Source organism: Phaethon aethereus, assembly GCF_964289735.1.
Source record: "Phaethon aethereus genome assembly, chromosome: 17".
Classification (NCBI taxonomy): domain Eukaryota; kingdom Metazoa; phylum Chordata; class Aves; order Phaethontiformes; family Phaethontidae; genus Phaethon; species Phaethon aethereus.
In genome coordinates, this window is record NC_138593.1 from 1,571,689 (window position 1) to 1,632,636 (window position 60,948).

Below are 60,948 nucleotides of genomic sequence, written 5' to 3' on the forward strand. Positions count from 1 at the left end.
GGCAAAGCCCTCCCGGGCAGGGGAGCGCGCAGCTGCCGAGCGTGCTGCAACGCTGCGCCCCACCACGATTCGGATCACTCGCACGTCTCAGCTGCCGGCCTCAGCCACCATCTTTCTCCAGGTCACTTCTGCATCTCCTTCACAGCCACACCCGAAGCAGAGGCCGGCAAGAGAAGGCTAGAAGTTCGCAGGCAAAAGCATGCCAGGCTGCAGGAGCCCATGGTGCGTTTTTTGGGTAGAGCCGAGGCCTCTCGCTACTGCCACGGCCGCGAGATGAAAACCGAAGCAGGGACAGCACGCCCGGCTGTCCAGCGCAGGACACCGGCCACTCAGCAGGACGCTAACAGGAGGCCCCCACACCAACCCAAGTTGGTTGGTCTATTTAAATCATAATTAAAATCAATGACTTAAAGCGGCAAATCACAATTTTTGTTCCATTCTTTTCCCCCATGCTTCTCCAGCAGTCGTACCGTGACTGTGAGCCGCCTTCCGCGGGAAGCGGCTAATGAGGATCAACCCCAGACACGTCATTTTGAAGCGAAGTTTCTTTGCACTGAATTTGGCATTTCTTTGTGCTAACCAGGAGACACTACAGACACATTTAAGCGGTTATAGAGTCAACACGCTTCCAGATACTCACATTGATTACACTGTATTAGAAAACGGTAAATTATTTAACAGGCTTTCTGACTTGTGATTAGCGTAAAGCCGTTCTTGGATGCAAATTGGAATTGTAATTAGACATGTAGAAATCCAGCATCTGAAACCTGTTTTTATGGAAGCAGTGTAAGGTACTTTTTTCCTTTTGTATCCAGCATAATTATCAAAGACCATTTTGCACATAAAAAACATCAATTTATTAAAACCAGAGACAGTTTTACACCTGATCAGTGAACTAAAGCTGGTCATCACGACGCCTGGATTTTTGAGCTAGTACATCTCAACTTCTCATACATGATTTTTTTTTTATTCCTGCACTGGAACAGGAAGGCAAGCTCCCCCCACCTCTGCCGACTTATTGCGCAGCTTTGAATGAAGCACTTCTTGAACAGAGCTACACTTAAACAAAAAAAATCCCAGACAAACAAAACAATGATAAAAATCTCTTCGGCAGGTATAGAAGAGACCACAGCCACAAAGAGCCAGCGCATTACTTCAAGATACTCTGGCTTCAGACACTTACCTGCTAATTCCCTTTAGTTCTGTGGTACAACTCATTAAAATTTCAAAAGTAAAAACTGCATTTACATTTGCGTGATAAGTTTAAATGCATTTAGGTTTTATAGTTTGCCAATTGCAAGTTACGGCCAGCTTTTGAGGAGGTGGTTTGGGGTTTTTTCCTACTTAAAAACAGTTACGTCAAACTAAAACAAATCTGTGTTTGCTCTGTCACCAGCTCCCCTCTGCCCCCAAGCCTCCCCCAACACCAAGCAGGGTCAAGGACATGCCCGTTTAAGGCTGAAATGTGAGAGATCCCAGCAGAGCTCTTGCAAGTAGAAATTTCAAGACTTTCCTTGCCTTTAGCCACCCTCCTTGCAGATGACAGTTGCTGTTTGAACCTGATCTCACACATGTGAACAGAAACCAGAGCCTGGTTACAGGACCCTGTTTATCAACCCAGGCAGAGATTATGGGAAAGAGTGAAAACAGTGATAATCTCATTAGAAATGTGCTGTTTCTTTCATTTTAATTATCCAACTCTTAATTAGTAGCAGGCAAGAGCCTTATTTAAAGGTTTCCTCTCCACCGTGAATTGCAGTCCAGGAGAAAGGGAGACCTGAGTGTCAAGCCCTGAGCTGCCAAGATGCTTTTCACCCAAAAGCGTCAAAGCGCTCTGCACATCCACCTTGCCAGCCTCGCTGCCCGCCCTCGCAGGACGCCAAGGGAGAAGGGAAGCGACACCACATGCATCTGAAGCAGCAGAACCAAGCAAAGTGTCATTATCCATGCTGGAATCCAGCCAAGACCCTCTCCCCCTGCCCCTTGGGATTAGCACAGCAGTTGAATAAGTAAATTCAAAACAGGATTTGGAAAGCCTGGGTCAAACTCGCACCTAGCCCAAGTGCAAGCAGTTGCTCCCATGTCCTCATTGTAGCCCCTACTCCCAGTGACACCAGGCCCAAAACTGGTTCTGCACCCACATCTAGAGGCCCACAGCCATGCAAGAGAGCGGGAGAGATATTTCCCGGCATCAGAGCATGCACAGCTATCATTCCAAGGACATGGTGCCAAGAGCTCAGTCTCGCCAGAGGCAGAAGCTTAACTCTCGGAGAGCGCGTGCAGCACTTTGGCGTTTAAAGACGAGGGGGAGTGCAGGGTCACTCCAGGGGCCCCAATATTGGTCTCCCAGCATTCAAATCCACAGGCGCATAAGTCTCGCTTGGCTGCTTCCACGGCCAGCGGGGAGGTGTCTGCCAAGAGGAAGGCAAGAACAGCCAGTTAGTCAGCTAGGCCACTGCAGGGAGACCGAAACGGGCCATCGCACATTTAAACACATGCCCCCTGGAACAGGGCCAATGCCCTGAAGAGCTGACACACATAAATGAACGTGCTGAATCGCCCCCGTATCAAACACTGCAAACCACACTGCCAGGCGGCTCTGCTAGACACCATCCCACGCTCGTGACATGGCTTCACATCCCACCACAGCCATACGAGGGCTGGCATCACATCCCTCTGCTTCCAAACCGGACCCCACTGGCAGGGCCACGTGGAATGGGGGAAGGATGCCCAGGGCGAGCAGTGGGTTACTGACCTGGTCTCAGCAGGGTGATGCCACAGCCGCCCCCGCCAGCCCCGGTCAGCTTGCTGTGCAGGCCGTGGGACGCTGTCACCCGGCATAGCCTGTCCAGGGAGGGATGGCCGACTCCGATCACGTTTAAGTGGTGTTGGTTTATATCAAAGAGTTCCTAAAAGCAACCGCACACACATGAGATGACCACACATGGTGACAGAGGCTCTTCGCAGCTGCAGCTCCCTCCCCAGCAAGGTGCTGCCCTGCCTTCCCAGCCACCCCCCTGCGCAGCCATCTCATTTCTCCAGGGAATTCAGCCACCAGCATGTCTCAGGGCCCAGCAGCACTGGGCAGCAAAGTCAAGGCCAGAGTCTGAGCCCTGGGCTGCTCATCTGTCCCTGACCTCCTCATGATCTGTGCTGCTGCTGCCCACCACAGTGACAGAGGTACAACAGCTTCTGGACCTCCTTGCTCAGGGAAGACAGAGAAAATCCTGGTCACCCCAAGCTGCCAGCAGATATTTATTTCAGGCGCTAAATCAGAGCTCCCTGATGCCTCCTGACCACTTCACCTCTCCCCTGTCACACAAGTGTTGAGCAGGAGACTGTGCAAGCCCTACTAGCCGTGGGAAGGGCACTAAGCCAGCAGCTCTCATTCCTGGCTGTCACCCTGCCCTGCAATCCATCCAGCATAACTAAATCCAGGGGACTTCTGACACAGCCAAGTCTGAAACAGCATCGCTGGAGAGGCGACATGGAGCTACCTTGCCTCATCTGCATTGTGCCGCACTTCTCACTCCTCACGGGCAGGGCCTGGGCTGCGAGCCAAGGGGCCTCTCACCAGCACCACGCTGGGAATCTGGCACCCAGCTCAAGTGGGGTCAAGAGAGTCCTCCCTTCGGGGGAGAGCAGCGCAAGCCATTCTCCAAGCAAGGCCACCCTCCAAGCAGAGCTGCCCAGCTCTGGTGAGTGGCAAGTGCATCTGTGCCACACTGTCCCAGCCAGCCACAAACCCTGCTGCTCCTGGAGAAAGCTGCCACAGCAAAGTCCAAAGGGCCCAAGGGATGGACAAGACCACACAGAGGTGGGAGTTACAGCTTCTTTCCTCCCAGTACAAGAGGTGAGGAACTAAGGAACAGAGGGAAGGACTTGGCCCGCACTCAGAGCGAGCCTGGAGCAGGTCCAGGAACTGACACCAGGCCCCCAAGCCCCGCAGCGCCCGCCTCGCTCATCAGCGCCGCCAGCGGAGGCAGCTCACTCAGCAGCGCTGGTCTGACACCACAACTCGATCACTTCCCTGGTGTGTGGCGGCTGTTCCCCTCGCTGTCCCAGAGGGTGTCACAAGCAGGGAGCCAGCTGAGATGGGACCAGTCCCAGAGAGTGTCCCGAACAGGAGCCCTGCGTTCCCTCCTCCAGCCAGTGCCACCAAGCACTTTGCCGCCAGTGGCTCGCGGTGAGCCGGGAGGGCTGCCGCGCACAGGGAGCGGTGGGAGCCACGCTGCAGCGTGGCAGGTGTCAGTCACAACACCCTCCCTCAGCTCTGCACAGGTCTCCTGCCAACACCACACAGGAGGGGACAATGCAGAAATAATCCCTCTCCCCACCTCCAGAGCATTTCATTTCTGTACTGTCCTTAAACAAACGCGAGGGGATGAAGTGGCCAGTTGCATGCAGAGCAGCTACATCAAGTTCTGTGCTGGGTTGGACAGACGTCCATCCAGAGGCCTCTTTATATGCCTGAGTGAGGGCACAGCACTGTCTATGATGATCCAAGACACCTGTCATCTCCTGATCCAAAATCTGCCACGAATCTGATGACAGCTTATGACACAGTAGACTAGTTCGATGGTTCAAATACAATGCTGTCCAGAATTGCATATTTCAGAAACAGCCAAATATCTATATATGCTGCATATAATCAACTGTGCCTCCGTGGGCAATTCAAGAACAAGCCAAAACAACAGGTTCAAGACAGAAACCCCCTCACTGCAGTGCTGCTTCCCAGGCACTATACACAAGGCTGCTTTGGATTCTTTCATGTGAGGATCTCAAAGCACACTTCAAATTGGCCCTCCTCTTCCCCATCTCCCAGTACTTCCGACAGCCTGAGCAATAATGCGTTAAGGTGGAGAGGAGCTGTCTGAAGTTGTGCTGCAAACAGACTCCAGACCTCCCCCAGCTGATGCCAGCTCGGCCCTCATTAGGGTCAGCCCACCCTGAGGGGTACAGAAACCCACCATCCTCTTGGTGCAAAGGTTGCAGAAGGACTTTGTTATGAATCCCACAGGAGACCCTCCCATCTTTGCTGCAGCCCCAGCAGTAGCCCACCCACAGGCAGTGAGGTGCAACACAGCCTGAAGCAAAGAGGAGAAGGCTGTACCAACCATCTGCTAGCAGAGCAGCCCTTCACTGCTGTCACAGGTCGAGCTGTGACAACAGCTCTGTCCCACCCAAGAGCCCTCTCCTACACCTCTGGAGCACACTCATGCCTGCGGAGGGGAGAACCTACCAGCAACAGCAAGGACAAGCAGAGGTCCTCACAGGAGAGCCAACAAGGAACTGCACTGCTGGTACCAGATGGTTCTTGACCATCCAGGTCACTGGGCACCCAGGGCAAGGCCAGGTTTGCCTCGGCTGGGACGCTGCCACACCTTCTTGCTCCACAGTTGTATGGATCATGACTACAGTGCTCTCAGCACTGCAAAAAAATTCTGCCACTTGGACGCGTGTCTCCCCCCACCACAGCAGCCCTTCCTACTTTGAACAAAGCCAAGACAAACACAGATCTTTGTATGCACCTCATGCATCAACGTCAGGTCAGCTCTGGGCACAACTCTGTTATTCTCTGGAGCCAGGATGAGTGCAAAGCAATGGGAGCTGGCTCGTAACCAGTTCATCACAAACCAGTGGCTGCTGGGCTCTCTGCTCTTCACTCCAGCCTTGGCAATGACAAAGCAGTTGCTTCACTGCCAGTGACTGCCAGAACGAGTGTGGCTGGCCCACAGCACAGGGAGGCAGCATCTCAGCCTGAACTCCCTCACATTTCTTAGCAAAGGGAAACAAAATCTCCAGAGCTACAGGTTCACAAAGCACCAGGCCCACTCCCTCCCTGTGCACTGCTGTGGAGAGACACCAGCAGCATTTTCTGTCCCTTGGCTCCAGAAAGGGCATTAAAAGCAGCGTGCACACAGACCATGGTTTCACTCGGAACTGAACATTTCCTGCTATCAGATTTTTTCTTAGACCTAATGTTCTTTAAATGACATTTTGATGTTCAACAGTAACAGTGTCTAAAAATACTGGCGAACAAGCCCCTTACCTCCAGCACAGGGTAATACTCCGGTGATGGATTTGCAGGCATTGCTTCCAGAACACTTTGGCACTCCTGAGAAATTGCGTCGATGGAGTCCAGCACCGGGTTCATTATAGCAGGGAACTGAGAAGGGGGGGAAGGCAAGATGTGAGAAGACTGCTCGCTAGTCTTCCAATACCACTGTGATAAAACTGGCCCCAGTCTCTTGGAGCTGGACGATTCCTCACTCCACTCGCGCTTACTCATTCACAGAACCCCCTGCCGCAGAGCAGGGCAATGGTAAGTTGCTCTCACCTGCAGAAACTGGAGGAAGAGAAAGAGGCCAGAGGAAGGAAGTGGTGATTTTTGCGGCAAGCCCTGTTAGGGCTGGAGAGAGGGAGGTGGCAAGCTGAACCCCCATTCCCAGGGCAGCTGGATATGCAGTGACCACAGGAGGGATCTCCCAAGAGATCCCCAGAGACCTGCAGCCCCGCGTGAGGAGATGTGAGCTCATGAGGGTTATTCCCCACCCTTCCCCAGCACACGTCTCCATCCCTGTGACCACGCAGGTGCTGCACCTTCAGGATTTTCTCTTTCACACCAGACACCAGGACCTTGGTGCTTCGAGGGACTTTTGTGTTGGTCAGCAAGATCCTCAGTGTTGGCACCCTGGAAGCAACAAGAGACACCTCCTCACCTCTTTCCTTCATGGCCCCCCAGCAGCTCCCAAGGCCCAGACACCTGCAGTTCCTTCTGCCTCACAAAGCCTATTTCAGCAAGACACCCAAGATAAGGAGTTCCATTAGTTTTAAAAAAGTTAAGCAAGTGCTTAAGTGCTGGCTGGGTTCGTGCTTGTTCCTCTTAGATACAAGGAACAACTGTACTAGTGCTATAAATAGCACTGTAACATATTTACTGAAATCCATGTTTTTCAAGTAAAATTTTTCCTTTGAAATGCTATCTGCGAGACTAGCCAGCAGTAGCCATTAACTGCTAATAGAGCAATTTCATGCACTGTGAAAGATTTTAATGGAGTCAGATTATACTTCGTTGGCAGGAGACAGAGGGAACATGCAGGACCTGGATTTGTCCCTGCAGCTTGGTTTTCACACAGTCCTCCCACCAGGTAAGCAAAAAGTTCCCCCTCCTCGCAATGTCATTTGCTGCCAGGAGCAGATCCGCTCCTGCTGCCCAAAATGCCATGAAATTAATATTGATCCTTTCTGCTGTGTTCATTTAATGTCAGATAATGACCAAACATTTCATTGTTCCCGTCTACCCCAAACCAAGACAACACTCAAGCTACCCACACCCACGGCAAAATCTGGCTACAAAGCCCTTCCGCCCCTCTGTTAGCGATCTCCCATCAATCTTATACCCTACAAGATCCACCCAATGCTTCTTTGACATATTCCACCCACTGTATGTAAGTGTTATTTTTAAACTCGAATATTACCTCTTTAATGATGTGATTTTTCCTGATTGGTATCTCAGGGCTCCACCTAAAGTAAAATACATGCATTGTCTCAATACACAACAAGCTGAGAGATAACACAGTGTCGTAAGAGACAGAAGGTCTTTCATCTTTAGAACCTCACCCAGAGCATATGACAGTAATTGCAAGAAACGCCAGCTAAATGAACCATGTTCCCAGACAGCATGAATCTGCCTAACCCTGCTGACTTAATGAGAGGGTCTGGCCGGACGTAGTTAACCCAATGCCTTTCCCTTTGCTCTCCTCTACTCTGGGATCACATTAAATATTTTTTTAAAAGGCAAAGAGTTTGGCCAGCATTAAACACTTACTGAAGAAAATAATCAAGCAGTGATTCCCTGGGGCAGAGCCACGCACGCAGGTTTCAAACTAGATTGAACGTGTGCACTCATATCAGCAGCCGTCCTTCAGCGTAGAATTTCATTGTCCAAAAGGAATGTCTCACTTGGCTCCTACTTTTACAGAGGCATTACGATTAGGTCTCATTAGAAAGATTATTAAAAGTCTCCAAGGACACTTCCAAAACCCTTGGAAGTCTCTGCTAATTGAAACTAAATGACAGCTGTCCAACTGCATTTTCTACTGCATTATCCCTGGGACAGGATTAGGTTTCTTTGTTCACGCCAGAATGTTTAAGTTTCAGGGATTTGCAACAGGGTCTCTGCCCCACAGCACTTGCCTGAGGGATGCAGATCTCTGGTGTTACCGCAGCAAGTCTCCCAACAGCACAGCTGGCTCCGGTCCCAGCTTGCAGATGGGGCAAACCAAGACACAAAAGGGTTCCCTCTACTCAGGTCAAAACAGGGACCTGAATTTGGGAGTTTCTGTTCCCTTTTGCTGCACCTCGGTGCAGTGAGGCAACCTGCTCCATCCAGCGTCCCTGCAGCAACCCCAACCAAGCCTTATCGTTTGCGGAAATGCAACTTGTGGCATCTGCACAGAGAACGGTGATGTGGCTGCTGCCCTGCCACCCTGTCAGCCTCTCCTCAGCACCCACATTCAGTGCTGGGGAGCGGCAAACACACACGTACCCCAGGTACCAACAGCATTATCCACACCCGAGGGACTGCCATGGATGATCCGCTCCCCCTGGAAGGCCCAGCTGTTAATCAAAGTCAGTTCTTCTTCTGTCCACCTGAAAGGCAAGAAAAAGACTCCAATACACAAGGGAAACCAGCACGTGCAGAGCAACAAGAGAGAAGCACCAGAGGCCACAGGAGATACAAAAGCAGTGGGAACCATAGAAGGCACCCAGTTGCTGTGGGAAGCCCCAGCACCGCAAATTCCCTCTGTGCACTGCACGCTCTCAGCGGAGAGCGGGCATCGCTGTTTACAGCGCCTAACTGGCACTTTTCTGCATGGCAGCACCCAGAACACACCCAGCCCCGCGAGGGGAACTGGCGCTGCTCCACGGACAGAGACAGCACGAAGGGCACAACCGCTACCCAGCGCTCTCGCTGCGGGCCAGCGGCAAGGGAGAGCGCAGATTCAGGGAGAAGATCCTAGCCCCGGCCTAGTGAAGAACAAATTGAACTGAATGCAAGGCCAGACCTATCCCCACCTCCCCGACACTGCGTGTTACCACACAGCTTGGCCTGAGATCCTGCTGAGCAACAGGCAGAACGCTGTATTTATAGACCTAGAAGGCACGATGCGAGACGAGAATAATAAAAGTTGCATTTCACACGTGCAACTTCGCCTCTAATTTCCATCTGCTCAGCTGCAAGAACCTCACAAATTGGGTCAAAAGGTATAGTTAGAACTGATTTACTATCTCCAGCAAAGACTTTGATTTTTAGGGATTAACTCCTAAGACTTCAAGCTGCATCGGGTGCTGGCACTTAGAGCACAGAAGGGAACCAAATGCAGATCCAGAAGGTGTTATGCTAACCACAAAACCAGGTCTTTCTGTTGTCTTGAAAGAAGTTACATGAATTGGTAAGTGCTTTGAGAGTTTAAATGCTGGCACAAAGAGTTTGGTGCTGGGTCAGACTCAGCAAGGATCAAGGCCCCTGCCTGAACTTACTAATTAACGGGCTGTAGCAATACAAAAAGCCAACGCAGAGCTGCCAGTTACAAAGCAATTGCTGGCTGCAACTTCACTGCAATTCCACCATAGTGCTTTCTCCTCCAGTGCCTCCCCAAACCCCACTGCTCTGCGCCTACTTCCACAAGGCATGTACCCACACAACCACCTTCAAAACTCACCAGTCTCTCTCAAACCCATCCACTCCATGCTGAAGGACTCTCTCAAATCCTGGCACCCCAACGGAAGCTCAAGGCCCACAGGGAGCCAGCTAGCCCTCCTCCACCCTGCTGTAACACACTTAAAACTCACACAGGCACACAAATACACATCTCTGATCCTCCCCTGCAACACGGCGCCGCCTGCTCTGCAGTCCAGACACACAGTGCGTGGTCCAAGCCATGGCTCGAACAGCCTAATGCACAGCCCTATCAGATATCCCAGCAGCAGCGATGCTCTACAGAGATCAGAGCTGGCGCTCGGTGCAGGGAGAACATACATTCGACAGGTTTTTAGAAATCAGGGCCCGGAAAGGTATTACACAATGGAGCAAAGGCACAAAAAATGATTTTGGAAAAGCATCACAGAGTCTTATATGAAATAATAAGAATGGTCACTAACCACTGCTAAGGCAAGGCAGATATTCCGAGAGCCACCTGCTACCTGGAAGCTGCTTCCTTTAACTCCGTGCTTCCCTGGGCCTCAGCTGAATGTCTTCACCCATCTCCACACACCTTTCATTTCACTTGCCAATATTTAATCTGTGAAGCATTCAGGAAAACAGCTCACGCCACCGCTACTCAAAATAGAAGCACAGTTTGCTGTAAACCACTTGTTTTTAATCCTCTTTGAGAGGCTGCGATTCTTCTTTACACAGGAGTCATTATATCACACTGTTCTTTTCTTGCAACGTTAAGCAAAAACCTTCTGAAGTCTGACACCCCCCATCTCTCACTTACCCCTCTGCATGCCAGCTGGAAGGAAAAAAAATTACGCTGTATTCAAGCTGAAGCTAAGAAGCACGAGCAGGGAACGAAGACATCCTCACCACTCACTGCCTGGTTTGGAACCGGCCTTTCATTTCTCATGCTGTGTGACTATTTGGGAGGTTTGCCTAAGCACAGCATACAAATTGCTCTGCTCTAAGAACGCGTTTCTGCGTCAGGCTGCAAACTCCGTTTTTGAAGCAGAACAGACACCCCGCTCTTGCTGTCTCACTTTCAGTCCCACACAAAGTCCGTAGAAGCCAACCATAAAACGTTGTACCTGGCACCAAGCGTACAACAGAGGGTTCTGCCACTCCACCTGTGATAGGCATCTTTAAACAGAGCCTCCTCAGACACACAGCAGAGCAGACCAGCTTTTCAAGACTGAACTCCAAGGGAAAGCAACCCAAGGGCAGAAGGAAAGAAACTCCCCTTCACCAGGCACTTCACAGGGGAAACTCAGGCAGGAGATGAGGAAGAAATGTACCACATGCAGAAAAAAAATCATATGAAAATGCAGAAAAAACAGAAAGGATCCTCGATTCCTTGAGGAGTCAAAGCAAAACCTGGAAGATGCTCAGGGACAGAGAGGAAATAGAGATTAAAAATTATTCACCACATTAAAGTGTGTGTTTTATTTGCTTGGCAAAGTAAATTAAAAAAAATTATCTTTATATCTTATGTATATCTTTTTCTTATTCTAGGTATATCTTATGCGTATCTTACACTAGGCAAGGGAAATGGTGCAAGTTTTATGAAGTCTCTGCATCCAGCTGCTATATCAGGAGAAGCAAACGGTAAAGATGTGATTCACGGGTCAGAGCCCTGGGACAGGGCATGCCTCTGCTGCTGGGAACACAGGGCAGCGATAAGAGAGGAAGGGAAAGGAGCTGGGCTCAAGGTGCCACTCCTGTGGCCACAGCCACAGCCCAGCAGCTGGCCGGGGAGACCAAGAGAGGTACCAGTGCCCGAATTTGTGCAGGTAAAAGGAGAGACAGGAGCACAGAGAGCAGAGCTGCCCCAGGCTGTGAATCCAAAGCAGGGAGCCTTCCCTGATGCGTTACCTGGCTGTGGACTCTCCCTCCTTCAGAGGGCACGAGATGGCTCTGCACGCTGTCAGCAGGGCTGCCGCCAAGCAAACGGCATAGGCAGCACTTGAACCCAGCCCAGCTCCCGTGGGCAGTTCAGACCACACCAGTATGTCCACACTCGGAACATCTCTGAAACACAAACACACAGGAACTAACACAATGACCTTGAATTCCATCTTGAGAAAACATTTCAAAGGCAAAAGATGCCAATTATGACTGATCACAAGAAAAGCTGGTTGAAAACTGGCAATATCAGCACATGCATACGCATCCGACACACACACACGGGCTTCATGAGTGCTCAGTTAGCACAGCTGAGTAGCCTTGCTAAGCCATTGTACTAGAACAAAGCCTTGCTGAATTGGATCTATGATTAGCACAGCTTGTCAAGCTGCTAGCAGGGGCACTTAGTAACTAAATACTTGAGTAGCACCATAAAGATACCCTTCAAAGATTGTTGTAAACAGGATTTTAAACATATTTCTAAATAAAGCATAAATATCCCAAATCCATAACTGCATGGTTACATCCCACTGGAGCGACAAGCTGAAGAAGATGAAATATGCACATATCCGTGCCACGTGCCCCCTTTCTCCACTGAATGTGTCCGGCTTGTGTTACAGATCCTAACGTCAAACCCAGGAGCTTTTCACTGGCTGGTGAGTGACACGAACTACGAACTGAGGGTTCCGGAGCAGGGTGATGACAGCCCCAGTGCTACCACCAAGCAACTCTGAGACTGCAAAGCAAAACATGATGCAGCTACACATCGTAACTCCTTAACCTTTGATTTCTTTGCTATGAATATTGAAGTCAGGTTCTGACTTGGTTTAAAACAGCAAGCAGTGCTGTATCAGACGTTGCCCCAAGCACCTGTCCAGTAACGTACACTGATGATATCAATGGTGTTGGTCAAGTTTAGAAACTGGAAGAGCCCCGAGTTGCTGTTACCCCAAGTTCTCATATTTTTAGGGAGATTCAGCCCACAAGAGAGATCAGACTTAGTTCAGACAATGAATTCACAGCTCATTTCTGTAGCATTTTTTCTAACCTCAGCTAGGATGAAATGAGCTGCCTGCTGGAGGGAGTCTGCTTCTGTTGACTGTGCAGGAAGGGTGGGATGAACTGCTCTGACTTAAACTCAACAAGAGCAGATGACTCCCAGCCCACCTGCTTGGGCCACCCCACCCACTCCAAAGATTGACTCCTGAGGTGCTCAGAACCTAAATGAAGTGAGATTCCTTGTAATTTCTTATTTCACCTCAGAGATCTGGTTTCTTCCTGTGACCTTGTAGAAGCAATTAATAGTGAACAGCACTCAAGACAGCATGTTTATTTTCGGGCAGGAAGATAGCCTTACCCATACTTAGCCGAAATAGCCAGGCACATATAAAGAAAGGCAAGAGCAGCAAGGCTTTCGGGAGCGGAGGCTCCGGCAGCGATTCCAGCAAACTCTTTCAGTGTATCCAGCTGTTCTAGGCTGGGAGACTTAGATTCATCAAAGTCAGCTATGGAAGCAAGCAGGGGAGAATTTAAACACTTAGAAACCAGGGAATTGTTAATCTTGAAAGCAGTATTTACAAGAACAACATCTCCTGTTACAGTAGGCAGAAACAGACTGAGCCCATTTCAGATTTCACCTACAAACTTTCTGCCTGAGGATTCACGATAAAATAAAAGCAAAATCTCCACCAGCCACTCATAAAACCCAGTGTTTCCACACTCCGCACCTGTGTTATATTACAGGAACTGTCTCCTTGCCTACACTTCCCAGTGCACCCATCCACCACTATGTAGAACTTTGCAAGTCACAAACTCTTTATTAAAGAGCATGGATATTCTGATGTGCTTCACATGAGTCTGGACTCCAAGTGGCCAGGAGCAGGCATACACGTAAGAGAACTTTTGGTCAGTGCTGAGAAAGGTTACCAGTGCTCTGACTCAGCAGAGTTTGTTCTGCCTTCTGCTAAGCAAATGGTGCTCATGAGCATCACAGGAGTTAACGCCAGGCCCACTGGAGGGAAATGGCACAACCACCAGCCAGGGGCTCCACCCAGTACAAGATGCTGCAGAAATTCCTGTGAGGGCTGGCATGGGGCAGAGAGGCAGAAAAACAGGCCCCATGCCCCTGCCTTCCCAAGGAGACCTCAACTCAGACCAGTTTCAGAGAGACTCCTTTTCAGCCCTCCATCAGTAATACACCTGGATGTGGACCCTGGCTGGCTCCTGTACGTATTACAACACTGCCTGCGCTACAGCAGCACTAGAACAAGCCCCTGGGAACCTGAAACAGGAGGACACAGCCACAGAAAGGGCCACTCACGGATACCAGAGCATCAGGCAGGTCACAAGAGGCGCACAGAGGGAGTGCAGGTGCCTGAGCCGGGAGTGTGCAGGGACATGTCAGTTAAACACATGCTGAGCATGGTCAGAGACAACGGGGCCCAGCAACACTCTGCAGCAGGAACAAATAACCCTGTGGGGTCCCCGCGGTGTCACCCCGCGGGGGCCCCAGCGCAGTCACGGGGCAGGAGGCTCCGGGCAGGACCGAGAGCCCCACGCGACGCACGGGCAGCGGTTTCCTCCTCCCAGCGCTTGCCTGCAAACCGCCCCCGCAGGGCCTGGAGGCCGGGGGTGTCCCAGCTCCTCACGACGCCGACGCCGGGCAGGCGGACGCACACCTTGCCCTCACCGCAGGGCCGCAGGCGGAGAAAGGTCCTCAGGTCCAGCGCCACGGCCAAGGCCACCTGTGGGCGAGGAGAAGCGGCGTGAAGTGAGATGAGGGAAGCCGGGCCGAAGCCCCGGGAGCCCCCGGTGGCGGCAGGCTCCTTACCTTGCCGTACACCACGGCGTGCTCTCCGTGAAGGATCACCTTCCCCGGGGCGGACAGCACCAGGCTCCGCTCCCACATCTCCCGCGGCAGAACACGAACTCTCAGGAGTACCGCGCCGCCACCTCAGCCGCCCAACTCCGAGCGCACGGACTAGCAGCGCCACTCACCAATAGAAGCCGCGCCCTGCCCTTCCCTCCTTACGCTTAAACCAATAGCCGACATTCCTGCAGGGGCGGGACTTCGGGAGGGCCAATCGGAAGGCGGCGGCGCGGAGTGGTGCGGCACTGGGGTGACAGCGCGCGTGGGCGAAGGGAGGAGGGACGGCGGCCGCGGAGGGTCAAGGGGCGGCGGCCGACGGCTACGGCGGCCGGGAGGGATGCTGCGGCGAGCGGCGGTGGTGGGCCGGGGCCTGCGGGGGCCGCTGGGGCGGCGGCAGCAGCAGAGCGGGGCGGGCAGGTGAGCGCGGGGAGGGGCCGGGGGCCGGGTGGGGTAGGGCCCGGCTCCCCCTGTCACGGCTTGTGCCTCCGCAGCCCCGACGGCGGCTCCCCCGACCGCGGCCCCCGCAGCGACCGGGCCCCGAAGATCTACACGAGAACGGGAGACGCAGGTAGTGCCCGGGGGCGGCGGGGGACACATCCCGAGGGAGCGCGGGGCAGAGCCCGGCCCGAGCCCGCGGCTCCGCTGAGCCGGGCCCAGCCTCTGAGCGCTTCCCCCGGGCCTTCTCCAAAGGCTTCTCCAGCACCTTCACCGGGGAGCGGAGGCCGAAGGGTGACCGGATCTTCGAAGCCCTGGGAGCCACGGACGAACTGAGTTCGGCCATCGGGTAACCCCCTGCCCCAGGACCCTCTCTTGCTGCCGGGCGGAGGGGCTGCAGAGGCCCAGCCGTGTCCTGCCAGGGTGGCCATGCTCTCCAAGAACTCTGGCCCTGGGCAGGCTGAACCCAGGCCCGCCGCACCCACGGAGGCCTAGAGACCGTCCCATCCCCCTTCTGTGGGCATCTTCTGGGCATCCTCTTCTGTTATGGACTGCACTTCCAGCCCACCGCCCAGCAGCAGGGAAGGCAATATGCTGTAGACCAAATTTCTCTGGAGAGTTGCACTGACAAATGGACAGGAATGTCCAAATTTTGTGTTTTTTCATATGGAAAAACATATATGCATAATCATGATAATTTTTTAATTCCCAGCTAAGTCTGTTTTTCTTTAACCTAGGCTTGCTGGTGAATTTAGCAGTGAAAAGGGCCACACATTTGTTGAACAACTTCACAAAGTGAGTATTAATGATGAGCCTCACCCAGTGCAGTCACTTCATCTCTGCTATTGAAACCTGTTCTTACACTCTTTAGTTTTAGACACAGTGCTCCCACTGACACACAGGAGTTTTATTTAATTTAGTATTAAAATAAAAAATAACCTAAGACTTACCCTTGATTACTCTCTAAGAAATAAATTTCTTTAACCAGGAGGGAATTTGGTAAATCAAGTGATTGGTTATGGGCAGACAAACATATCTCTAGATTTATTCAGAACTGTTACTGTACAGAGTTATGGACAGAAGTCTTGGTTGTCACATAGCCTCGTATTTGAAATCGGGGAAAAGTAACCACATGGGCATGATGGTGGGAGACAGCTCCCACCGTGGCCATCTGTGGGTTTTAACAATTGGTGTCGTTGTGCACAAGAACTCAAAAGGAGCTAATCAGAGACTTTAAAAAGCTTTACCAAACTGCCTCTCACGTATCCCAGGCTGTGGAGAGATGGCCCTCTTGGAAGCAGACGTGACATCAAGCCAGTGCTGTCTGCAGCTGTTTGTCACTGCCTTTCTTCCAGAGGTTACCGGTTCGGTGTCCTACCAGCAACGGGATTATGTGAGCACTCCCCAGTCTGCTTTCTGCAAAGTCAGCCAGGGTGGTTTAATGTGCCAGTGAAAACAGGTACATGCGCTAATCTGGCTTCTCATAAAGCAATTAGGGAGCACTTATCTGATCCCCCCTGCCAGCAGGCTGGGGGATGATGAACAACAAGGGTAGGATCTTCTTTAATCAGCACAACCAGCTGTCGCCTCCCAGAGCTTGCTGCAGTTGTACCGGAGCATCAAAGGCTGGTTAATGAAAGCACTTCTTATTTTCGTCCTGATTGCCACAACTAGGTCCAGTGTATGCTGCAGGATGTGGGCTCCAACATCGCGACGCCTCTCTCCTCAGCCAGGGAGGCTCACTTAAGTAAGCCCCACAGTACCTTTCCTGGGATAACAGTTCTTGAATCACAGCTATCTTTGTAGATGGGCGCTGGGGAGGCTGTTCCGCCATGCGGTAGGTAGAGCTGCCCAAGGGCTGCTCCGCAGTGCGTGAAGTCATGCAGGGTCACAAGAGCTGCTGCGTTTGTGTGACTCGAGCGATGTAACCTGGCCTGAGGTGCTGCCCCAACACTGACACCCAGCCATGGCTGGGGAATGCTCTGGCAGGAGGATTTTTTTGGATGCTTTCTTAGGAATTACTGATCTACAAAATATGAAAGTAGAACTCTATCTGTAGATTGAATCACTTCTGCATTTCTGTTAGTTGATTCTTCTTTTCCCTCTGTAGAACGAACATCTTTTAGTGAGAAGCCAGTTCTGGAGCTGGAGCAGTGGATCGACAGTTACTCAGAGCAGCTTCCTCCACTCAGAGCTTTCATCTTGCCCGTAGGTACTGCTTATGCTTCTCGCTGACTGGAGAGGCCCTTGCTTTGTTAGTGTAAATCTGCTCCACCACTTGCTGTGGGAAAACGGGTTGTGAGGCCATTAATGTGCATGGACAAATACCAAAAGAAAAGCAGAGAGAAGGACCCGGTTGAGTTAAATTTCTACATCCTACTGCATTCAGAGATCTCTTCCCAGTTGCCATAACATAGGGTTCGGTTGCATGCGTGTGAGACGTGATAAGCTTTGCTGCAGTTATACAATAAGGTGGATGGCCCTATCTGTTGTTAGCAGATGTTGATCCGCTGTTTCATTGTTGTTCCAGTCGGGAGGTAAAAGCAGTGCTGCTCTCCATTTTTCCCGAGCTGTCTGCCGCAGAGCTGAAAGGTGGTGAGTGTTGGCTGTAGTGTAACAGAATAAAATTGCTAAGAGGTAATCAGAATGCTACACTGATAGCAAATCGTTGCAGTCAGAGCAATCAACCATAGCTGTATTGCGCCCGGCTAGAGCTTGAGTCAAGCTTTGTATGTTTGTATTAGTCAAATTCCAGGAGTGCAGTCAGCAAAAAGCAAGTCTCTTCTCTCCCGTGAACTGAGTCATCTGAGCCAAGAACTTCAGAAGGAACAGACAGGTTTACGTTGAGATGCATCTGTGTGCAACTTGCATCTGGTTTGCTAAATATATTTTGTAGGCTAGCACACGTGGAAGCTGGGGCACCAGCAGGTGTGAGATCTGGGGAAGCTTTAAGATGTTACTGCCTGCACTTACCTTGTCCCACTTCTCTATTGAAGATGAAAGCTCCCTTGGTAAGGTCCATAGAACAGTCTTGTCTGCTCGTTATGTAAATCACTTCCACGCAGTCTCTTGTGTTAGCCTGAAGCTGCTCATCAGCAGTTCTAAGTTGCTGGGGGTTCTTCACTGAGGGCGCTGATGTGCAGGAAGACGGTTTTGTGGATCTGCTCTGCTGCGAGGATTGCTACTCTGACAAGATACACCGCAGTAGCGTGATCTTCAAAAAACTAACATCATAGTCAGTGGTTTCTTGTCAAAAGAAAGCTAGAAAGAGGGCTGTACACCAGTCGGGAGACAAGGAACAGCTTTGTTCCCTCAACAAAAGAAGGGTCCCTGTTTACCTGCAGAAAAGGATAATGATCCTGCAAACTGCTCTTGTTGTTCAGTGATACCCACTCAGCCTTTAGAGGAGTGGAGCTGCAGAACTGTTCCTCTAGAACAGTTACAAAAATTAGTTGCATCCTTCAGCCACCACAGATTCCTTCTGGGGAAGTAAAGAGTGTTCACCCGTGCTGTGGGGAGTGAGAATGGGGACTCCAGGTGAGGTTGGGGCGTGAAGGTTGGTGCTGCAGCAAATCGCAGTCCTTTGTGCAGTCAAGAGCTAGAAAATTAAATACACTAAAATTTTCCTTTTCTTTTTCTAGCGTGATTCCTTTAGTACAAGCAGGGGAAGCAGATCCAAACGTGGCCAAATATTTAAACAGGTAAAAAAAAATCCCAAACCCTTACTCTGTACTACTGAAGTGTGCCTGGAACACTTGGGCTTTATCCCAAGACTAAGGGAATAAAAGTCTTGGGATAAAACTGCAGGGTTTTACCTCTCAAGAAGCTTCCCTTCTAGAATAAGATCTTTGAAGTTTCAACAAGCAGCTTGTTAAAAAGTATTCTTGTAAGGCCTGTATGTTTACAGGCACTGCTGCGGTGCTGAGGGAGCAGTCAACTTTCTTATTGAAAGCTATTTTGGAAAGCGCTTCTCATGCGGTCTCTCGTTGGCTTCCTTTACCTGCTGTTCTTGTGCTGTCATCAAATGTGCTTTGCTGTGCAGTTGTGCGTTGCTGAATACAAACACACCTGATGTGAGAAACGGTTTCACTGCTTCTCCCTTGGTTTCCAGGCTGAGCGACTATCTCTTTGTTTTGGCACGTTACGCTGCAATGAAGGAAGGGAAGGAAGAGAAAATATATATAAAGCCTGAACCATAACTGGGAGCTGGAATGTTTGTTTCCTTGATCATGGGAAGCTAAATCCAGCAGACTGCTTTCCCCCGTCAAGGAAGGGAAAGAGAACAAGTCTGGATTGGAAATGTGACCTGCCAAGAACTTCCAGCTTAAATAACTAGGACCTTGTTCATAAATACTGTGAGAAACACAGCTGTTCTGTTCACTGGGCCTTGTCCAAATATCCCTTGTATAACACTGCAGCGATGGCATCAGAGTTACTGCTTGCCCTGGGTTGGAGTTGAGGCAGGAGACTTCAAAGAACTACAGCTGATTTCTAGAGATGTCTTCATTTCCCTGGGCAGTGGCAGGTGCTGTGGAAAGGCTTTGACAGGACTCTGAGGAATGAAAAAGAGAAAACAATCAGCTTCTCTTTGTAAGTCATAATGCTCATACAGAACAGCAACTGTGTAGAGATTCAAGAACTCTGTCCACAAGCTTTGAAATAATAAATGTGATTTACTTGTACCAAAGGGCCCTTAACTGTCATACTTTAATGCTGAGCCCAGCGTGCTTTTCTTTTTTAAGTTGCTTTCAATCCATCAAGGCTGGCTGAAACTGAGCTGTGTAGATTTACAGGAATGCACTAAGAATTCTTTGGCGCTGGCTGCCTCTCTTTATGCATGTGAAGAATGTCTCCGTGCCGACAATCCAGTGCATCCTCTGCCAGGAATGGGTCTCAGGCAGCATAGAGGAATTAAAGGAGGAAGGGCCAAATCCTACAGGTCACGTGCAGGCAGGATGATTCTGTGATTTCAAGCTCTGTTTAGGTAGCTGTGCTTAACTCCACCCCGAGCTGCCCCTCTGAGTGCACAGACCCCTCTGCGTTTGCAGGTACCAGCCGAAGGAGTAGAGCCCTTGTTTAGTTTTAGTATCTACCTACTGGGGGCCATTCAAGTTGCGAAGTTTGCAGATAAAGGAGTTGTGATGAGGAGCAGGGGCCCGCTGCCTCCTCAGCTGGCAGCTGAGTTGGAAGAGAGAGGCCAACACATAAAGGAGCTCATCTCTCGCCTGTTAACGTCCGCGTTGACCTCAGGGGCGTCACTGTCACGGATCCCTCAGCGGAGTAGACTGGAACATGTCCTAGAGCTTGGAGAATCTGGCTGCAAACATCATGACAGCAGATCACGGTACTTCAACAGAGAAGACATTCTCTTCCAGCTTCCTGATGGACAGAAAACTGCCAAAAGCCATACTCCATGTGAACAAGTGCGTTACAGCCAGCTGAACGACTTAACTCCTTGCTACCCGAGCTGCACAGAATACAAACAACTACAGTTTTACAGTTAATTCTCGGCTACTTACAGCTTGGAAATGTAATTGGGAAGAATACACATCAGGGGGTTTAAGTCTTCCCCTCCCTGTATGGAGGGGCGTCCCCGAATCCTGGGGGCTGTGAGGTGATGATGTACATCGGGAGTGCTCATCCTGCACACAGGGTGCCACTTTCAGTGGTGGGAGCTTGTCTGTCACTCATGCAGCTTCCTCTGTTCAATTATTTAAGTAGAAACAACCTTAAACTTGCTTCCTGAAAGAGTCTCTGGCTTTTGTGTTAACTTTTTAATCAGTGTGGGGTCAGAGTGAAGAATGCCCAGCGCTAATAGATACCGCTCTCTCATTACTCACCCTTTTTTTTTTTTTTTAAACAGATACTTCATGGCTATTGTTAATGCACATTTTTCACAGAGTAATTTTCCAAGCCTTAGCCTGTAACACATCCCAGTGACAAATGCTCTTGATTTGGACTGTACCGTCAGCTGCAATGTCACATCAGACACTTTCTCAATGCCTGCTCCAGACAGGCCATCCAGTTTTATGATAGCTCTGTCTCAGTGATCACTATTGAACCTTAAGAATCTAGAGGCTTTTCAAGTTTAATTGAATAAAATTCTTTGGAATATAAATTCTTCATGAATGCTATATAAATCAGTTCCAGGATGGATTTATAGTATTTTCTTTTTTCCAGCTGGGGGGAAGAGATCTCACTCCTGTTTTGGGACCAAAGCTAGTATTGTTTTGATTATGAGGAGAAATAATTTGGCTACTACACTTTAATGTGATGTAGAGGTTAAATTTATTAGAGTGCGCTCAGCTTCCAGCTCACCTCTCTCCCCGAATATGTCTGTGCAATTGTTTCTGTGGTGGAAGCAGAGGCAGGCTGGTGGCTGGGGTGACCCTCTTGTTTAGTTAAGCAGGCACAGTGGGCCAGGGCTTGAATTTAGGAGGGAGCATAGACCAGGGTTAGCACAGTCCCAGCCCTGTGGGCTGCTGCAGCTCAGCAGAGCTCCGCAGGGGCCACGCTTGGCCCCTTGAGAGTTCACAGTGAGCGCACAGTGTTTGCCCTCTGCTTCATCACCTCGTTGTACAGCGCTCAGCTGTATAAGAGGGACTGTTCTGTCCTGAATGCTGTCCCCAAGGTACACAGGGGAGCTGCTGGCTGTTAAACTGCAGCAAGGCTTGGGTCCCCTGACCTCAGTGCACCCTCCGGGCTGGGAGCAGAGCCCAGCGGTGGGGTGACACTGGGGCTGAAGCAGTGAAGAAGTCCTAGTGTACAGCAATGCCCGAGAGCCCGGTGAGACAGCGGGCAGGAGAGCGGCTAGGAGTGAAGTGTCACTAGAATGAAATACCGGCTTTAAAACAAATAAAGCTGCATTGCTCTGGGTTAGCATTTGTTTTTCCAAGTCCTTTGTCCCCACTGAGCAAGTCCAGCCTTACAGCATAGGGATTCCAGTGCCTGCACCTCATTAATATAATGGGAGGAAGGCAGATGCTTTGTCCGTACTGACCGTACGCAGAGCCCAGATACATTCCTGCCTAGCAGGGTTCCTTATTTGTGATTACGTTGGAGCTGCCAGCATAGACATATGTTGCTAAGGGTCGTTTATTCTTGTTTGTAAAATGTATGGCTGCTCCTAGCTTACACACTGTCAAAACTGGAAGCACTGGCCCCAAAATCCCTTGCTGCATGATTGGATCAGACGCCTGTACATCTGTTAACGCTGTAGGAGCTGTAAAATGAAATAAGTTTCACTATAACTCAAGCACCTCTATTACCGCCACAATGTGTAAGCAGCAGAGCTGGCTGCTGCTCGTGCAGAAATGACACAAACATACATTTTGCCAAGTCATACGTAAATTTATACAAGGCGGCGTTTTCTCTGCTAATGCACAGAAGGAGGGACTAGTACGTGTGGGTCCCACCTGGAGAGGATGCGCTGCCCCCCCAGCACGGGGCTGGATGTGGTGCTGCACCTGAAGGGCGAGTTTTGGGGTGCATGGCCTCAGCAATGGGGAGCCAGCAGCAGTCCTGCACTCCTCCTCTCAGGCTGGAGGACCAGAAGGGACCAAATCTGCCATCAGGTCAAGTTCTCTGCAGTCACAGGCCCCCGAAATACCCATTTTGCCTGGAAGTGGTCAAATAAAAACCCTCCCCACCCAACCAGCTCGTGCTACAGCAAGGCAAGACCTGGCTAGGAAAGGGCGGGTGTGCAGTTGTGGCACCCCAGGGTAAGAGCCACTGTCAGACATGAGCAGATTTAGCCTGTTTGCGTTGAGGAAAGGGCTGTCTCAGTCCCTCAGCTCTACCTCTGCTGCAACCAGGCCGAAAGCGCCCACCACTGCACCCCGACCCCTCTCGAGCTGCTCTGCAGGGCACACACGGAGAGGCAGAGTGAGATAGCTGGTGCTCCAACCATCCCAGGGTGAAGGTGAAGCTGCACAGGGTCAGTATCAGAGAACTTTACCTTCGAAACAGCCACAAAAGCACATTTCTGAACAGCCAGTCTAAGCACCGCTCACCCAGGGGCAGCGGTGCTGAGGCAGGGCCATGTAGGTCTGACCACTCCGTCAGCCGCTCAGGTCACTAACACGCTGCAAGACCTGCTGCGGGTCTCAGTTAACGTGAGCAAACACAGAAATAAGCTGCAGAAATACCTTATCTCTTTCTGCTCAGGGATGCGGAGACCAGAGCTTGGCCTAGCCTCCTCCCTCTCCCACCAAACCCTGCAGCGCGGGCCAAGAGGTTGCGCAAAACGGTGGTATCGAAGGGAGGGGTTACTAGTCTGTGTTGTGAGTCTGTAGGAGCAGAAGAGGAGCAGCAAGAAGAGCTGTCGGCTCCCAAAACATGCCTGTGCCTGCACTGTGGCAGCGGCACCGTGTCCCCAGCCAGGGCCTGCCCGCACGCCAGCCGCCACGGTTGGGACGCCCCAGCACCACTCCCTGCCAGCGCCGCCGCTGCGGGAGCAGCAGCCACCGGTGATCCCTCCCAGCTCTGCACCCAGCAGCGCCCAGCACGTTCATGGTCCAAGGGCCTCGGCCATGGTCAGGCTTCACCTTCGGTCAGCCCCGAGGCGCGGCGGCGTGCGCAGAACCAGCCTCGGCAGGACCGCGCAACGCTGGGCCTCCACGCGGCGATGGCGAAGCAGGCATTTTGCAGGCCTGCCTGTTTGCTGCCAGCTTTCTGCCTTGGCAGCATCTGCTGTGGGGTTTCTTTTTGCTGTTTCTGACAGTGCCATATGCCTCCGTGTCAAAACAATGGTGCTTGCACACTGACTAGGAGTCCGCTCCCTCGCTCCCACTGAGCTCCCTCTCCCCAGCGAAGCCTGAGCACCCACGGAGCTGGCCCCGAGCACCGCGGTCCCGGAGTGAGCGTGCACGATCGGGACGGTGAGGCTGGGCAGGGAGGACTGCTGCGTGGCTCCGAAGTCGGGGGAGCTGGTCAGCGAAGGGCTACGCTGCCACGCACCAAACCTGAGCTCTGGGGGAAGCTGGAGCAGCAGCAGGCACAGCTCCTCATTCCTACAAGGATGCTTCCAGAGCCAGGTGAGGGGAGAAACACAATGCCTATATTATTATAACAACATTATTAACAACAAACCCCATGTCGGTCCAGTGGCTGGTCCTTAGGGCAGCTTCTAAAATACAAAGTGTAGCCTTGCTCCACAAACTCACATCTCCAAGTCTCTTCTCCTTCCCCAAACCAAGAAGTGTCAGATTCCTTGGTGCAAAGATCCAGAGTTGGCCCCGCTGGCTGTCCAAACTGCATCCTGCCTCCTGCAGCAGAGCCTCTGAACACAGACAGACAGCTTTGCCACCAGTCTCCGGCTCCCGCCCACAGCAGAGCTCCTGGAAAAGAGCACTCACTCGATGGGGCACCTGCACTGAGCGCAGGGTGACACGTGCTGCCCCGCTCTCCCACGCTGTGGGATCTTGCTTGGCGTTCCAGTCTGGCTTCCTTTCCACCGCTGCGCCAAGCCACCATGCCCAGCTGAGTCTCGATAAAGGTACCAAGGTACCCAGCACCCTGCAAAATCAAATACGATTTCTCCAAGCATGTTCCAAGGCACAAGAACAAACCCTGCTTCGAACAACCCTGCCAGGTCCCTTCGGGCTCAGGCACTCACATCACCATCAGTAGCGCCCCAAAGAGCCCATCTCTGGGGCACCCGAGCACACCCACCAGGAACCAGCCTCACAAAAACGGATTTCCAAGTGACCAGCAGCCTCTCTCCCCTGCCTCCTGGCAGAGGTACCAGCACCCCAAAGCTCTGCTCTCCCCTCTCCCGTGTGCTCTGAGCAAGAGCATTACACCCGTGGAAAGGAAGAGGAGACATCCAATCACCTTACTCACACCAGGTTTATTTTTCCTCTTCCCTGCATTTCTGATACAAGGGATGTTACTGAGGTCTCCACAGCAGCAAGTCTTCTATAGAAAACAAGTCATTAATCTCCCGTGGCAAAACCATCCCTGCCCTACAAAGAACACCCACACAGAATACAGCGGTACAGGCAGGGACCGATACATTCATAGCTTTCTGCCCAGGTAAAAACGTATTAAAGCCTCCCAGACACACAGAAATCAGCTACTCAAGAGAAATATTATTGTTTCACACACAGCCACCAGGGCCTTTACTAGACAATCACGTTTTATACACTAGCTACAAAATTGGATGTAGTGTCTCATAGTGCAATATTTGCAGGTTTGGAGGGACCTAGCTAAGTCTGCATTAAGATCTTTTCTAGGAATTGTACTCCTGAGGAATGAAGGAAAAAAAGGGGAGCAAGGATTTTATTTCACTGTGTTCAACAACCCACTTCATTGAACAATCATTGTGCTCTGTTTAGAGACGCTGCATTTCCCTAGAAGAAAGAAAAAAGATCTTGTGTGATATTTTAAACTGATTGGTACAAGTCAGTGCCTAAACCTCTTAACTACACAGTCAACAACTGGTTAATGCTGAAATGCTCTATCTAAAAAAAAAAAAAAAAAAAAAAAAAAAGAAATTTGCTATCATCTTTAATTTCTCTGGAATCGGAGTCCGGTATCTTGAGTCCTCTCAATACAGGCATTCCCGTCCTCACTAACACTTCCAATCACTCCTGTTTAATATTATGGAGTTGACATAGAAAAAAGATCCTGACGTTGCTTTCCAGATGCATTTCCAGGCACTGGTTCTAAAAAAAGGGTTACTTCTCTGAAAACCAGCTGAAGCAAGACAGCAGAGAAAGATGAAGCAAAGGCCATCTCTATACTCTTGGTTGAATGGTGCCAAGTATTTTCTGGTCTGTTTGAAATGTGCAACATACCATGGTTAAGAGGGTCTTCCGAAGAGCCGAGAGAGCCTTCCCCGTGCGGAGACCTGCGCTACGCCGAGGATGCGAATCCCCGCAAGAGGGACCAAGGCAAGCCAGAGGTCCATGAGGTAGGGTATGGGAGCCTGGCACCAGAGCGGCTGCCGCAAGCGGGCTTGTGCAGCTCCAAGCCCACCTGCCCAAACAGTGCAGAGGGGCCAGAGCACGGCGTGAGGGCCACCAGTGCCACAGGAAGGTCAGAAGGGGAAAGGAAGACCAGGGGAGATACTAGCAGCCTCTGTTGCGAGCTTGTTTTATTAGTGAGCAGCAACAGGGGAAGGGGAGAAGGTTTTTAATCCTGTCCCAAACAGGAGAATGTACATGGTTTTCCTTTGTGCCAGAAATCCAGCAAGGACAGAGGAGCCCAGGAGACAGCAGTCTCCCCTCTCCCCTGGCCCAGGCTGAGGCAGGACTTGCCGCAGTGTGAGGGACCAAGGCTGGGAAGCTGCAGGGACACTTTACAAATCAGGCTCTGGACTTCATCAGAAATGGCAGGAAGGGTCCCACACCTTCCCAGCACACACATGTGCACACCCCCCACTCGCACCCTCCCTTTCAGAACAACCTGAAAAAGCTGCCTGCTACAGGCAAACATCAACTGTTAAAAAGAAGGCCAAAAAGAGACAAAGTGACCAAAATAAATAGTTTGGCAACAAAGCAAACCTGGCTGTTACACAGAGACCAAATCCTGGTTCGAAACAGCACAACTGCCTAACAAAAGGGCCTGCAAACCAAGTGAAACGTCTGTCCAAGTAAGAGGAATTTTGCCAGCGGAGGTTTCCAGAGGGCTCTCGGTGGCTCAACACTTTCCCCTTCCAGAGAGCACAGGGGGCACCTGCCCCGCTTGAGCACTGTGCTGGGGAGCGAGGGCTGCCCGAGCTGTGTGCCAGCTCCTGTCCTCTGGCAATTAAATAAAACTAAACCTTTTCTGCTCCTGAGCAAATTCAGACAACACCCCCTTTCGTCCAAAGCACAGGCTCTGGCAAGAGCTTGGCAGAGGCACAGCTGGCTCAGCACACTGACCCCCACGCTTGCTGCTTGAGCTCTTAACCTACAGCGCTCTGAAGCCTTCCTGAGAATGGCAGGGTCCATTTGCTTGCGTTTAACCTGCTGCTCCTCGAGTCTGGGCAAGTGGTTTATTCTCCGAGAGAAACACAAGGGCCTTGCAGACAGCAAGGGCATCAGGAAGCCCTCGTGCAGTTCCTTGTCCTGAGTAAACAGTGCCCGTTTGTGGCACATCCAACGCTGCAGCCTCGTGCTCATCTCCTTGTGGGCTCTCTCAGGTTTCTGCTTTTGTGCAGCTTCCCACAGACTGACTTCTACCCAGTAAGAAACTGGACCATCTCTTGGGAAAGGAAAAAGAAACTCCCACAGCAGCAGCTGCCCAGCCTGCTGGGGGGCGGGTATTAGAGTCACTAAGCTGACTGGCACTTTTAATGTTCCTTTTACGCTCCCCTGGGGTTTGCTTTTAAAGACGATTTATGTGGGTGTCAAGTGAAGTGTATTGGGTCAGGCCCATCACCTCCTTCATCCTGGAGAAGTGCCCGAGAAGAGCCAGCCCTGTCTAGCCCAGAAGCTCTTCCCTGTAAACCTCTATTATCAGCTGCATCTCTCCAGCCCTCGAGTGAGCAGTCAGCTCCCGTGGAGCTGATCCACCCTCTGTGCATGAAGGCCTCCACCTCCAGCAGCAGTCAGCAGCTCTGAGAGCCCCCGTGGCAGAGTCCGGGGCCACGGCAACTAGGACAGCTCGAAGCCAGTGTTCATGCTGATCGCGTAGCGCAGCTTCTCCCGCAGGATGCTCTTCTTGCTGTAGTTGGGAAGCTTGAGGAGGTTGAAACACGTAGAGGAGGTTGGGAGACGCCCGCCTGGCTCTTTCTTGCGGATTGTGAAGAAACCCCGTAGCACACTGCCCAGCGTGTCACCAGTGTCCTGGAACAGGGCAGAAATACATCACCCTTGCACTTCTCTGCTGTGCTACTCCCAAGCAGGGTGTCTATACACCGGGCAGAGGTGCTAACACAGAACCCCATCTGCTGGGAACGCGGAGAGACAAACCTCAAAGCCCTGTCCCCCAAAACAGCTAGAAAGGAGCTTCTCTTGTAACTACAACTGCCATTACACATGCAGGGTCCGTCACAGGGTGCACAGGGGAACAGGATCAGAGGCACAGGGTGGTCCCGAGGAGAAAACACAGCCCTAGAGACAGGCAATAAGAGCCCAAGTGCTGCTGTGTGTGGGAGGAGGTAGGTGTAGCCATCCATATGCATCCTGTTAGCATAAGGTTGTTTTCGTCTTGCCCTATAGAGCATATATCTTTATGCTTTATTGTTTCCTGGTCAGACACAGATGAGGAAGCTGGGCACGAAGGAGGCCTGACAGAAGCCTGGCAGGGAATGCAAGAGACATGAGCAAAAAGGTTGCCTACCTGATCGTCAGAGACTTCCACACAGCGGATGGAAAAAGGAGGCTTGAGGTAGGCAAAGCCCAAAAGCGGAGGCCTGGAGCAGCTGGTAACAAACTGGAAAAGTGACGGACAGTGAAAGACAGCAGCAGCGAGAGCAGCCTGCCTACAACGCACACGCGGCTAACGCAGTCACAGCAGACAGCTGCTTGGACTGGCATTTGAGCACCCCCCAGTACAATACTGCTGAGCTTCAGCACACAGCTCTGCTAGCCCTTGAAAACTGCCATCTATGCAAGACTATTCGTGGTGACACAAGAGCATTTACAGGAACTCTGCTCCCAGGGTTGCCCCCCTGCTGGGGAGCGGGATGTTGATTTTAAGGCGGCAAGCATTCCAATACTCCTTCCAGTAGCGCAGAAAGCACCCAGATAGCTCGAGAACACCACTGCCTAAATCGCAGGTTGGTTTGAAATGACAGCATTTACCTTGAGAAACATGGCTCTCTCCTCAGGGCTGAAGTCATTGGCTAGAATGTCCCACAGCCAGATAATGACCCGGTGACTCCCATGGAAGCCCCCATAGTACACTGTGTGTTTTCTGGGGAGAGAAAGGTTGCGACAGGCTTGTGTCCCACTGCAGCAGGAGGGTCACAGCTGCCAGCTGACAAGTGCTGGAAGGATCAATACCTGCCAAGAGTCAGGGTTCACTGCTACAGCAGACACTACCAGTACTCAGGCCCCACCAATGCCTGCTGGGCACTTGATCAGAGAAAAAGGAAGGGCAGAAAGAAATTCTCCTCTCAGAGGAAGAGACCCTCTCCGTTCATTAGTACTTTGTCCAAATTAGCTTCAAGGAACATGCTCTTCAGCTCCATTCGTTTCTGTCAGCTCCTCAAATTTCAATTAAGAGGAGCAGAAAGTTGTGAAAGAGTCAGCCTCCTGCAAACCTCCAAATAGCTATATAATAAAATGGCTTGGTTTGCTGAGTGAGAAGACCAGCAGACCAAGTTGCTCACTTACTTTAAGTCCTCAAGGTCAATCTCAGCATTGTCACCGGAGATCAGCCGCTGCAACTCTGGTGCAGAAAACATACGAATCCATTCAGGCTTAATGATCGACCTGAATCCACTGATGAGTGCTGCTGTCTGACTCTTGATTTGCGTGTGCATCCGGAAGTGAGCCATGAGATGGATGTAGCTGATCCTGTGTGTGTGACGGGGAAGGTGGCAGTGAGGGAGCTGGAGCAGCAAGGAACAACCACCTTCCCGGTGCAGGAACAAGGTTGCTGACCTGTCTCTCCAGCCCAAAAGGGACTAGCACTGCCTGGAGATGCATTATACACTTTCCCCTCCAGGGCTCTGCTCTTTATTTCAGCAGAAAGAGCTGTTTTTGTGCCCAGACTTTGCCCCCCACAGCCCATCTCTGGGACTGTCTGCTCATTTCTTCGAGCTTCTTCCCAGCCCAGGGACTAGCTGGCTCTAGTAATCACTTGATCAACCTTGGTCGGACAGCAGCTCACAGAGGGGAGCATGCGTTCAACTCCTCTTTAAAGGATCAGATACCCAGTCACAGGCACTTCTCTAGCTTTCAAAAACAACTATCTGGGCTCTGATGCCAGCTGCACCGAAAACCATGGCCAGAGAATCAACACACCAAAAAACACTTAGGAGATTTCCACCTTCATCCCAGGAGCATGGAAGAGGTGCACAGTTTATTAGAGGGAGGCACCATCAGGCTTCCTCTTCTCATCAACAGTCAAAACAAGCGAGCTTGCTGATTCTTCTTCACCAGCTCCTAGGCAGACACCACCACAATCACATTGACTGGGTTTCCAGCTAGGCAACCTCGCTCCACCATTAACAGACAGAACTGTTTCTGGGTTGCTTCCACTTACAACACTTCTCCTGCTCCCTCCCAACTACCCATTTGTGTGCACACCTGCACAAAAGCTTCAGAGCTTCTGCTGTAAGTAGAGCAACATACAGGACTTTCAACTTTCTCCCTGAGCTGATTTTTGACAAGCAGAGAAAGAACCTTTCAAATGCAAACTCCCTGGTCAGAGCTCAAGAAGGGAAAAGACTGGGAACATCAGATTGCAGAGCACGACTAACAAAGGCAAATCCTCAGGTAGGATCCAGCTTTCACTTGCCATTAAAGAGAACAACCCGCAGATTACCAGTTCAAACACACATCTGCTTAATAGATATTTTATCCAGCTTTTATGATCACTGAAGGGTATAGGGAAGAAAAAAAAAGAAAGAAGGGAACAAAAAGGTGGGTTTGGTTTTCAGGCTCTGGAGTTGACATTTACAATAACTATCTAAAAGCCAGTTATCTGTGAAAATAGCTACAGGGCTCGGTGTCTCCTCTGATTTCCTGTGTCTAAAGTACGACTGTCGACTACATTTGAATTCACCACCGTCTCTTCTGAAGAACAGTGCTTTATACAACTGCCACATGTTATCATTCTGAGAAGATCTGTCTGCTCCAAGGTGTCTTTGAGCATCTGTGCCCTCTATGTTCACGACTGTGTGCCTGAATTGCTTTGAATCCATCTGTCTGTATCTATCACCATCATTAAATCCTGCAGAATCTCACAGACTGTGTGTCTTTGACCTCAGAAGCGCTGTTTCAAGAAGTAAATTGTCAATTTTTATTTTGCAAATCAAATTTAATACAATTTCTGCCGATGAACTGTAACCAGTAAATTCTATTAAGATATTTATGTGCTCCTTCTACTCCAATCTATCTCAATTCATTCCAGATGCAAGCCCAAGGAACTAGGACAAAGTATTTTGCAGTCATGACCTTAAAAATCTAATTGCTATACTTACTTATTTTCATTGGTAACGGGAATGGTCTTCCCTCCAGGAACAAGTTCATGGCAAACAAGCTGAGGGAAGAAATTATTGTATTTCTAATTACTGCCTGGAACCACAATGGAAAGAAATGCCATGCTAAGCTGTTACCTCCCCATAAAACATTTATTTTTACAATAAAACAATAGGATTTAAAATTTAAGTAATAACCCTGCTTCTGCCTTGAACCACTTTCACTTAGCTACTAACATAGTAATTGAACAGTAGGGAACTCTGACTCTCCCACCAGTGGAGCCAGCCCTTCTTCAAAGAAGCTTCCTCTCTAGGCTGATCCATCACTGCTGAACCGCACACAAATCAATTCAAAGAGCCCTGGGGGACTGTCACAATCCCAGAATCCAGAGGCTGAACAAGCTCAGAGTCTTTGCATAGCTCAGTCTAACAGCACAATCCAAAGCTGTCTGCTCCACAGATCTCATCTGGGGCCACCTGAGTGACAGAGCTCCCTGGAGCTCCCTGTCCCTCAAGCTGGGCACTCAAGGCATGCAGCGGAGAGCGCTCAGAAAGTGAGACAGCTGGGAAGTATCTCCTCCCTGCCAGGCCAGGGCCTGGTGCTCAGCTGACAGCGCTGTTCAGACACAGCAGCAGGGACCCTCTAGGTGCTTGCTACAGCAACAGAGTCATGACTCATCTTTGCACCAAGAGGCAGAAAGTCATTGTTCACATCTTACAGTGGCCTCTGTGCTTCAGTTCCAGGTAACTTCCAAGGTCAGAATGGAGCCCCGCACCGGGAACGAGCTCAGCTCCTCTGTGCCCAACACGCTGCAGTAGCTAGCAGGGACGCACATGTTCATGAACCACAGGGTTACCCCACGTGGCTGCTTCAGCATGGCCAAAGCACAAGGCAATCAGCAGTCCCCCGGTTTATTTTGAAATTTTGAGCACTGCAGCCTTCAACGTCTTACTGCTGGGCTCTCATATGCTGTTTCCTACCTTCATTTTTAAGGCTGGAAAAAACCTCAAGGCTGAAACCTCAGCAATCCTGAGGCAGCAGCAAAGTGTTCAGCCCACCACGCAGCGGACACAAGCGCTCCCCCGCGCAGAGCAGGGCTGTATCAGTACTTAGCTGTCTTCACGTTCACCCTCACAGCTTTGCAGGTGTAGTCACACTGCTATTGCTGCCATCAGTTGTATGCAAGCTAGTTCCAAACCAGCCAGCTTAGGAGTAAGAAATTGCAGCATGCAAAGCTCTCAAGGACAGGCTGCCCTAGATAAACACTGCATGACTTAGCGGTCCCCGAGCTCTGTGCCACTGGATCTATACTGCTAACAGGCTTAGCATTAGCTGGGGTGTCCCCACAGAATTTGCAGCAACAACAGCATACACAGACAGTAAAGGCATTTTTATCTTAGCTATCTATATTTTCCAGCTATGCACACACAGCATCACAAGGCACGAGATACAACCAAGAACCTTAAAGCCTTCATAAGGGACTGACAAACCGCCTTTTCTTCTCAGGGCCAAGAGACCTCCTGACACACTTAAAGTTTCTCTGATGGAAACAGCTACGTTTAAAGAAAAGAAATTCCTCCCTAGTCACACAGATTCTTCTTTTTAAAAGGGGAAAACCAGTTATGCAGGGAAAGCAAAAAACAACGTTTTTCAGCTAGAAAAGAAAAATTCCTGGCACTAGAAAAATTATGGGTCAGAGGGCAACTTTTTGTGGAAAAAGCTGTTCTCTGTCCACAGCTAAATATCGAACGAAGCTGCAGAATCCTATGGCTGAGTTCAAAGAACCTCTGAAGCTGAGCCAGCCTTTTAGCACAGGTTGGGTTTTTTTTTTTGGTAAAAGGAGAACAGAGCTAAGCCCTAACCACAATCAAACACAAGGTCATTTACTAGCCAGTACTGTCAGGATTCTTGTTCAGATGGGCCACACAGAGCATCCGCCTGCCATATTTAGAAACACAGGCACCAGAGTAAAAAGCACTCTGTGTAGCATGAGCTTGGACAGACTGCCTGACTTTTAGATGCTCAAGACCAGCTCTCAGAAAGCTCAGCAGAGAATAATAGCTGTCTTCTGCTGGCAAGTCAGACTGCAGGTGTATTCCTCTGCTCTAAGGACACTAATAAAAGCTAGGACACCTCTGCTCAGGAGTCAAACTTAGTTCTGCTGCCAACTGCTTATATTCACAATCTGCCACTTCTGGCACCACAGGCTTTCCCCCAGCAATGGGCAACAACCCTCAGGATCCCTCTTAGTGCTTCAAAGACTCTTCCTGGTAGCATCAGCCAGACAAGCAAGGGAGACATTCCCAGGCGGAGCAGCCAGGCTCTAACCAGGAGATAGCGACTGCCTGAGCCCGGGCTGTGGACTATCAGTGCCCAGAACTCTGCTCGTCGCCACCTAGCATGAAGAGGGTGTTTGCAACCAAGCAGAAGTAAGGTCCACCACAGTCACTGAATAAAAACCTACCTGACCCATCACATCTTCATCGTAAGACAGCGTTAAGCCCAAGTCACTGATATCACCATCATAACGCTAGAGGAACAACAGAGAAAGGGAAAGAAGGTCGGTGTTTAGTAGCAGGAACAGCAGCTCTACATTGTTGTATTACTCTTCCAATAAGTGATCCCCAGCAGGCACGAGGCACCAAAGACTAACAAATGCATGAGTTACTCTGTGTTGTGGGGAGACTGCACAAGAGCTGAGGCTAAAACCTGGGATTTCCTCAATTGCCAGTTCCAGGTTTACACCTTCAAACTCCTTTCTCATCCCTGCTTGCCCCAGTGAAAACACAGGACAGCCACCCGCCAACCTGCTTCAGAATCACCAGTTACTTCCAGGGTGTCTTTAAAGATGATCAGTACCCCAAAGGCATTTGACAATCTAGCACTTCTAGCAGCAGCCAGTGATAAGGGAGTTGAACAACAGGAAAAGTAACGCTCAAACCTTAATTGAAGTGAGATTTTTATAGAACTCTGAGTCCAAAGAGGGAAGTTCATCTACGGAGCTGTAGAAGACACTGTGGTGGTGCCCAAGTAGCTGACTCAAAAAGAAGGAAGCAAATGGTACATCCACAACTATTCCCTACAGACAACAAGAATGCAAAGGTAAGGTCCTGCCGCAGAACTTATGTGCAACATCTCTGGTTACCTACAAGGCCTGCAGGCAGATCATGTGTTGTGGAACAAGTGCAAAGATGCAAGACATTGCAATCAGCTAAGAAAACCACATCCTCTTAAAATCCATTAATTAGCAGAGCAGGTGCAAAAAGGCAACAGGGGAACGCCATGTTTCCTTTAAAAGAACTACTTTACATGGAGAGGGTCATTCTGTCATTCCATCCTCCTTTTAGCCACATGTCCCCTTAAGTAAGGTGCAATGGATGTAAGGTGTAACACCAAAATAATAGATTATTCCAGCTAGTGTCCTCAGCACTAAGAATAATCAAGGTATGTCCCAGTTTTTACCTCCAAGATTACTTTTAATACATGCCTGAAGAAGTGCCAGACTGTTTTTCAAACTCCCCTCTTCAGTAACACTTCCCCAAGCATATGACAGATGCTCTCAAAGGGAAGGGGCACCATCACAGAACTGCACCTGAACAGTGACAATATCCTAATATGGTACTTGTGGCTCACCTCATATACAGCCTTCCCAAGCATCTTCCCCACAAACTCAAAGAGCTGCAGGTAGTTCTCATGAATGTAGGATGTTGGGGACGGATACAACCTCTCGTCACCACTGGTTGTCTGCACGCAGAGATAACAGCACAGTGAGCCAGTCTGTTTCTCTCTGCAATGGGTCATCATGGCCAGCATCTGCAGCCCTGCGTCATACCTTGAACAAGTTGAGTGCAGGGTCAAACACCTTCTTTATTATCTCTTCCAGAAACTCTTTGAAGACACCATCTTGATCAATACCAGCCTCATCGACACCCAGGTCATTCACAAACTTCACTCTGATCACTCCCTTCATGGCATTCTGGGAAAGCTGCCGTAGCTGTTCATATCCATCCTACACAGACCAGAAGAGCCAGGGGACAATCATACAGGAAGACATGTGAAACACTCATGCAGACATGCAGCAGAGACATAAGACAGATAAACCACAGAAACCTGCCTTTGTCATTGAATTTTGTGTTCAAAAAGACAGCGTTTTTTCTAGTTAAAACTCTAGGTTTGTAGCAGTCTGAACTGAACTAAGGTGCAGCATTTCCCTGTATCATCACTTCACACAAAAGCAGACAGAACTGGCACTGGGTCCCTCAGCACTCACAGAGAAGGTGAAAACATATTCACATCCCATATTCTTGTCAGGCCAAGCTACCAGCTTGTGGGTTTGGCTTTTGCAAGCTAGGTCACTCACCTCCAGCATACGTGAGCGGCGGATAGTGATGTGTGTGACATGAGGTGATGCAGAGCTGGTTTCGACCAGCCCAAGCTTCTCCTTCTCCTTTGTAACCATGTTTCGGAAAAGCAGCACCCTCTTAAAAAGAAAAGAAATGTGAGTCTTCATCCACAAGGATCTTCCAGTGCAGCAGGGCTTTTGGATGCTCCTGACGCACGCCCAGAACTAGCTCTTGGTTGTCCTGTTCCCAGCTAGGCCCAATGATGCCACTGTCACCTACTCACTAGAAACAGTGGGATCTGCCTCCTTGTTCCCCTGTGGGGCAGAGAAATCCTTGAAGCTCTGCTTTGGGAGGGACAGGGTACTGACAATATTGAAAACAAAAGCACTTTTCCTGTCACCACATAAAAATCTGTTATCTCTGCAGATTTTGCTACCTGCAGAAAGACACCCTACTTTTTTCTCCAAAGCCACGTCATGCACTGCTGGATGACTCTATGCAGCTGCCCACACAAATAATCCCTCTCTCAATGAGAGAGATCAAGACAGTTTAGAGGAAATACACTGGGGAGAGTCGGGGGCAAGGAGAAGACTTTTAACTGGCATTTCAACACAAGCTCCGTGTCACAAAATGCTCAAGACACATATCCCTTCCATCCCAGGCCACTGGCTTTTCAGCCTCCATCCTCTGCCCCTGCCCCACTCACGTTCTTGTGGGGAATGACATGCGGGATGTACTGCAAGAGCAGCTGGGCTCGTTTCTTGTCCTTGTCCAGCTCCTGGAAGAGCACGCTGGGTTTGAGGTCCCTTACAAAGAAAGGCACAGATTCAGAGATCCCTGAGAAACGCCCAGGTGTGGTAAATAGCCAGGGGTAGGAGAAAAAGGAAACCTGTAATGATTTCAAAGATGACTTAAGTGCCCAGGTATACACATCTAAGAAGGCCAGAGACAATCAAGCTGTTAGGTGCTGAGTCATTTTTAAAGCATCACCCTCCATGAGCAGCAGCTAATCCTTACACCACAGAAACACAACAGGAGAGCTGTCCTTAAATGCAAATATAGGGAGCAGTTCTGACCTCGATCTCACAGGCAGAACGAGAGGCGCTCAATTTACAGTAAGGGATCCCAAACCAGCCACCCTCAGGGAACTGGTGCACTGGGACGAGCACACAGCTGCACACGATTCTTGCCTTGAGCTGGACTCTTACTTGCGTAACCAGTGATCCTCGGGAGCAAAACGCCTGCGGCAGTCCCTTTCATACAAGACCATGAGCCAGCCATGGACAGAATGAAACAGCTCCAGGGTCTCCCCTCTGGCATTCTCTGAACAAAAGGAACAAAGCAAGTAGCAATGTCCAGGCACCTTAGGTAACTGGAGTGTCCAAGAGCAACAGGTGATCATCTGCCCCACACTAACAGGACAGTTGTATTTCTCCTAACCTCCACTGCCTTCAGAGGGAGGGAAGAGATTTTTGTGCCTCCCCGAAGAAGACAGACACTCTCTTCTTTGACCATAGTGAAAAAACTCTTAGCCACAAAGCCATCTGAGTCAGCTCCAGCTGAGCCATCACAACAGAAATAGACTATCTAATTGCCAGAATTGAGCTGTACCCAAATTATACCAGCACATAGATCAATACTAGATATCTACAGAGACCCTAGCAAGCCTGCTCTGCTTTGTCAGAGCACTATATTACATTCTTATCTACATGTCCCAGTCATGCCAAACTTAGTCTCTGGCCAAAATCAACATGCCTACCATGTCTGTTACACAAATTCTTATTGGAAATAGAAAAGTGCACTGTATTTGGTGCCAAGTGCGATAGTGGCATCTGGACACCAAAGGACTGGGACATATTCTCATGCCACACAATGTAGTATAGGTTTTTGTGCAAAGTAATAATTAGCAGAAGCTTCAAATTCCAAAATTAGTGCCATTCGTTGTTCTAATAGTAACATCAACTCAAGCTACTAAAAGGACTTACCTACAATTCCATCCCAGATCATCTTAAATACAAAGGAATTCAGAAAAGACGAGATGGTAACAAGCTCTTCCAGTTTGAATGAGATCTGCTCTTCATAGACTTCTATGTCATCAAGAATCCTATCAGAGAAAACAAATGCAAATGCACAAGTGTAAATTTAATTCCCTTTTGAAATTTTCATAAAGGCACATTATCCTTCAGCAGCAGCTCTTATTCTACGACAACTGACACCCACGAGGATCTAAAGTCATAAACAACTAAACCTTATTTATTGATTTTAATCGATATCTGATCCTAACAGAAGACAGCATGAAACATCTGAGACACAAGCAAAGCCAGTATTTCATAGTTTAAAGGACCTCTGCACTCATGCCCAAGAAAACCTTTTCATCATTCAAGCCAAGAAAACTGTCTCCACAGACCAGCAAGGGCAATTTTCCACCCCCTCTCCCATTCTCTTCGTTGTGCAAGTCTGAGTGAGGCAGCAAAGGAGCTGTAAACAGCAGCATGTAAGCTGGGGAGCTTTCTTGCCGCAGTATTATACCATTTTTCCTCAAAGCTTATCTGGACTCATTGAAGCGTTTGCTTTGGACCGACACAACTGTCGTCTACAAGCAATATAAGAAATGTTTCTCTCCCCTCACTGGACAGTGATGTAATATTTTGTTACCAGTTCAGCCAGCTGTATGTTCCTGAAGCAGCACATGGCTGAGAGGGAAAGTCCTTTTGCAGTCCTTTAACTTCTTAGGACTATCTAAAAAGCTTGCTGCTTTACTCTGACTACTTACCTTTACGTGAAGGCAGCAGTACCTTAACTACTCCTCTTGAAACTTAAGGAACACAACAGCTTCATGTTACAAATCTAGAGAGCACCCTCTGCTTGCTACCTACGTGATAAGGTGGCGGGAGCAGTCACAGAAGAGCATCAACATGGCCAGCAGCCTCTTGGATTCCTCCGTATCATTATTCAAGCACTCCAAGAAGAGTTTTAACCCACCCTGTGGTCCCAGCTCACAAATAAAAGCCCATAATTTGGGCAACAGATCATCCAGGTAAGTGAGGCCTAGCAATGGAAAAATATAAAGCATACTCAGTAAAGCGTGTTCTGCCTGCTTGTTCATGCAGGCTCAAAGAGATGAACATGACTTGGAGCTGAAAGAGCCTTTTGCAAAGCACCACTTTACTTGAAGGGAACATAATCATCACATTTGGCTCCCAAGCCTGTCTGCATTAACAGGAGGGGTACAATCACTGGGAAAGCAGAAAAAAGCTTTTAAAGAGAGATTAATCGTTTGCACATCTGAAGCCCTTTCCTGCTAATTATTTTGCAACTTTAGAAAAGAACTCATTCTTGTGATCCAATCATTATTACAGCCATCTTAGAGATGAGAACACAAAGAATGGAGTTGTACCTGTGGTCACCACTATAGCCACAAACAAAGCATCCAAGGCTCTGGACTCATTCCCCTGCTCTAGCCACTAGACCAAAACAGTGCTTATCTCCTCCTCCATCCCTTTCTGAGACAGGTAATTTGTTCTTAAGATGTATGAAAGCATTCAGTGTTTGCACCACAAAGATTAATATTGCTAGGCTTCTCAAAAACACTGACTCAGTCTTAAGTTTGACATGGAGTAAGCAAGGTTTCATTATAGGAAAACTTGCTTCAATTTGTATTCTAGAGAGTTAATGCTTGATAAAGAAGTGATGAATGTTATTGATCAGATGTATGATTCAGGATGGAACAAGCCTTCCACGCAGCCAGTCAATAAACCCTTGTCAGTAATAAAACTACCAACAAGTCAACAGAATTTAATAAGAAAAATCTATTTTTTTTGTCCACATTTTAAGTGATTTGAAAAGCACAGATGTGCCCTGACCTGTGAGTATCTGCAGACGGATCTGCGTTAGTGTTGTAAGTGTGGTTTGGTACAGGACACAGATACTGCACACCTTCTGCACTTCTGCCGAGTCCACTCGCTTGCCCCCAACAGGCTTGAGAATGTTGCGAACAGACGCAGACTTCTGGAAAGCTCTCTTGAAAAGATCTGGTGACAGAGAAGTACATGAGACGTTGGGTCAGGAGACAGAAGTACTATTCCAAACCATTTCTTATTCTCAGCCACTTGGCAGCCAGGCGATAAAGGGGATTTCAGGCAGACTATGTCACTCCACAGACAGTAGGTTTTGGTGGACTTTTCCGGCAGAACACTGTACAGCTGCTAGCAACGCAGACGAATATTTCACTGGGGGCATTACTCCAGAGCTTAAAACCTTACCAGAACTGCAGTAACTAAAGACCATAGCATCTAGTGCTATGGCCAGCAGCTAGAAAATCGCTAGATTACAGCTGTCTTATTCCAAATCCTCCTCTGCAGAATCACCATGCATCACAGGTCCACAAGCCAGCGTCACCTTGCTTTTCACCTGGGAAGCTGGCCTCCCATCTTGCCTTGGGAAGCACTTAAGTTATGCAGCAAGCACTTCAGCTACTTCAGAAACAACGAAAAAAAACCTGCTAAAATAAGCAAATATTTTCACAGCACCAAAGTAAGAGACTTGCTCCAGATCACAGAGGCATTCTGAGCAGGCATTACAAACAGGACAGACCATATCCCCACCTAAGTAGCAGCAGCAAGTAATTACTCAAAGCTTTTAGCATAAGTGGAAGAGTCAAAGCCCTGTGAGTCTGTGAAAGACACATGTACACACACACACACAAAAAACCCCCAACAACCCTCCAGAACTGACTCTTCATAGGAAGGCTGTTCTGAGGGGAAACTGGCTGTGTTGGCAACTGAGCTATTTCCTGATTCTCCAGCAATTTCTTGCTGAGCACATCACTGAAGAGGATGCGGATCATATGGACTCCCCAGAGGTGCTGCAGTTGCTTTGTCAGCAGAGGCATGGACTCATTCAATCTGAAAGACAAGTCAGAGAGACATGTTAGAAGGCAGGCTAGAATAAAACACCAGACCGTGATACTTTGATACATTTAGCTCACAGTCAAAATGGAGTATGCACCCACCCTACAGATGGTCCTCATAGGAAAAGCTGATATACAGGTCCTGTATCGAGTGTGCCAGTACGGCCACTGTTTATCAGTCTAACTGTACTAAATTAATTTCCTCATTTAATAGCCTGTGTATGAATGCAGCAGTTTATATTATGCAGATATAACCTGAAATATCTGAGAAGTTATTCTGAATAGGGTCACACTGTTCATCTCAAAACATAAAACACATTGCAGCATTTAAAAAAAAAAAAAAAAAAGAAAAAAATAGAGAGGCTAAATCATCTATCATGTCCTTCTCACTTACCCATAATCCACAGTCTGTGAAAACCAGCCCAGAACAGGATGCCAGTGAGTGAGGTTGGATTTCTTTTGTGAAACGTACTTCTGGCAGTAGGACAGCATGTGAATGAGCACGCCCACAAAATGAGCTGTCTCCTCCTCAAGAACTTTATCATTCAAGGAGCCCAAGTACACAAGATTACCTGGCAGAATGAGCAGCACAGCAAGACTTAAAAGAGGAAGAGATGCTGTGGGACAGTGGTTACAGACGTAAAAGACAAAATAAACTCACACCACTTTTCAAGCTCAGGAGAGGAATTCTGTGAAGAATGACTATTAGAGGCTGCCCTGCAGCAAGCCATTCCCCGCACACATCAGCCACTAAGGTGGCATGTCACTTTGGCCACCTTCTCATCTGTATCCCACCAACACTTTCTACAAAGTACTGTAAGCTACAGACGATCCATGGTTATTCCCAAGTTCCAACTGTTCCTCTTGTTACTTTTACAGAGATTTGAACTTAAATTTCAGTAGCACATCCATTTAGGGAAGTTAGATTCAAGTCTGCTACACTGCATGACCTTCTCAGAGTCCAAGTGAAAAGCCAGTGGAGATAATACTTCACAGTTTAGGTATGATGACATGTATACAAGAGATCTCTGACCCTCCATTTGCAAGGGCCTTAAACCACGTTTGCAATATCCCCAAATAAATCTCAATTATTATTTAGAAATTATTATTTAAAAATCATCTAAATAAGGATAAAAAAAATTATGAGTTGGAGGCAGCTCTGACCCATGGAGAATGAAGATTTGACTCAAGATTCTCTTCCAAGCACAGTAAAAAAACCCCAAAGTGCTACAGGTGCTTACCCAACAAACAAAGAGTGTGACTTCCCTCTAGGCACACACAGACATCTCGGCATTGTGCTTCACGGCTTAAAAATAGGACGAACTTGCGGAAAAGATCATGAGATTCTATCACTGCCAGACGCTGAAAGACAGAATTTAACTGCCAGTGAGGCTGAGAAGCGCCACACAGAACAACCACACCTGATCTGCCATCAGCAATTCTGATTGTCTTTTCTTTCCAAATAAAGCAGCAAGTTGAGACTGTTGCACTGAAGAGAGTGTTTGACATGAAGCTGGTCTAGGAAATAAGAAACCTTGCAGGTGAATAGTCCATGTTCTAGTTGTAGACAGACCTTTGCAACTGTCTGTGTGCAAGAATACAGAGTGCCCAGCTGGCACAAAACTTGCCTGTCTGCACCAAGCCACACAGAGGAGCAGTCAAATTAAATCAGATTAGTGGACAGCCTACTAGTTACTATCACAGATCCTTTGCCATGCAACAGACTGATTTTTGCTATGGCTCTGTAAATGGTTACAGAAACAGAAGAATAAGGACATGCAAAAATTCAAGTTGTCACACATTTTTATTTCTTATTTATTTATTTATTTTATTTTAGGGCAGTTCAGCCCATCATCCCACTGGTGCCAATAACTTCTGTGGTATTAGAAACCCAGAGTATCTGGAAGGTGTAAGGACCACGTGCTTCCACAACAGAGTGTTGAAACTGGCAAAGAGAGAAACACCAATGCTCAGTTCCAAGAGCTGATAAAATGGAATAACAAGTAGCCTTATGTGATACTCAGTGGATTTTTGGTACTATTACATCACTCACTCACCTCAGGTGTTAGAGTAGCAAGATGAGTCATTATAGCAGGCACAGACATGACATGGATCAGAAATGACCTCAACAGATTGTCTGAAAACTGTGCAGCAACCACAGGGCTACAGAGAGAAAAATACCTCAGTGCCAGTAACTTGACCCAGCAAAGTAAGACATAGCCTTTAACTGAGCCATTCAGTTCCTGGCTGCCGATTCTACCCTCATCAAGAAGCATCACTGGAAAAAGAACGTTCACTGACACTTTTCTTATTATAGCAAGTTCACAAAGTAACCCATGACTCAAAGAAATAGAAGCCAAACAGTTCATGGCATAATGTATTTTTACACAGCCCATCCATACCACCCAGAGCACTATAACCGTTATGTGGTTCATCTCCTAAGTTCTCCTTCTCTCCTCACTACCATGAAGTCAGTAATTAAATGGTGGTTTTCCTTAGGAAGAAGTTAAGTGACATATTCAAGGACATCCGCTTCTACTCTACTGAGCATCACAACCTTATCATCCCAGGTGTGACAGCTATAGGAGGGAAGTGGCACACAATTAACCACCGAGGTCTTAAAAGAATGCTCATTACCGGCTGCAGATTTCCAAAGTGAAGAGCCATGAGCTCAGAGTAACAAGCATACTTTTTTTAAAGAAAACAGACTGAATCATTAGAAAGACCTGCAGCCAGCTCTTGTTTCAGCAACAAAATTTGCCCCTGCAAACTGAGTAACAGGTACAGCTGCATCAGCAGTTCATTGCGAAGAGGCAGAACCATACTGATCTAGAGAACTCCAACCCCTTCTGATGGTTTAACAGACATATATAGATGCTGGACTCTGAACTGAATTGCACTCCAAAGTCTAGGCCCATACTAACACTAATGCCTGACTTAAGACCATTCTGATCTGAAAAAAGGATGACAGGCAAGTGAGTGCCTAAAGCAGCTTCTTTCATCAGGATGATACTCTTAATGGCACAAAGAGACTGGCAAGATGAGAAGACCTCAAAAAACACAATAAAGGCAACTTTGGCTGCATATCATCCCAAGCAGCTATGGCTGCCTTACCGCAATGCAAGAGAGAAGATGGCAGTTAAAGAGCCTTTGGACAAGGAAGGTCTGGATCTTGCCAAGCCATTAGTTAGCAAAATCTGGAATAAAAAAAAAAACAAATGCAAAAAACCACAATAACCCCTGCAGTACTCTGAATAAGATTATGATTACTCCTGAAAGACCTATTTATTTTCAGAGCAGAGAAAAACAACACCACCAAAGCAACCTAAAAATCAGTTACTAGAAGTCATTTGGCAGAACCAGAGGGGCTTCAGGTTAATAATGGCATCACAGAGAAACTGTAATAAAATCAGACACTCTATGGTACTTTTCTCTCTAGGACCTGTACTCAGGGTTCCCAGGCCTTTTAGAATTAACAGGCAAAGCTCATAGCTGCCTGGTAATACCATTCTCATTTAAAAGATTAAAGAAAAATTACATCAGTTTCTTTCCCATAAAGAACAGTACTCAAATCAAATACATACATGATGGCAGCTGTTTGGAAAAATATTCAAGAGTCCTTTCTGTCCATCTCATTATGAGATGATTAAGTAGGATTTAGATACAGCAATAGTGACAAAAAGGAGATGGTGTATTTGGTCTCAATTGCTTTGATGAAAAATATGACCACACACAAATCACCAGTGCTGCCCTAACCCTAACACATCACCACAGAGATCATAAAAGCTTCCTCAGAACAAGGACCACAGCGCAGGACTGGGGCTCATTTTGAATCAAGAGAAGACGTAACTGTATCAGTCTGAGACTGACCTGCAGCACAGAATAAAATCCCTTCTGATTCAGATGTCCCATGATGTTTGCACAGATGTGGTTCATGGCAGGCCTCAGGGTTTCACCTTCCGGGTTAAAACACTCATGTTACTACATCAGCATCACAGTGCCACTCTTTACTTCCTTAAAAACTATAAAACAGTTCATCAATTCATAAGCCCTTCTTGCACAAAGTCCTTGCCCTTATATGCAAAGCCAGCATTTTAGCAGCATTTCACATCAAGTCTTGTTTAAGGTATAAAAGTCATACTTCCTCACAATACTTGTCTACCTTTTCTATGTGTATTTCCTACAAAAACCCAGAGCTACAACCACACTCCATTATCCCCTGAACACTTCCTGTGTGTGAGATTTTGGAGCATTATAAAAACGTTGTAGCTGTTGCTGTTCTAAGGGAAATAGCCTGTCCAATTTCAAGGGAATCCTCACTGCCCAGTCTATGGTTTGTGCAAGCACAGAAGCATAACGAATCTTTGTGGTAAGCATGGGGAGAAGACAAGGTGCAGAAACAGTATTCAGTAGATTTTAATAGCAAATCCCAGATCAGTGGCTTAAAGTATTGAATTGGATGCACCAACCTTTTCCCCGAAGGATTTTCCACGTAGATGTGTCTGTGAAGGTGACAAGCATTGTGAGGTGCAAATTGACCAGTCTGGAGTCTTGTAAGATGTCAGGCTGTGATAACAAACACCAATGTTAATAAACGAACTTAGCTTTGTGCCAAACTACAGAACTGTTAAATGCAGGGAGACAAAACACAAAGAAAATGTTTCTTACCTTAAGTTGCTTGAGAAATTCACAGCAAAACCACAAAATGTCTTTGATCTGTTTGATCCATAAGAGCGTAAGATCCTTGGAGAGTGCCAGTGACACATACCACACCTGAGAAAAGCAGGGTTCACATGGGAGCAGTGATTAGCATTTGTGCTACTGATTGGTAGAATACGGGAAGCTTTGTAACAAAACGACCTCCTCAGTGCCCTGCTTTGCTCAGCAGCAGAACCAAGTTATTTCTCTCCCCAGAATTCACTGGTCAGAGCACACCACCCACCACAGGAAGAAATTGTCCTTTAACTTCTATAGCTGTATACAGAGTAAAAATATCAAAGGAATACTACAGAACTTGCCCAAACTTTCACCATGGAATCTGAGCAGTCTTCAGGGGCTTTTGAAAGCTAAAAATTCAAATATCATCAACCTAAATTCCCACCTATAGAATTAAAATAAACAAACAACCCTCCCACACCCAAACTAAAAAAACATCACCTTGGGCTCATTCTCAACATCCATACTATTAAGAATACACCGGCACAGCTTTTCAAATCTCTGGAGAAAAAAAAAAAGTGGCATTAGTTTTAACTACAGGAAGGGTTATTCTGGAAAAGCACTAGCAACAGCTCAGCAGAGGGAGTAAGGTACCTCTGTAACTACACAACAACTGTTCCAAACATATTCCCCACAGACAGTGCTGACAGCTCCTTCCCCAGGAGTGCATCTACACATCATGCTACAAGTATGCAGAAGAGTTTCCTCCCTGAATGCAGTGCTCATCAACAGGAGGGATTTCTCAGCCTTTCCTGCTAAATTGCATCCCTCAACAGCACAGGCTGAAGCCAGGAAAAGCATCTTCCTGTTGCGGTTCAGCTAGGAGAGCTTAATGCTAACAAGTGTAGCAGTGTGTTCCAAACTCTCCACCATCACGGCTCTCAGCAGAACCTGGTGATCACATCTAGAACTACTTAATCATTATTTCAGTCCAGCTGTATTTGTCATATGCTTGCAAGTTATAAAGCCACTCTGAGCTACAGAATTGGCTGCTGAGGTTATCTTAACTGAGAGCGGTGTCCAGAAATACAGTGGAAGCAAGCACAGCCTAGTCCTCAGCCCAGCAAGGGACTGACTTGCTGCTGGCAGGGGTAGGAGATGAGGAAGTAGAACAGACATATTTCAGCAACGCACCCAATTACTGTAATGCAGAACTTCAAATGGATGCCAGGCACTTAAATTTGTATGTAATATACACTTTTTTTTTGATGCTGTAAATACAGAAAACTGCATTTGCAGTACTTGCACCAGAGTTTAAAAAAAAGTGACCCACCACCGCTGCAATTTAAGTACAGCCTTTCATTTTCCAATTGTTTCCCATATAATTAGCCCTCACAGTTTCCTGGGGCAAATATCATCATTTCATAGACACTACAGCAAAGGGCTTCACTCTGAAACCACAAATTCAGGGCACAGTCAGAAAAGCAGTTGCGATACAAACAGCCTGCACACCACACTCTGCCAGGACAACTCTTTGTGGGCTTGCCACAATGCACCTGCCTGGGGAACTGATGCAGCTGACAAAATCATAAGGCACTGCTCAATTACTGAAGTTGGCATGGTCACCAGGAAAAACATTCATTAAACTATGCCCTGAATACAGAACCGCTACTAAAAAATTCAAGGGTTCTTCTATTTCATTCCTACAGGCAGCTGTCTCCAGGAAGGACTAGGAGACAGAGATCACATTTCTGAAGCCAAAATATATCACGGGAACCTATATGATCATTAGATAACTAATTAAACATATTTAATATGTTAAAATATGTCCTCAAAAGAAGAAAAGCATGTCAGAGTAGCAACCTTACCTCTTTGTCCTCTTTATGATTAAATACAAACAGTAGCTTCCTAGCAATCCTGAAGATAGAAAGAGCACTTCTTTTACTTGAGCCAGATTCATTTCCCCCAAAGAAATCTTCCAGTTCTCTCCTACCAAAGTGGGAAAAATGAGCATTGGTAGTTAAAAATCAAGCACACCTCTCCAGATAGGAGCCAAGCATGGAAGGTAGAATGTCACACACCTTATCTCCCTCTGCAGGCGGCATCGACAGAGAAATCTCCTGATCAAAGCCTGGATCTGGACGGCAGCACGCTCCCTCTCCTTCAGCTCCCTCCGCTCCTCCCGAGCCTGACGTGCTTTGTCGAGGAACTGGGCTTTGGAGGACTGGCTCGCACTGAACATTTTTATAACCTACCAAAATGTAAATTTAAGGAAACAAAGAATCATTGCAGCAAACACCTGGGGAATTAGGAGCAGAGTGGCCAAAACACAGAGGCAAGGGTAATTCTTTACATTACTTCTGAACTGACTACCCGCATCCAACATTTTAACAGAGGAAGGAGAGTATCCAACAGCACTGAAAGAAGTGCGTGCAAAATACAGCCTCGGCAAAGCCCAAGTTACTTGTCAATGGGACTGCAATAAGAAAACACATTGATATCTGAATCATTCCAGCAAAGCCCTCAACCTACTGCGGGCAAGTAGATTTTAAGAACAACAACAGCAACACAGTGTGCTGGCACCACAAAAAGCAACACACAAAAAGCAACACACAAAAAGCAACACACAAAAAGCAACACACAAAAAGCAACACACAAAAGTGTGTTCCACTCCCTGTACTCCAAATCCCCTTTCCAGTCTTAGCTGTTTTCATTTTCTTCTTTGCAGATAACATAGAAGAACAATTCTATAGGCAGAGAGAAAGGCACAAGAGACACTTGGAAGCTAATTTATTGCCACTCAAGAACACAAAATGCACAGAGTCAACAATACCTTTATAAATACTTAAAAATGAACTCACCTGAGGGCTTACTTCTTCAAGAGAAGTGTGCGATAATCATTTATATACAAACATGATCCTCGTCCACTGGCTTCAGGCAGCTCCTGCACAGATAAGCACATTACTTGCAGATGATTTGGGGATTTACTCTTTACCTTTACAGTTCTAAGTCCTTTTGACCAGACTTACCTCTTGTTACACCCTCAAGAAAATGTGAAGTCAGAAAAGCTTCAGGAGAGGAGAAGCAGCACCACCGCTAATTGTCATCACTGGTACATGTAGCTCCTGACAGTTCAGAGTGGGAAAAAACAATCTGATGTGTGACAAAAGCGAAGGCCAGCCTCAAGTGTGCCAGGCCCCTGAGCACCGTCGAGACCTGAGCAGCAGTCACCCCGGAGCGAGTGTTTCCCACTTCCCCAGAGCTGGGGCAGGCCCCACCGTGGGGTCACAAAACAGCCAGCAAAGACCCACACGCCCACCTCTTCACCACGAGACCCCACAGCCCCAAATACCCATCCCAGAACCCCCGCAGCCCCACAGCCACCCCGGGCCCAAAGCGCCTGACGCGCAGCCCACCCCGCCGGGCCCCACCAGCCGCTCCTCACAGTCCCCCGCCCTACAGCCCCCCCCAGACTCTCACCCTTGCCCCGCCGTCGCCTGCGCCACAGCCAGAGGTAGGGCCTGGCCGGGCTGGGCCGAGCGGCCCCGGGGCAGCTCCGTCGCCGCCGAGGCCGAGGCCAGCAGCCCCGTTGCCCGGCAGCCCCCGCCTCGTACCCCGTGTCCGCGCTCCGGGTCCGGCCGGCAACTCGCACTGCCGCTGCCGTTCCGCTCGCCCGCTCGGCGCAGAGAGAACAGCCGGCCTGTGTCTCGCTGCTGCCGTGTAAGTCGGGCCGGGCCGAGCTGAGCCCGGCAGGCGGGAGCACAGCGCGGCACCGCTCGGGGAAGCCGAGCAGAACATCGGAAGGGTTTGGTGGCGCACCCGGGCTGTGGCGGAAGTGACGCCCGAGGGGCGGAAGTTCCCCCCGCCCCGGCGCTCCCGCTCGCTCGGTCTGTGGGGCTGCGCTGCGCCGTTCATGGTGAGGCGGCGCGGGGGGCCGGGGGTCTCTGGGCCGCGGAGGTGGGGGTGGCTGATGAGGAGGAGGAGGGGGGCTGCCAACTGCGGTCGGAGTGCGCGGGTGGGGGTCCTTCCCCGGGGGGCGAGGGGGCGCTGGCCTGGGGGGCAGGGGGTTGGGGTGAGGCAGGATTTGGGGATCCGGCCCCCAGGGTGGGATGCAGGGGGAGTGGGGGCGGTGCGGGGTTTGGGTGGTTTCAGTTCCCAAGGTTGGGGTGGGTGGTGCAGCTCCCAAGGTTGGGGTGCTCAGAGAGCGGGGAGCTGGTACAGGGGTCCTGGGCGGGATCCGGCTCCCAAAAGTCGGCATGCCCACAGTCTGGTTTTCACGTGTGCGGGGAGGGTCCGGTCCTGCCAGGCTGGCCTTTGGCCAGAGGCTGGCGTGGTTTGGGGAGGGCAGGCCTGGGGGGCTCGGGGTGCAGCCCCGCGGCTCTGTGCCGTGTGCGTAGCAGGGTGCTGGGCTGTGGCCTGCTGCGCTGGGTCGTGCTGCAGCGCAGGATCCCGTTCTGGGACCTGGGGTACTGTTCCTGGCTGGGCGGCGGGGGTGATCAGCTGCTGGAGGGAGGAGGGAACGTGAGGGAGGGTCTGAGGCTGGTGGCTTTGCACACCAGAGAGCCCTGGGCCGTCTCTGTGGCAGAGGGAAATGGTCTCCTGGGGCCATCCCTGCCCATCCCGCTTCCTCGCCTTGTGAAATGCGCTGTGGACACGTAACTACAGCTCCATTCAGATTTGCCAATCTGATAGTTCTGCTTGTCATGACAGCGGAGCAAAAATCATTCAGTACCGGAGTCAGCCAGTGTGCTCTGGAAGTTGTAGGACCTGGATCTGCCTGAGGTGGCGGAGCGTTAATCATCCCATCCCGTCAGGTTGTGAGGCAAAACAGTTAACTGCAGAGACACAGCTTGATTAAGGATTTATCGTTAGCGGCTCTCGGAGCATTTGCAGTGCTAAGCTAACATGTTCCTGGTACAGTGTGTGACCTCATTAGCTGACTGGAGTCCACTTTGTCCGGGGACTGCGGGCAGAGGTAGTGGGTGATGTTGGACATCGGGTTCTGGTGTACTGAGAAATCCGATGTGCAAGGAAGAGAGTGGGAAGCTTGTGTGTGCTCCCTGTAAAGCCACATATGCTTTAAGGAAAAAAAGCCTCCAGAAGATTGTTGGATAGTCTGCATTTTAACATATAGGAGTTGCCTGCTCAGACTTTGTGTATTGGGAATTGCCCAGTTACTTACCAGATTGTTAATGAAGTAAGAGCTTAAGCTGTAGAAGTTGTGAAAGAAACGAACGCAGTTTTTGTGGGAAAGCACTGGCTTTTGAAATGCTGCTTGGCTTTCACAGTGTTCTTTGCTGGCTGAGTTGATTTATGTTCTTTTGCTGGTTTATGCCACTGTCAGAAAGAAGACATCTTTCTCCAGAAAGTTAGACGTCTAAAACATTTGAGAACTTTGCAAAGAGGCAGAGAGGAGCCGAGGCTGATGGTGCCCAGCACATCTATGACTACTTCTGTGTAAAATAACCAATGGTAACATGAAGTTGGGTGTCATGCAGTGGAACTGCTGGTCTAACTGGTAACTCCTTGCTTGCAGGAAGAGATGTCGGGAGAAAGTGTGGTGAGCTCAGCAGTGCCGGCGGCTGCGACTCGCACTACCTCCTTCAAAGGGACTAGTCCGAGCTCCAAGTATGTCAAGCTGAACATTGGCGGTGCCCTCTACTACACCACCATGCAGACCCTGACCAAGCAGGACACTATGCTCAAGGCCATGTTCAGTGGCCGAATGGAAGTCCTCACAGACAGCGAAGGTAAGGGGCTGCTCCCCACAACCCTCACACCGACTTCCTTCCTCTTCAGTGAAAGCAGGTCAGAAGGGGTTGGAGAAAAATACTAGAAAACAGAGAGGAACATCTAAACATAGGCCTAGATACTTCTACATTTTATTAGTGTTAAAACTTCTAGCTTAGACAACTGAGAAGAGATGTGGAAAAAAAGACATGTATGACTTGAATAGTTGTCTAAATAACAAAAGGATGGTAACAAGTCCCAAGGCTCCTGTCAGGCCCAGATAGCACAGGCTGTCTTTTTCTTTTGAAATACTAACGCTAAAGCTCTTAAGCATATGGAAAATGGTGGGGATAGTGATTAAGAAACTGTGAGTCAGGACTTGCGTATTTACTTTGAAGCTCAGAAAGCAGTTCCCTCATTTTGTTTCCATACCTCAAATACAAGTATGAAATTCACTCTGAAGACTGGGGAGGGGTTATGACCTAAAAGCTGATTTTTTTTAAATGAAACTATTTTTTAGTAAGAGTATTGATTGTTTGCTTCACAGAAACAAAATTAGTTGCAAAATTTTTAGAAAATTTGCTGTAGTATTACTGACAATAAAAGGACAGAGCTAGCAAAGGGATGTCTCCACGTTATACCTATCTGGAAAGAAGAAATGTGCAGTATGTCAAACTACAGTCTTCTAAAGGAGCAGTGCTCAAATACTTCACTTCCTTACCTGATACATTGATTTTCTCTTCTGCTGAGATTCTTTAAAACATTTATGTTTAAATTAGTAATATAGCTAAAACGTGCTTATGATAACTGCAACTGGTAGCATATTTTTATATTGGCATTCTCATATTGTGGGGGTGTTACAGAGTTTAATTGGAAACACAGTTTTCTACTTATGCCCTGATGTTTTGTTCGTAACTATGTTTGTGGGCTTGGATACCTTGTCTCTAACAATAGCTACTGCATCACTGAGCCTAAAGGTTCAAAATACCTTTCTTGTGACTAGCTAATTATTTGAAAATTTTGTTTGAACTTGCTGAAAGCATAGGAAATGTAGTTCGTGGTTAGATCAATTGGACTTAGTTTTGCGTGCTTTAGAATAGTCTATATTTAGAGGTCTTATGGAACAAGTCATGGATTTAGTAGGGCTCTTGTGATAAGCTTTCTTGAGATAGGAGGAATTGGATTTGGAGGAAAAAATTGTAAAAAATACAACATAATTATCTGAATATTCCTGTTTTAGCTATAAGTCCTTATATTTAAGCTGGGGGGGGGGGGGAAAGCTGCATTCTTCCAGGTGTTATACCATGCCTTTTGCAAGTTTCAGCTGTTGTAAAGCATTAACATCAGTGCCATGGTTTGTGGGCTCCAGATCAAAGGATCTCTGGGCTACCTGTGCTGGGTCTGTGCAGGTTGAATAAAAAAGCCAGCCTGTGGGCCCAACTGAAAAAAAAAAGACAACTGTCAAATGGGAATTGGCACCCTTACTGGGAAGACTGGAGGGGTATTCTAGCGGAAGGGTTGTGAATCAGTTCATTGAAGACCTCTCCCCTTGCTGCTAAACTTCAGACAACTCCAAAAGGATCCTCCTGCCCCTCCGTAAAGCTGCTCTGTGTTTCACAAAATTTTGTAATTTGAGACTTCTCAAGTCCTTCAGTTTGGAAGTGGATTGGAAATTCCAAATAAATTTTGGAAGCCCACTCTGGCATGGTCTCAGCACTTCCTCTGGGCGTTCTGAGCAGGTATGGCAGGAGTGCTGGTACATCATGTTCCCAAGGCTCGGAGTCTGTGAAAGTGCAGGTACTTTTTGCTGGAGAGCAGCTGACAATATTACTGCTGATAGGAGGGTAACCAGAGTTTAATCTGCTAAAATATCCTGCTTGAGACATTAAATCGCAGGTTTATTTTGCTGTAAATCCCACAGTGTCTGTGTGGGATTGTTCCATTTAGCCAGTTGTGTTTTAATAGGAATTTGATACTTCCTGTATGTTGTAACTGAGACACTCCCATTGCAGTAGTTCTTGCTTTATCTCTCCTTGCCTGGCGTGATGCTGGAAACTGGGACAATAACGTTATATCTGTTAAAGGAAAGTGTTTTTATCTGAAATTCTTCAAAATACTGCTAATTGGTCACACCCAAAATCTGGCACAAAACAAAGTGTTCCTTGGGAAAAGAAGCCAGACTTGCAGAGAAACTGGAAGGAGTACAGTTTTTAAACAGTCTGCGGAATGTGTCACACGGGGTCCTCCTCTTTGTTTAGATGCATTCTTCTGACCCCAGCACCATCTCCCCAGCTCTTTCTCAAAGCTTAACAATTGCAACATGCTGTTAGTTGGGCCGTAGGAGAAAAGACTGGAGTTCTCTCGCGGTGGGTGGCAGATGATGATTTCCAGCTCAGAAATTGTTTATGAACTGTAGCAAATCATCATATTTTGAAAATTTTATTTTTATGGTAATGAGCAGATAGAAGGATGTGAGTTTTCCAGGTGCATCCATCTGTTTCCAATTTTCTTTTCTGCAGTGGGAATTTTTCCTCACTCCCCACTGCTGTAACCAGTTGATCGAGATGCATGTTTTTTGTTCAGCTGCTAGGAAGACTGTTGAGCATCAGGCAGTCTTCAGTGTCAGGCCACTGTTTCATCTGTCAAGGCTTGGTCAGAAAATGTAGTCTGGATTAGTTTGAGCGTTTGGATGCTGTCCCTGAGACTTCTTGTAAAACAAAAGATTGATTTCCTAAAAGTCTAAAGTGTATACATACAATTCATGGTTTATATATTCCTACCTCAGTAAATGCATCACAGGGCCCTGCAATTAAAAAATGGCTTTAAAAGACTATAGCTGAAACCCACTTCTTAGGCTCTGCACAGCTGTGACTGAGTGGCAGCAGGGTTGTTTTCCTGTGAGTCATCTCGCTTTGGCTGCATGCTTGGCTGTTTGGTTAAAACAGAAGGTTTTTTGAAAGCTGTTTTAGCAGTCGCTTGTATTTTGCAATGCTGCTTGAAATATTTTCTCATTCCCCTTCCACATGAAAGTGAGCAACTCTGCTTTGGTTTCGCCATCTGTAAACATAAAGTTGCAGCAGATTTTTACAGCCTGCGGAGGAAATGACAGCAGAGATGATAACAAAGAATTTTGGGGATCCTAGTTCTGCTCTCAGCCTGCCCTTTACTTCTCTACACTTCGGTGTACTCTAGTAAACTCTGTCAAAGGCCACGTTTGTGGAATATGGATGTCCTTGTTTATTGCCGTGTCTTGTGCTCCCTCTTCTCTTTAGAAGGGAGATCTTGCTTTACATACCTCTGCACTGACAAATGGGCTTTTTTCTGCTCTGGTTGGATAGGTATACTATCTTCATTAGCCTGGATCGGTCTTTTGTTCTTTGATTTCTCTGTCTCTAATTTTCCTGCCTCCAGCTTTCTAGTTTGTTATTACAGTCTGTAAAATTACAATTGCGAGCACACATTGTGTTTTATGTAGACAGCAGGGTAACGAGGGAGATGGAGTGCCTGTAGTAAACTGCTGGAGAGTGTCTCAGTTTTCCACAGAGCAGCATGAAAGGGCTGTGTTCACTTTCCAACTTGAACCAAATGTTCAGACTTTACTAGTAATTCCATTCATGCAGAACATACAGGCTCTGCTTTAACCTACTTTCCTTATTTGTCCAAAATATGACTCCTTCCCCACAAGCGTTTCCTCACTGCATTCCTAAGCTGCAGCCCGTAAGAGTGGCCATCTGTTCATTTATGGAAACTCGAGCCTCACCATTGCCTCACATTTCTCAGGGTCTGGCCTGATTCGGGCAACAGCCTGGCAACAAGAGGTGAAGTGCAGATCCTTTGATTGCCAGCTAGCTGGAAAGCATTTTGGTTGTAGCTCTGTTTCCTTTTCTTCACACCGTTGTCAGTACATAGCAACACTGGTGAGCTCCAGGGCAGGGGGTGTACATTACATTCTGCTTACGCATGCTGTCATGTCATGTCTTTCAGCAGTTTAAGGCACTGTGCTACTAAACATTTTGTTCTACCAAATTCATGCACTTTGGGAATATAGAGACTGAAACTGTGTTTGCCATGACACTGCCAAAGTCTGTGCTGCCTTACTCTTGCCAACCTTTTTGGACATCTACTGGAGATGGTGGACCATGGTGGGTCCCCGGGTTGTGTTCAGGTGCAACAGCCTTTAGACAGTCATGTCTGGTTGGCTGTAGTAAGCTGGCTGTAAGAAACAGCCACACGTGTATGTAACAGGGCCCTAAGAAGACAAGAAAATAATAATGTGTCAGGACTTCAGGAGTAGAGGAAGAACAGAGCTGGTTAGTTTGAGAATTCATTCCTCTGTTTCAGTTAATCATTTGTTAATAACAGGGGAACTATGAGAAACAAGTGAGCTTCCTACCTTACTCCCCACATACTCTGCACTTGAAATGGAGGAGGAGACGATAAACTCCCTGTGCTCTCTGCTCGCCAGCTCAAGTAAGGAACTGGAGTTTGTCTCTCTTGGCAGGAACCTGCTTGATACAGCAGTCCCAGGCCAGTGTCAAGGCCTTTTGCCATGTTTGCCTCTGCTCCTGCTCTATTGTGGTCTTCTTCTGTCCCTAGGCTGGATCCTGATCGACCGCTGTGGAAAACATTTTGGGACAATACTGAACTACCTGCGTGACGGGGCTGTGCCGCTCCCTGAGAGCCGCAGGGAGATAGAAGAGTTGTTGGCTGAAGCAAAGTACTACCTGGTCCAGGGGCTGGTGGACGAGTGCCAAGCAGCCTTGCAGGTAGGTCGCAGAGCTAAGGAGGAGTCAGGTTACTCTGGCTGCAATGAGGGGTCAAGAAGAGGAGGCTGCTCTGGGTGGGAAGCGGCATCTGGGCAGAGCAAGATTTTCTGCTGGTCTCCACTTGGTGCCTTTTTGAGGGTGGGATGAAATTGAAATACTTCATGTCATTGATCAGCACTGCTGGAGTCTGGTCACATCCAGAAAAAAGTACTGAGTTTTTCTCAACATTTAGTGCTACCCATCTACAGTGAGGGCTGTAGAATACAGAATCAGTTGCTCAGTTTCCCTCCACTGACTCCTGGGAGTGTGCAAGGAGCAGCAGCCTGGCTCCTCTGCCGTGTTCTTTGCTGCTGTCAGGGTTTTACATGGTGAAATGATCCGTTCATCAGTGCAAGTTCTGTGACAAAAGTTAATACTTCCAGCATCAACCAGAATGGGGTAGGTCTTTGGGCCAGACCAGAGCAGCTTCTTGTATCCGTGGTAGCCATACAAGAAGCCTGCTGGGAGTCCTGTTTTGTTCTTTGTTTTCCTCTGAGGTGCTCCTCTTAGGTTTGAAGCCACTGTTACTGGTGTCATGCTTGAGTGAAGCCATATTCCAGATCCTTCCATTTAAGTAGGTGCATAACATTCAGTCCCTGTGCTTGCAGAGTGGTAGAGAGCAGAAGTGGACATCTCGGGTGGTCCCAGAGGAACGCTGCCTGGTAGCTGGAGTGCCAGCCTGGTTCAGAGCATGGACCAGAAATGGCCACTCATTGCCCTGTAGGGACATGTTGCTCACTGAACTCTACAGCACAGAATATGCAGGAGCTTCCCAGTTAATATGAATGTGCCCTAAGGCCTATTTACATTCAGCTGCTGTTTGATTCTTGTTTCAGCAGAACAAAGATGCATACGAACCGTTCTGCAAGGTACCAGTCATCACGTCTTCCAAAGAAGAGCAAAAACTTATAGCCACTTCTAACAAGGTGAGAGAGGCCGGGCTGTGCCATGGCGTGGGAGGGTGCTGGCCTGCTGCCCCGGGCTTGCATGGGACCTTGACCAAGTATTCTGTAGAAAATAGTTTTCAACAACGGGCTTACCCTAAAATACATGCACTTCAACTGTTGAACTGCAAAGCACTGAAAATCTACAGCAGACTAAACATTTCTGCTGAATTAGAAGTCAAACGTTGCTCAGGCTGGGCCTGGCCATGTGTTTCTCCATGCAAGTTATTAAAATAGAGGGCGTAGGCAGCAGCAGGCTGATCGAGCAGATCCTCGGGGCTATTAGATCTTCCATTTATTTGTCCACTCTGGTTATTAACAACAGATGGGTTTTTTTAGCTAAAGTGAATCAATGACTTCCGTTTCTGGAAGCCTGCTTGCTGAGGCAGGTAGAGGGGAGGATGCTGGTGATAATGATTAGCCTTGGCAAGAGGGGGGGCGAGAACAGGTTATGTTCTAGTTACAGAAGGGGTCAGAAGGGATTGCAGTCCCATTGCTGACCCATGCATGGCAATGACAGTAACAACAACAACAAAATTCCACTGGGCTTGGGCCTGATGGTGTCATATCATATTGCAACTTTTTTGTTGTGGGGTCTTAGACTGAGCTGAGATTCCAGCTCTTACTGCACTTCCTGTAACTGATATGTGGTTTGTTTTTTACAGCCAGCAGTGAAGTTGCTATATAACAGAAGCAACAACAAATATTCCTACACCAGGTAAATTACTTCAGCTGGAATTCTTTGAAGTTTTTCATAGACTAAAATCCATGATAAGCATTTGTTTTTTCTTCACTCGGAACCAATGACAGATTGGTGTTGGCAAGCACTTTTTTTTTCCCCAATTAATTTAAAACTTTAGTCAGAAGGGAGCCTACTGTCATCAATGGAAGGCTAAGCGTGTGCTATTTCTGTGCCAGAGAAGTTCCTCTAATACTTAGGTGCAGCTGGCAGAGGCTCCTGGCCAACTGCTGGCCTGCATTCCCCACGGGCTACAGCACATTAGTTGAATACAGGAAGCCTTCCATGGTGCAATGTTCTCAGTAAGTGGCAAAATCATCAAGTCTGGGACCTTGTCCCCCTTTCTTTATGTCCATATACGTTTCATGATGTAATGCTGTTTCCATCAGATGCTGAGCTTGAGCTTAGGAATGGTTTCATTTGAGTGATAGAATTTTGTTCACAAATGAAATGGCCTTGGGCAGTATTATTCACAGTACTGTTGATGTCATATTACTGCTTCTTCAGCAGCAGGTTTTCCTGCTTGTACTAGTCAAATGAGTTATCCACTGCAGTCCTGGATACCAACCGTAAACACTACCTTGGTAGAGACACAGTAAGTCAAAGGAAACTGTGCGTACGGGCCTGTAAATTCTCACTGCCTGAACCCCCCTTCTATTCTGTGTGCTGTCTTAATTACCTCAACGTGACTGCTGCCTGCCTTCATCTTTCACAGCAACTCGGACGACAACATGCTGAAGAACATTGAGCTATTCGATAAGCTGTCCTTGAGGTTTAACGGGAGAGTGCTCTTTATAAAAGATGTGATTGGAGATGAGATCTGCTGCTGGTCTTTTTACGGGCAGGGGCGGAAGATTGCTGAAGTCTGTTGCACTTCCATTGTTTATGCTACTGAGAAAAAACAGACAAAGGTACGAGTAAATCCCTGAATGCTTCCAGCAACGGGCCCAGCTGCTGTCAGACTGGCATCCTGACATCTGTTCCATTTTGAACACTCCTTTCATTGTTTAGCGTCTCTATAGAATAATCAATGCCATTCAAAGTGGGAGCAGCGCAGTGGAGCTCATCCTCCGCGTTCGTTAGGGCGGGGACTGCTTGGCTGTGGCACTTAACACAGGGCAATTGTGATGTTCCGTAAGGCAAGTTCAGTCTATTTCTTTAGGCAAACTTGTGCACTCAGCCACATTTGGTGTACATCCCTGCGTAAAGGCAGAGCCTGGGGAGCAATGGCATGCCTTCCCTGTGCCTTCTTACCTTTCCCAGGAGAAATCTGTCTGAGTGTGCCCCGCGGGCAGGCCAGGTCTGAAAAAAAACCACAACACCTGGTTGCTGTGTCTCAAAACCAGAAACAGACACGATTGTGCTAGGAAGGATTTCTATGGCTAGAGTCCAATTAAGAAATTTTAAAACCAGAAAGGTATTAGGAAGTAAAAATGAGGTAACCTGGTGCATGCAGTGACTGGCAATAGTTTAGAGTGACCGTATTTCTTTTGGGTGGGCAGGTGGAGTTTCCAGAAGCTCGCATTTACGAGGAGACACTGAACATTCTGCTGTACGAGTCCCAGGACGGGAGGGGACCCGACAATGCGCTCTTGGAAGCCACAGGAGGGGCAGCTGGCCGCTCCCATCACTTAGAAGAAGATGAGGAGCGAGAGCGCATTGAACGCGTGCGAAGAATTCATATTAAACGTCCGGATGACAGGGCCCATCTGCATCAGTGAGCTGAGCAACAGCCGCAGACTGTGCAGCTCTGTCTGGAAGGTGCTGCCCTTCGTCTGATCGATTATCTGCAGCAGAGGACCAGGTGGTTTAACTTCTGTTCAGCAAAGTCTGTAAATTACGTTTTGTAACAAACCTGATTATTTGGGGTATTTAAATGCCGTAGTTCTAGGACAGGAATAAATAAGGTTACTGGGCATACGATAGATACTGTAAGGACCTATTGAGCATCTGGAGAAATGCCCTGAATTTTTAGCACTCTTGTCTTTGCAGTTTTGTGGCTAGAGAGGAAGAGGGCTGGCTTCCTTTGGCTTTAGTGATTATCCTGCACTTTAAAAACAAAACAAAAAACAAACAAAAAAAGAGTCAGTCAGCCACATACCTTCCCTCCAGGCACTCATTGACCCTGTCTCCTCCTCGGCGTCCGAAATGCAGTGATCTAAACACACCAGAGCTACTGCAGAGCGCCCTTTTCCCCAGGCCTGTAGGCGATAGGGTTGGTAGCTCAGGAGTGCCTCGGCGTGACTCCTGGAAGGACAAACGGCACGTGCTGACTCGGTTCCTGTAGTGCTGGGGGGCAGAGGGAGCCCCCTCGGAGCGGTGGGAGGGAGCAGGGGGAGCTGCTTGGGCTCAGCTTGCCAGCTGGCTGGGCTGTGGCTCCCTACAGCTCTCGGGAACCTGCTCCTCAGAGGGTTCAGTGGAGCTTCTACAGCACTGAACTGCAGACACCCGCTCCTGCTTTATCTGTTCGAGGGTGGGAGGCGTTAAAATTTCTCCAGAAGGAAGAGCAGGAGCAAATTGTATGCGATTGCTTTTCCTTAGGGTGGTGCCGCTACCAGTTAGCGCTTAGAACTTCTGCCTGACCCCGGGTCTCGGCTGAGGAGTGTCTTTCCCTCGGTTCGCCGGTCAGTAAGCTGTGCTTGCTTTACTGCTGGGAAAGCAGTAGTCATCGCAGGCTCAAACACTCCATGCCAGCCTAGTGTAGGTAGGAGGCCAGCAGCCGTAGTTCAGTTCTGTAACTGATACAGGAGCATTGTCTTGCTTTGAGTGAGGGCAACGCGAGTACCATGGGGAAGAGAAGTAGACAGCGGCCCAGGGGCAGTTATTCCTTGTTTGACTTTATCCTGAGCATATTCCAAGCCTTTTCAGAAATGGCAGCTGTGTGAAAGGGCAGAGCTAAAATGTTGTGTAGAGAAGACCGATGTAGTCTAGTTTTCTAAGAGTACTTTTCTATTATAAATGAATTTGTTATCTACCTCCTCATCTCTTGTTGCCTATTGTGGAGTCAAGTAACAATTATAGTGGAAGCTCATGTGTTATTCAACAGGGCTGGATGCTAAAGGACAATGAACAGAGCCCCAGCTGTTATGGTTAATGTAACAAATCCTGAGAAGGGAGAGAAATCCAATGTAGGAAGTCTTAAACTTGCAATCAGGCTGGCACCTTGGCAGACACCAGAGTACTTTGGCCTATTCTAGAGTTTTTTGACCCTTCACTGGAATATCTAGCGCTGTCCTTAATGGCCAGACGTCTCATACAGAGCAGCAGCTCCATGTTCCTGTTCCTCAGCGAGGTAGTTATTTGCTTTTGCCCAACTTCCTGCTGCAAGGATTCCTACTCCTGGCTCCGGGCTGTTAACGGCATGTTAACATTTTAAAAACCAAAGGTGGTGTCAGCATTGCCAGCTACTTTACTCCAATGCTTCTCTTTCAAATAGCAGTTACATCCCAAACTATGTGTAGCTTGTCTGTAGAGGCTAAAATAAAGCGTTAAATGTTTGCTCAGTGGTACAATTTTGGATCATCAAGGAAAGCTAAAATGATTTCAAAGTTAGGCTGAGGTCATCTTTCTAGTAACGAAAGACTTTTCTAATTTACAGACAGCTGGAGTCTGTGGCAGATGTGGTTGTTGTACCTGCCTTCTCCACTCTTCTTTCTTCAGCTACTGATTTATATAAGTAAGAAAGAGCTCAACGGTAAACAGATGTATCGGTTATACTGTAGTTCAGCAGCTTCAGCTATGTCCTGACAGTTGCAGGCTCCTATTTTAAGCTGTACTTACACGTGGTTGCAACACAGTTCGGTTTGTAGAAGT

The 60,948-nt window shown here is 48.3% G+C and overlaps 4 protein-coding genes across 5 annotated transcripts; 2 read left to right on the forward strand and 2 right to left on the reverse strand.

Annotated features, from left to right (window-relative positions):
• Positions 1 to 2,230: 2,230 nt before the first annotated feature.
• Positions 2,231 to 14,534, reverse strand: MVK (mevalonate kinase; the record flags this gene model as incomplete). The annotated part of the gene is made up of 10 exons (XM_082007773.1): positions 2,231 to 2,411; positions 2,756 to 2,909; positions 6,053 to 6,169; positions 6,604 to 6,694; positions 7,482 to 7,527; positions 8,552 to 8,655; positions 11,597 to 11,752; positions 12,984 to 13,131; positions 14,223 to 14,370; positions 14,457 to 14,534. 10 exons carry the CDS (start codon positions 14,532 to 14,534, stop codon positions 2,260 to 2,262), a joined length of 1,194 nt encoding a protein of 397 aa, XP_081863899.1. The 3' UTR covers positions 2,231 to 2,259.
• Positions 14,535 to 14,768: 234 nt separating this feature from the next.
• On the forward strand, positions 14,769 to 19,129 carry MMAB (metabolism of cobalamin associated B; the record flags this gene model as incomplete). The annotated part of the gene is made up of 9 exons (XM_082007815.1): positions 14,769 to 14,912; positions 14,987 to 15,063; positions 15,186 to 15,279; positions 15,668 to 15,725; positions 16,605 to 16,677; positions 17,041 to 17,138; positions 17,461 to 17,525; positions 18,572 to 18,631; positions 19,042 to 19,129. Exons 1-9 carry the CDS (start codon positions 14,833 to 14,835, stop codon positions 19,127 to 19,129), a joined length of 693 nt encoding a protein of 230 aa, XP_081863941.1. The 5' UTR covers positions 14,769 to 14,832.
• Positions 19,130 to 27,511: 8,382 nt separating this feature from the next.
• On the reverse strand, positions 27,512 to 47,159 carry UBE3B (ubiquitin protein ligase E3B; the record flags this gene model as incomplete). 2 transcript variants are annotated; one of them, XM_082007616.1, is made up of 26 exons in its annotated part: positions 27,512 to 27,703; positions 28,200 to 28,292; positions 28,664 to 28,775; positions 29,198 to 29,380; positions 31,012 to 31,070; positions 33,474 to 33,539; positions 33,951 to 34,088; positions 34,643 to 34,753; positions 34,842 to 35,018; positions 35,370 to 35,489; positions 36,059 to 36,158; positions 36,561 to 36,675; positions 37,338 to 37,456; positions 38,229 to 38,400; positions 39,216 to 39,383; positions 40,087 to 40,256; positions 40,656 to 40,833; positions 41,503 to 41,623; positions 42,319 to 42,424; positions 43,376 to 43,458; positions 44,132 to 44,217; positions 44,731 to 44,827; positions 44,930 to 45,034; positions 45,419 to 45,478; positions 46,786 to 46,906; positions 46,999 to 47,159. In XM_082007616.1, the coding sequence occupies 26 exons, from the start codon at positions 47,157 to 47,159 to the stop codon at positions 27,512 to 27,514; spliced, it is 3,213 nt and encodes a 1,070-aa protein (XP_081863742.1). The 2 variants fall into 2 exon arrangements, with proteins under 2 accessions (XP_081863742.1, XP_081863741.1); XM_082007615.1 differs by having other exon boundaries at positions 28,664 to 28,811.
• A 3,300-nt stretch (positions 47,160 to 50,459) lies between these two features.
• On the forward strand, positions 50,460 to 58,856 carry KCTD10 (potassium channel tetramerization domain containing 10; the record flags this gene model as incomplete). Its single annotated transcript, XM_082007935.1, has 6 exons — positions 50,460 to 50,667; positions 55,244 to 55,413; positions 56,289 to 56,378; positions 57,062 to 57,114; positions 57,851 to 58,046; positions 58,638 to 58,856. The coding sequence occupies 6 exons, from the start codon at positions 50,460 to 50,462 to the stop codon at positions 58,854 to 58,856; spliced, it is 936 nt and encodes a 311-aa protein (XP_081864061.1).
• Positions 58,857 to 60,948: the final 2,092 nt, after the last annotated feature.